At 49.6% G+C, this 58,068-nt stretch overlaps 5 protein-coding genes across 7 annotated transcripts in view; 2 read left to right on the forward strand and 3 right to left on the reverse strand.

Annotated features, from left to right (window-relative positions):
• Positions 1–11,214: 11,214 nt before the first annotated feature.
• Positions 11,215–18,810, reverse strand: ASB10 (ankyrin repeat and SOCS box containing 10). The gene is made up of 5 exons (XM_057367821.1): positions 18,516–18,810; positions 14,116–14,383; positions 13,076–13,580; positions 11,652–11,765; positions 11,215–11,400 (listed from the first exon to the last, which is right to left on the reverse strand). Exons 1-5 carry the CDS (start codon positions 18,808–18,810, stop codon positions 11,215–11,217), a joined length of 1,368 nt encoding a protein of 455 aa, XP_057223804.1.
• A 7,565-nt stretch (positions 18,811–26,375) lies between these two features.
• LOC130574545 (late histone H2B.L4) lies at positions 26,376–27,457 on the reverse strand. The gene is made up of 2 exons (XM_057367822.1): positions 27,338–27,457; positions 26,376–26,659 (listed from the first exon to the last, which is right to left on the reverse strand). The coding sequence occupies exons 1-2, from the start codon at positions 27,455–27,457 to the stop codon at positions 26,423–26,425; spliced, it is 357 nt and encodes a 118-aa protein (XP_057223805.1). The 3' UTR covers positions 26,376–26,422.
• A 3,183-nt stretch (positions 27,458–30,640) lies between these two features.
• ABCF2 (ATP binding cassette subfamily F member 2) lies at positions 30,641–41,094 on the reverse strand. The gene is made up of 15 exons (XM_057367910.1): positions 41,016–41,094; positions 40,618–40,785; positions 38,145–38,357; positions 37,036–37,218; positions 36,580–36,751; positions 36,332–36,427; positions 35,177–35,279; positions 34,999–35,094; positions 34,776–34,895; positions 34,136–34,225; positions 33,798–33,908; positions 33,478–33,540; positions 32,899–33,027; positions 31,883–32,086; positions 30,641–31,253 (listed from the first exon to the last, which is right to left on the reverse strand). Exons 2-15 carry the CDS (start codon positions 40,769–40,771, stop codon positions 31,116–31,118), a joined length of 1,872 nt encoding a protein of 623 aa, XP_057223893.1. The 5' UTR covers positions 40,772–40,785; positions 41,016–41,094; the 3' UTR covers positions 30,641–31,115.
• A 171-nt stretch (positions 41,095–41,265) lies between these two features.
• Positions 41,266–46,508, forward strand: CHPF2 (chondroitin polymerizing factor 2). 2 transcript variants are annotated; one of them, XM_057367911.1, is made up of 4 exons: positions 41,266–41,785; positions 43,555–44,119; positions 44,559–44,741; positions 45,028–46,508. In XM_057367911.1, exons 1-4 carry the CDS (start codon positions 41,514–41,516, stop codon positions 46,288–46,290), a joined length of 2,283 nt encoding a protein of 760 aa, XP_057223894.1. In that variant the 5' UTR covers positions 41,266–41,513; the 3' UTR covers positions 46,291–46,508. The 2 variants fall into 2 exon arrangements, with proteins under 2 accessions (XP_057223894.1, XP_057223895.1); XM_057367912.1 differs by having other exon boundaries at positions 41,727–41,785; positions 43,521–44,119.
• A 5,776-nt stretch (positions 46,509–52,284) lies between these two features.
• Positions 52,285–58,068, forward strand: part of SMARCD3 (SWI/SNF related, matrix associated, actin dependent regulator of chromatin, subfamily d, member 3) — a 71,971-nt gene continuing 66,187 nt past the window's right edge. Inside the window, exons 1-2 of one of the 2 annotated variants that reach the window (XM_057367916.1) lie at positions 52,285–52,345; positions 55,340–55,529. The gene's annotated coding sequence lies outside the window, so the exon portion shown is untranslated. Of the gene's footprint in view, positions 52,346–53,339; positions 54,128–55,339; positions 55,530–58,068 lie in introns of those variants that run through there. The other variant, XM_057367915.1, reaches the window with a different exon arrangement.

The raw sequence follows: 58,068 nt of genomic DNA on the forward strand, positions 1-58,068 counted from the left end.
GGGAGGAGGGGAGGGGAGGCGGGCGGGGGTGTCGCCCTCTGCTCTCATCCATCTTCCGCACATCACGGTTGAGTTCCTCCTTCAGCGCCCGCTCCGGCGGGGCAAGGCGTCCCGCTCCCCCGGCGCGGCCGGCCCCTGGGAAGGCACCTCCCCCTCCCGCCTCATCAGCTGTTATTAATGGTGATTGATGATTAGCAATTACGGGGCCAGCACAAGGGTGCTTTTGTGGGGACAGGACGGGACGGGGCCGCGCCGCCCGGCACAGTCCTCTCCGAGTCCGGGCCCGCGGACGGGGCGAGCCGGCTCCGCTCCGCCCCGCCACTACCGGCTCCCTCAACCGGACCCGAGCCAGCCCTCTCGGCAGCTCCTGACGGCCAAGCCCGCGGGGAGTGGCCCGGGGACGGCGGCGAAGGGCGGGCTCCAGCGTCCCGACGGACCGGCCCTGGCCAGGCATCGACCGCTCCGCGCCGGGGCTGTGCCGTACCGCACCTGTGCCGTGCCGTGCCGTGCCGTGCCCGCAGACTGCGCGCACCCGAACAGGGTGCGGTGGGGAGTGACCGCCGGGCAGGGTCGGAACTGCCGTTTTCCCGGCCCCAGAGCCTTCTAGGCTCGGAGCGGGGTCTCTTTGAGACCGACGGGCTTGGGCGCTGCGGGGCCGGGAAGTCCGCGGGGCTGTCCACAGACGCGCTCGGGTCAGGGTGGGAGCGGGGGCCTGAAACGCCCCCTYTGCTGCTCCCCCGCGGCCCCAACACCTCTCAGCCCCCCCGCACTCCGTGTGTCAGACGCATCCCCCGGGTGACAGCCAATGGCCCTGGTGCACATCGCTCCATCTGCAGAGAAAGCGAGACCCGTGTGAGTAGAAAGCTCCTGAGCTGCGGCGAGAACTGCGCGGCTCCGCTATGCTCTCTGTGTCCGGGGGAAGATCGCCTGCCCCTTGTGGGRATCCCCACGCTAAAACAGAGGGGGGACTCAAGCTCGGCATTTGGATTGTCCTCTATCTAAAGGGAGCTGCTCAGCAGACCTACAATAGGCAAACTGAAGGGCTGCTTCAGAAAAGTATCGGAATTTCCATGTTAAGTGCTTGGAAGCCAAGAAATGCGGGAGCTGAAGTCATGTCTGTGCTCACTCCGACTGTAGTTTCAGTGGCACAGTGACACGCAAGATCTTTAGCTCTCACTTAGGGTTATTCCTCCTCTCAAGTTCCCTGTGTGTTCCTGCCTGCATTCCCCCTTTGACCAGGGATGCTTAGCTTCCCAGACTTCCTGGTGGCTTTGATATCTGTCTAAACACATGGATTTCTCCACTGTCACCTTCTGCTCTGTCCCTGAGGAGGTCTGGAACACCATTTTGAAGTGTGTGTTTTCTGCAGCATGTAACAGCCCAGTCATGGAGCTGGACACTTGGATCCTGTGTGGAGTACGTAAATGAGGCAAAGTGAGCCCACTGGGCTAAAAGTGGGATACTCAGCCTTCCTCCACTAAATAAGCACAATCTGAATCCCYGGGACCCAGATATGACATCATAGAGCCTCCTCTTTCTTTCACGTCTTTTGTGCCTTTCTCTGTGGCACATTCTTGTGGTCCCAAGGAAATACCCTTACACAGCAAGAACTGTCCTGCCTCCAGCCAGGAAAATGTGGCAAAAGAATTATCCAGGCTMAAATGTTGAATAACACTGAGGCCTGGGGATCTGTGTCACCACTCTGATGCAGACACCTCCCACCCTTGGATCACTGAGGGAGTGAGAGATGCCCATCTTCGCAGGTCATTGACCAGTTGTGGTTCCTAGTCCAGAATGATAGTCCAGATTCTGTGCTGGGAAGGAAAATGGCAGTGACAAACATTTGGATTAATCCCACCATAAAGACCAGTTGTGACGCAATAAGGGACATGGCTCCAGATCTGCTGGTAAGAATCCTAGTTCTGTCTGTCCTTGCCCCAGCTGTCCTGTCTTATCCACCAGATGTCTGTGGTAAAGGAACCTTCAGGTTGGAATCATCTTCGTGCACACCATTTGAGTCCATTCCCTGCTATGAAAGCACATTAGACCATGGAGAAAGTGAAARCATAAACTGGATCTCACGACTGCACTCAAAAGGACCCAGATCCAGGCTGTGCAAGCAGCTTTCGTACTCCCGAGGAAATGCAATTTGACCACTTGTTTGATGGATCTTTTCCATGTAACCTTCAACCTCACACCTACATATAGGTTAGCAAGATATTTGACAGCAACAGGAAATTGCTCTCTTTGGTGACCTTTCTGGGCAACTGAGTGAGCTGTCGTTCCCATGAGGGAGGATGGTGGCCTGTGCCTACAGCAACAGGTTCTGCCTGAAGACAATAGCAGAAGCTCAGTACTGACCTCTGCACACCAACAGCTTGCACCCTGCAAGTCCCTACTAATGTCTCCAAGAATAAACTTCTGCTTACCTGATCATACACTTRCATTGCCTGCAGCCTCCATCTCCCTTCAAACATTGAGTCTCTGTTCCATGCCAGGAGCAGSAAGGAAAGGCTGCTTCCAGAGGGATGGAAAGCCAGGCAGAAAGGATTGCAGCAAGATAGGGGCTTCACTGACCAGTGTGCATTCTCACCTGAGGAAGGAGAGCAGAGCAGATCTGATGACAGGTGGCTGCATCATCTGCCTTGGCCTGCACCTTGGAGGGCCAAAACCCCAGAAAGGGGAACGTACTCAGGGCCCCAACAACTTAGTCCACTCTGGTTTACTTTGTCTTGTGAGTCTTTGTAGTAAAGGTAGAAACTCATGTGCCAAATAGTAAAGCAAAGATTCAGAGAAAGATAAGTTGAAGGACTGAAAAAAAAAAGGTTGTAGAAAAATAAAGCAAAGATTGTACTGCTGTACTCCAGTGTGTACATAAACGGGACAGAGTTCCCACATCTGCCATCCTCACAAGGTCAGACAACTTAAAATGAGGATCCAGTTTGCRCTTCCACCCATTGGACTTCCATGGGCTTCCCCAGTTTCAGTTGTATAACCTCTGTCTGCTCTTCCACAGCTTCTTGCCACCTAGTGAGATGCAGTTTCCATGGCTTCCACTTGAGGCTCAGACCTCTGCTGCTCAGATGCTCCCTGGGCATCTTTCCCTCCCCACACACCTTCTCTGCAGGAAGCCCCTCCATTCCAGTTTAAAGGGCTTCATTCTTCCCTCAAGGAGCTAGTGTGTTCCCTTAATGTGCCTGAAGATAGACTGCCCAACACGCCAGGTACAGCAGAAATGTCAGTGGTGTGTGCAGTTTGTAAAGTCTCTGGTCTCACTGTGCTCTCAGCTATTGACAGAGATCTCTCAGAACCTTGCTAGGTACGTTATCAGACACCAAATTAAAAAAGAGTCTCAGGAGGAGACCTGCTCTCTCCTGTTTTGGGGTCACTGCCTCCTGGCTCATGTTTTTCAGTCAGCACATGGTCCTGAGTGTCACCAAGCTGGGCCCCGAGTGCTGAATTCAAGTCCAGTCTCTGTAAGCAGCACCTTCAGCAATCAAAGACCAGCCTGGCCCATGTCCTCTATCACGCCACTGCCTGAGYTGTCTCTCCATCCTCAGTCTGCCTTTGCTTCCCACCTCTCTTCTGTTTTCTGCATTAGAGCTGCTCRAGCTTCTTCCTCCTCCTCCTCTTYTCCASTCCTTGTTGCAGGCATGTGATCACGGACAAGTCAATTTGCCTGCTTTTCTAGAATCAGTAGGAAAGACTGGAAAGTGTCCTGCTCAACATTTGACACTTGGGACAAAGTGTGCTGAAGATGTACATGACCTGTCTGGTCAGCATAGAGGATCCTGGGAGAAAACTGTGGGCCTCAAAAATGCCCTTGTTTGGAACATGCAAAGTGAGATCCTCAGAGGCTGTTAATTAAGGAAAAATTGATCCCRTGCTACTGGGCAGAGAAAAGACCTTCCAGGCCAACTCTCCTGTCTTAGGTGGAGAGTCTGGAGTGTACTCCTGATGCACCAGCTGTTGGCCAAGWACAGGCCAATTAATTTTTGCTGTATGTGTAACGGGTAGAGTTCTGAGACAGGCACACAGCACAGCAACCACAACTGCAACAGTTAAAGTGTAATGACTGACTGGGAAATGAAAGCAGGTCTTCCTAATGGAAACTGCTATGCAGTCTTAACTTTATGCCTCTACTTGCTCCACTTACTATCTCTGCACGGAATCTAGCACAACAGGACTAAATCTAGTCACAGCCTCTAGGCATTCCTGCAATATAGCTGTTAAACATATTAAAGGCAAGAGTAACATTGTTAAATTATTTACACAAGGTTTGGGAAGTCTAGAGCACAGGCCATGATGTTGTTTGACCAAAGCTGGGCTCCCGCCAGGCACAGATTCTGCTGCTGGATGTGCCCATGGTCCATCAGACTCTGCAGCCACACACTGCCTGGGATGGGGCAAGAGCTCACCTGCAAGGGGCACCCAGGAGGTCCCAGCTGGCCTCTGCAGACATGGTCCCACAGGCTTTCCCCGAGTGCAGAGCTGCCCCATGTACKTCTGTCTTCAGCCTCTGACAGCAAAACCTGTCTGCAGCAGCTGAAGAAAGGCCTCTTCACACCTGGGGAATGCATTTCACATCTAGACCTGGCACAGCCATTGCTAGAGCAATAAGAATTCAGGATCCTCATTAACAAGAAGCAAGAGCATTCCCAGGTGCATGARTTTGCTGTTGACAAGATCTCAAACCAGAAATTTTTGTTTCTGTAGTCCTGGACAAGGTTCACATATTCCTTTCACATATTTCTTTAGGATTGTTCTGCTTAGGAAAGCCAAGCCCTCCCTCATTCCTGTGTTTGGATCTTRCTCAGGGAAAGAGAGGTTAGCCAAATTCTTTAGATAATTTACAGGACTTCTAAGGCACAGTGCTGGTACCTCTTGCATGTTTAKCCTGGAAGCAGCTCTCTCCAAGTGCACTGCTTTGCCCCAGTGCTTATGTGAGCATAGCACTGTAGACCCTGTCATTTGGAAGACATCCATCATCTGCAGGTCACTATATAGACATATCTCTCATGACTCTGTGACAGAATCCAAGAGCCTAAAAGCAAAGCTGATGTTCTCAGAGTGCAGGATGCAGGATTCAGAGCAAAATGGGTTATGCAACACTACCCACAACGCAGGCTGGCACATGAACATTCTTTCTTCAGCTGGGAGCATAGTCCAGTCAAAGGCACCACTGAAAATGGYCTGACTCCATCATCTTTGTGCTCTCCCTTCAGGTATTTGTCCACAGTGATGAGATCCYCTGCAGCCTTCTCTTCTCCAGGCTGAACAGGTGCAGCTCCCTCAGCCTTTTCTCATAGGAGAGGCGCTGAGKTAATTTTTCCATGGTAAGATATTGTCATTTTGTCACTGCTCAGGTTTCTCCAGCTACAGATCCTTGAGGCAGCTTTTATTGTCTTCTGACCATCCGATGTCTTCTGCTACCACTGCGAAGTTGTATCTAAACTGCTTTTGTTGATACCTTTGCTGGTGATTCTTTTAGGGTCCTGAACCACCGATCCATGGTAAGCAGCTGCAGGTGACACTGCTGACATGTGGCAATGAGCAGGGGAGCAGAGAGGGCTGACAGCCCAAAGAGAACCAGTGTGCAAAAGCTAAATCTTGTGAGAGAAATGGCGTAAGAGTAACAATTTAAATAACATAATAAAAGCAGCTTCACCATTTATTTCAGAATGGTTTTCTCAGAAACCACCACAGATAGCACATTCAGAGCAAGGAAGCTGATAGAACCAGTGCAAACCAGTGGGGTCAAAAGGAAGGAAACTCAGGGGAAGTCAGAACTGTCAATGAGGTGTCAACAGAGCTAGCAGTGCTGGGAAGGGAAACTGGAACTCATTATCCTGGGGCCAGACACAGTCTCAGTGGTGACAGCAACTTGTGGCAGCCCAGGGCAGGGGAGTGGTTCATGGATCTGTAATTAGCCTGATCTCTTTGGGACTGGGCTGAGCCCCATGCAGATAAACTCTGGTCTGGGCTAGGGCAGATCCCCGTGGGATTTAAAAAATCCCATGAGACAGGAAATCTACATCCACCATGATAACCTGTTCTGAGATGTAATTAACTAGAAGATTAATTGTCCTTGCTATTAAAAATGTCTCATTTCTAATATGTGTTTGCCCAGCTTCAATTTCCAGCCACTGGATGTAGTTTTACCTCCAAGTGCCATTCGGAAGGTCTGACAGGGCCTGCAGGGATGTTCTGCAAGAAGGGACACTAGGATCCAGCAGTGGGTGTCAGGGGCCAATGAAGGACCCTTGAAACTCTGTGGGAGGGGGCTCTGAGCCCCTCCTGCCTTGGAGGGAGAACAGGCASCCACACCCTCACACAGGACTCTGAGGAGCAACCATGGAGCATCCAACCCCTCTGCAGCTCCCACTGCCAGGAGCCGCTGCAGCCCATCACCCACTCATGGTGCTCCTCTAAATCCCTCCAATTTCTCAAACTTTCTGAAATAGGATCCTAGAGCAGGAGCCCCTAAGCAGAGAACCCAGAGATCTGCAGGCACTGAGCACCTGCCCCAGGTGTCTGTGTGCAACACACATTCTGCATACTGAAAACCAATAACTCAGTAAATATTCCTGTTCTGCATTTGAAACAACTATGTGCAATATTTGTATTTTACAGTGGTAATGAAATACTTTCTATTCCATCAGTAATTAAGGAAGATGCTAAACTGTGTAAGTAACAATTTTTATAATGTGCAGGAGAAGAGCTTACATCCAAGAGTATTTAATTGGCTAATGAGTTCACTGAACCATTTATTTTTTCTTTATAACAAATCATGGCACACTGGGGAACTTAAGATTACTAGGGGGAAAAATACCAATGTCTTGTCAGTATTTAAATGTGTTCACATGGATATCCAAGAAACTGCAGAGCAGTTASTTCAACATACCTCCCAAGCAATCACAGACAAACAGTCAAAGAATGTCCTGGGCAAGTTAGTAAAAACTAGAACCCAATTTAATGTAATTTGAAAGAGTACTTCCAAATGATTTTATGTAACTTTTTTTACAAGCCTACAAGTTTGTTAGAGTTATTGAGACACATGGGGCATGCTTAGAATCCCGTAAGTCATTTGACTTAATTCTGCATGGCATTCTAATAGAAGAGTTAGCTGTATGCTGCAGTAAGTGTACTCAGTATGAACAGGTCCAAAAGAACTCGGTGACTGAGAAGACATCYCACACAGCCATTTGACAGGTGTATTTCTGGCTCTATTCTCTTCATATATCACTGCTGTATGCTATTAGCAATCAGGGAGAAATAAAGAAAAAACAATTGCTGATAAAATTACTGGAATCGATAAAAATTAATTGCTGGGATGGTAAAAGAAACAGGTGGTACTTGCTCAACATAGCCTGATCTGGGTTGCTGGAAACATCAGGTTCATGAATTGCCTGGTTTGGCAAGTATTAGATGCAATATTATATTGAAGTATTAGATGCAWTACATAGAAAAGAGGAATGGGACTTCACTTTAAATCAGGGACAGCATCATGGATAGTAACAAGTCTGAAAAACATTAGAGGCTGCAACATCTGCCATCTGAGCACAGGCTGCACTGATTGGAGAGCACCACTGCTCAAGCCTCTTCCTGGGCTGTGCAAGTGGTCAAATTCAAATCCAAGTTTCTCAAGCATTTGTATGGATCTCAAATCCACAACAGAACAACCCCTACACAATCACAACACAACTCTGTTTTGAGTGGGTTCACAGCTGGCCTCCCTCCATCTCCAACAGATGCATTGCAACCGGAAAGGCCCAGGGAAAACCTGTATGTGGAGTAAGGGCTGGGTGACAGCTTCCACATAGGAACAGCACAGCTGAATAGAATTCCAGCCCAAATAAGGAGAGAAATAACAGAGATCTGTATAGTTCTAAATCATGTGATAAAGAGGAACAGACAATTGTTGCCCATAGGTTCTTACATGGCATCAAATGAAACATGACAGTGATAGCAGAAAGATAAATAGAAGGAGGTGATCAACATGCTGCTATTCTTCTCTCCTTGCCACAAAGGCATCAGAATTCTCAAACATACACAGGCCCAAAAAGTGCTGGTCAAAATTTATAGCAGAAAAAAAAAAACCTCTCCACAACCAAAAAAATACAAAGATGTCTTTTTGACTCAAAACTACCCAAGAAGCAGGTTATAATTCAGGGTGGGGACAGACCTGCTGGGGAAGAGCTTTTTCTGTACTGGCTTTGCCTCTAAGTATCTTTACTGTTAACTCCTATTATGGCCTCTCATGCTCGTTACTGAGGAACAGGAAATACTGGGTAGGAGTCAAGCAGGTGCTTGAGGCTGGGAAGCCTGCAGAGAGTGCTGGTTGTCTGTCAGAAGGGGATACCAGGGGTGGGCAGGGCTTTGGCTGCACAGGAAGGGTCAAAGCAGGATCCAGGGGCTGCAACCGGCACGGAAAGTTCTATCTAGAGCTGGGATGACTTTTTTCCCAGAGCATGTCACTCAAATAGCTGCACTGAGAACACAGAAGTGGACTCACATCTCTCCAGCCACTCCTAAGGTTGCATCTTGCTGTGACTGCTCTGCTGACAAATCCAGGTGGATGCTGAAGCAGGGCAGGAGCAGCAGTCTATGCCAAAAGACATTCCCAGCAAAACCAGGACCCAGAAGTGACCAGCAGCAGCTGCCTGTGCCTGCAGCAGCTGATAAAAACACACCAGAACCACTCAGCCCTGTTCTAACAACACCTGAAGCTCACTGTTCTCAGTGTTCTCAGGGAGATCACAGCCCTCCCACTCAGGATGGTTAAATTTCCCTGGCAAAATTGTCCCAGCAAGTATGTCCAATGCTGCATTAGGAATATCCCATTCAGAAACCTGAGAAAATAGCAGAGCTTGTTAAATTGCCAGACTGTGGTCTGGAACATTAAACCTTTTAAAATCTGTTCTTGTAAATGTTTTTGAAAATCAATCGCTAATCAATTAGCTTAACTGAGTTGAACTCAGCATTTTCATTCAGCCTGCATTTTAGCTTGAGCCTTTCTGATTGTTTCCATTTGCAAAAGGGCTGGGATTCCCAGTAGTTTTTCTGGTGGCTTGGTTTGTTTTGGTTTAGTTTTTCCCCCACCGGTTGCCTTGGCCACTCTGTGAAAGGTTCTCCCCCTTCTCTATCAGCCTCACATTCCTTGAGGACTGTTGCCCAGTGGTATCCATATGCATAATGACCTTGTGCCCTTTCAATTTTAGTGGGAGAGCAGACAAAATTCAGTTTCTGAAGATGTGTGCCCAGGCATGGCCTGTCCCTCTCAGCCACTCACCTGACCTCAGCACTCCCATGCACACTAGGATGCTCTGTCTGCAAATCTGGTGGCTCTGAGAGGAGCCCTGGAAATGTACCTGCAGCCCCACCATGTGTCCTTTGTTGCAGCAGGTGCCTGTCGGGGCCACAACATCTTCATCCAGGAACGAGTAGGATGTGCCAGAGTCCTGTGAATCCAAAGTTCCTGAGCATTTGTGTGGATCTCAAATCTACAACAGAACAACCCTTACACAATCACAGTTTTGAGTACTGTGCACAGCTGTCCTCCCTCCATCTCCAAGGGATGCACTGCAACCAATAAAGGCCCAGGGAAAACCTGGATGTGGTCCTGTATTTGCAGAAATCAGACCCYGTGGRTTCTCTTCTTCCYGCTGGAAGGGCTGGAGCTGCCCTCATGATCCAGTCCAGAGGCAAAAGCAACCAGTTGCAAGTAACAGCTACAAAATAAAGCAAACTATTAAATTCAACCCTTCCCTGTTTATGAGGAGATACTGTTTTAGGGGCTGAGCATGCATTATTGAGCACAGGTTACTGCAGCCATAGGGACACTATTGGAGAGAAGGATGGTACCCCTGTCCAGGTGTGCTGCTTTGTAGGCTGCCTTCAGACCAGGATACCAGGTCAGGCTAGTGCCATCCCAGATGGTGCTGCCACCAAAAAGGACAGACCTTCCTGTTTCTGTTCCTCCTTCACTCACAGACATCATCAGGTTAAAAATGAACTCTCTCAAGTGATGATTAGACTTTGGAAACAAGACCACTGGCCCTGATTCCATAAACAGATCACCTGAGCAAACAAGCCAGTTCAGCCAGCAGGAAGGAGGTAACTTTATACTCAGTTCCTACACTGGTTCAAGGGAACCAGTGAGCACTACTAGTCCATGGTGAGAGGTCAGGCCATTATCCACGTATTTTAAAAACTTTGGCTCCCCTGTATTCTTCATCCCTGTTTTGCAGGTAGTTGTGGTCACTGCAAGCCAACACCTCCCCACTCTGCCCCTGGATGTCACAAAGCACATAGTTAAACCTTCTTGAGATACACCMTCTCTATCCTGAGATAGCACCTACACAAAGGCAGGAACAAGTGCTTTCCTGGGACCCTGTCTACACCTGTACACATCCCTCTTGTACCCTGTTAGCATTCCTGCTGTGGTACATCAGCAGCACAGGCACATTTGGAAAAGCACCTGCCCAGGGGAGCAGCATTCTCAGGGCACATTCCTCCTCACCCAGCAGTGAGGTCCTCAGTGCTGCACAAGCACTGCCMTTCTGCCCCAAGCTCCTGAGCCAGGTAATGCAGACATTGTACTTTCATKGAAGGGGCTGGATTGGAACACCTACCGCACACATTGCCCTCTGAGAAGCTGGTGGGGACATAGGTCTGAGTGCATATGCCACCACCCATGGCTCAAACAGGTGAGCTCRGTCAGGACAGTCTTCAAGGAAAGGTAAAAGTCATGCTCAAGTAGGTATAAAGACCAGGATTTATTCCAAACACCTTTGGGTAYGGACTGTAAACAACTTGACTAAAGAGAGGATCACAGCAAAGATTCAGGGCACCAGAGTGTCCCAGTACAGGTGAGGGTATTTAGATTTGGGATAGTAAAACTGATATCCTACTACTAAGCCATGCAGCATCTTTGCTCCTTGTACCACAAAATGCCTCAATMCCTATATCCTCCTTTACTTAGTCTGGAGCCTGTCCTGATTAGTATGTCCAAACAGAATGCTCCAAAACCGGTGCATGAGGTAGGGCACAAGGCTGTCTGGGACTGGAACACAGAAAAAGCCTTGACACAAGGGGCTGATGTGGCCAGGCAGGAGCGGGGAGAGGGGAAGGGGTAGCTAGGAAGGCACTGACTGCATTGGTAGGGATGGAACAAGTACACAAAAAGGCACAGCAGCACAGGAACTGCAACCCCTAGTAGAGAATGTCCTCGAAGCCGAGCAGCAGGAACTGATGCAGGGCACTTGGCAGGCATAGCTGGGACAGGACCAGAAGCAGTCGGCCCTCCAGGAGCGTCCTGAGGGTGCAGCGAGCCAGRTGCTGCAGCGAGCGAGGGCTGTGCTCCAGGGAGAAGAGTGACTGGTAGAAACGTGGGTATTTCTACAGAGAGAAGAAAGGACCAGAAGCAGACAAAGCTGAAGATATCACCCTGAGACCAGAGGTAGAACCAAACATCCATTTGCCCCATTATGGAGCATGGTCCCTGCCCCAACAGCACCTTGCCTGTATCCTGCAACCCTGCACCACCAGCCCCAGCTCTGCCCAGGCCCCTCCAGGCTCAGCTGTCCCTGGCAACCCATCAGAACCCAGGCATGTTTTCTTCAGCCAGCAGTAGGCATTTGKTCCCTCACCTGTACAACCTCTACTGGAACTGCTTCCACCCAGTCCTCAGAGACTCGCACGTGGGTGTAGCTGTTCACCAGTGCCTCGATGACACGTGGGCAGGTGTGGCAGTGCCGCAGCACCTGGCCAGGGAGAGAGAAGTTGATTGCCATCATTAGACAAGGTCCTGCAAACCCCCCTGTCACCTCCTAAAAAAAACTTATCAAACCCAGATGTGGTAAATCTGGTGGAACTCCTGTCCTTCTCTCACGCTGACCCAGAAGAGAGTCATGGGAGAAAAACCACTGCCAGTATGAAGGACCAGAGCATCCCTCCTTGCAAAGAGGGTGACTGAACCAACACCCAACATGAGCACAGCATGGCTGCCCTCAGCACAACTGGGTCCCCATAGCTTCTCCTCAGACACAGGGACCATCGTGTATGGCTGGGATGATGATCTCCATCGGCTTCACTGTTGAAAGTGGCTCATAAGCACCAACACTGCTTTACACCAGGCTTCTTTCCTCACTTTTTGGTGGTTAGAGCATGAGCCATTCTGGCAGGGACTGGCACCCATTTTGTGATCAGCCAGAGCATGGTACACTRTGCCTCTGTTGAGGGCTGCACCGGTGTCTCCGGGATGCGTGATTATGCATGTTTGGTGCAGGGCTGCAGAGACATCTGCACCCTTGTCTTAAGCAGTGCTGTGCCCACATCAGGGGYTGCACAGAGCCCCAGCAGACTTCACACCTATTTGTACAACACATCTCTGGTGCGTCTTACATCCATGTAGGTGCAGGTGACACACCAATGCCGTGTGCCTGGTRACAGTGCAGCCTTCGGAGCACACCCCACCCCGGCAAAGCCGCACAGAGGCAGATTTCCCCGGCTCCGGGCTGCCACTCCCCATGGCCCAGGCCAGCAGTAGCTGTCAGAGTCTATTCTGGCTCTACCAGTGATCCTCATTATCTGGCGTTAATAGGAGATTAATTAGTGTTAATTGTTGATTTTCCTGTATTTTCCCAAAGGGGAGAGCAATCTGCTGATCTCCGGGCTGGGTAATTATTGCACTGCTCAGGAATTAAGACACGAAATTAACCCTTTGTCTGCTGGCATCTTGGAGAGACAGCAGGAGCTGGAGGGTGTGCCCCTGAGAAGAAACACCTCCAGAGGAAAAGRGCAAACACTTTCCAGAGCAAGTAATTATGGAAACTGGGTGAGTACTGTYCACACAGCTTAGCAGACAGAAGCAGGAGAGTCCTACAGGAAAACACACCCCAGGAGAAAACATCAGGGATTCCCACACCAATAATGCTAGTTCTCCCTTCCCATGCCCTGGGCAGGATAGTGAGCAGGTTGCCACGGAACAAGCCCTCCTGTGACTTGCTGAACAGCCCTGCTGTTCAYGGCGTTCCCCTCCCACCACACTCCTGGAGCTGTTGGAGCCCCGCACCTTGAGGAGGGAGCCTGGCCAGATGCGAACGGCTCCATGGTTGAGCAGGGTTCGCACCACGAGCTCCGGGCGATGCTCCAGCTTGTAGGCAGCTACTTGCAGGATGTTGTGCAGGGCTGTGTTGCCACCATAGTTCATGACATTGACATTGGCACCSCGGGCCAGCAGTAACTCTGCGATTTGAGCATTGGCATTCTTGCAGGCCAGGTGAAGYGGATGCTGCCGGTCCCGATCTGCGGCGTTGATGCTGGCACCGCTCTCCACCAGCAGCTGGCASACACGGTAGTAGCGGTCCATGTCCTGGGGCTGATGATGCTGAGCACAGGCAGCATTCAGTGGCGTTTGTCCCTCCTTGTTCTTTACCTCCAGTTCAGCCCCGTGGTGCAGAAGCAGCTGGACGTGCTCTGCCAGGCCGTGCCGTGATGCCACGTGCAGTGCTGTGTCGTTCTCCTCCTCCGTCCGACTGTTCACGCTGGCRCCATGCTGCAGCAGCTGCCGGACACACCTGTGTGGAACAATGTGTCCGTTTCTCATTTCCACCTCCCATCCTACTTCCCATCCCTCACATCTGTACCATCTCACACTTTTTTCCAAGAGTCCAAAAATCCCTGTTCTTCATGCCCTGGAGCAGTGGTTAAAGCCAGGATGACTGGTGAACAGARATACCGTCACCCTAGTTTGAGCTAAGTCCGCACAGATCTCTGAAAATGTTGGTGCACGTAATGCCTGCTCACATCCCCAGTGGATCTGCTCAGGAACCCTATGAACACTACACTGTGACCATTAGCTCCATGGTGCTGGTAGGCAGGCCAGACAGCAGCACCTGGCTCATCTGCATCTGCTAAGGACACGAGCTTGCAGTTACCTGTTCCAMCCCACACAGAGGTGATCTTGGCCCAGGAACAGCCACCAAGGCCACCCCTTGCATGCCCCTCTGCATCCACCAACCCACTTTCAGGGATGAGGAGGGACCCTTCCCACACAGGATTAGGCTTGAGGGGAAGATTGGCTGTGCCCCCTCCACCCCGAGCAGAACTCACTCGATGGAGTCTGAGCTCTTGCAGAGGTGCAGGGGCCTGTAGCCATCGTCAGAGACAGCCTCAGGGTCAGCTCCGGAGCTGAGCAGCAGGCGCACGCAGTCGGTGCTGGCAGCGGCACAAGCCTCRTGCAGGGCGGTCTTGCCCCCTGGAGCAAAGTCGACGGCAGCGCCCCGGAGCAGCAGGAACCGCAGGCAGTCGGTGTAGCCCCGGCTGGCTGTGATGTGCAGGGGTGTGGTGAGCTCCTGCTCATAGCTCAGCGACCACAGCCCTGCAGGAAAAGAAAGGTCAGGGACACATGTCCAGCCACAGTGCGCAAAGACCTGTSCTTTTCCTTGAAGTACCTGATGTACATCCCCCCTGAGAGACTTGTGTTTCCCTTTAAGGGACTTGAAGTCCCTTCCCTGAAAGATCCCTGTGTTTGGACTAGCCTGCCAAAGGCAGAGATCTGTGGTAGGCTCTCAGACCACACAGCCATGCAGACAGGGAGCTCCAGGGAGCAGAAACCCAGGGCAGAGGCTGTTGTGGGCAGTGTSCCCTTCTCCTGTGGCTCAGGGGGGCACTTGGGGTTTCTGTGGTCAGGAGTCCAGTGGACGAAGGGTGTAGGGCACCAGCAGGGCTGATGGCAGTCAGGTGGCTGGGCTAAAACACCATGTGTGAAGCACCACATACACAAGGAACCGGGCAGTAAAACAGAGGTATCAGAGCCAGCTGCCACACACACAGGAGACTCAGCCTGAGCAGGGTGCAGACARCAAGCTACAGCAGAAATGGACATCYAGGGCCTAGGAGAGAGCAAGGGGGGGCTGAAATGTGCCAGCTCTCAAAGATGTTGACCCAGCACAAACCATCGCTGAGCTGGTGCAGTCTGCTGGCTAACAGCCTGCAGATGCTACAGGAAAAAATCTCCTTAAACTGTGCTTCTTGCTGCCCATCCAGACTGAGCTGGAGGCTATCCCAGACTGCATGGCACATTCCACATTACATCCTTTCAGATCCTTCTTGCTGAAGCAATTTGTGGTCATCTGCGTCTTCCAGGGCCAGTTCAAACTGAACCATCTCAAAGACCTAACGCATGTTGTGACAATTCCCCACCTGGCACAACCTGAAGTGGGATCCAGTAGCGCAGTGCAAGCTGCACACAGGGCAGTTCCCAAGCACTTAGACACCCACTGTGCAGGAGGGCAGCCTGCACTCACAGAAACATGAACTCCCTTCCACAAGGAACACAGGAGAACCTGATCACACCCCTATGCTCTCATCCCCATCCCAATTCCTCTGTAACCCAAGTAGAAGCCAGAGCACACAATAGCACAGCAATAGCTATGCCCCACAGCACACACCAGCGGCTGAGCCCCACTGCTCTCACATACTCAGCCAGCGGGTGTTGAAGCGGTAGTTCTTCCATTCTTCCAGGTCACTGGTGTCAAACACAGCGCTGGGGCTCAGGTTGTTATGAGGATCTTGGAGAATCCCTGCTACAGTCCCCTGATCTCCAGCCAGCAGGGCCTGCCAGTACACCTGGGCAGTGCCATCCGCCTGCTGCGTGCGGATGGGCTCGTGGCTCTCATCTCTCCCGCCTGTGATGCTGCCCATAACAACCAGACCCTCCTCAGAGACGAGGACAGGACCTGCTGCTGTGCCCCAGTCAGACTCTGAGGCACAGCCCCACCAGCACCCCTTGCTCAGGCCAAGAATCTGCCTGCCAGCCCAGGGTGTTCCACAGGGAGGGGGAACATATCACACCCCTCTCTTTGGCCCGGGCYAGGCATAGCTCAAATCTCAGCTGGGCTATTCTGGGAAACCTTATGACCAAACACTGRGGCCAAGAGGCTGATAAAGGCTCTGTGCTCAGGCAGCAGTACTTCTGCAGTGCCCTGTTGTGAAGGTAAAATCTGTGAAGGTTGTGAAGGTACAAGCTCCCCTGAGGCAGGGCAGGGGAGCTTGTAGGGTAGAAATGGGGCCAGGACACCACTAAGACAACAGAGAGGGCAATGGTTTCATGCCTGTTCAGCGTGTTGTTGCCCAGTGCTGACTAGACCACAACAGCATGATCCCAGCAGCTCCACACGTGTCCATGCCTTTGCTCACACCTCAGCTCCGTGCACATCTCCAGCACTGCACCCCTGCTTACCTGCYGCACCTGAAGCATTGGCACTGGGGATGTTTTTAAACAAGCTACAGGACAGCTCTTTTAAATCAMAGCCAAAGGAGTGGTAGAAATAGGCACAAGGATGAGCAAAAATAGAGATAATTATCCTTTAGACCAATCCTCCCCATATTTTTCTTGATATCCAGCCTATGTGCGGAGCTCCTGCATAGCTTTAGTGTTGCCTTTCATTTCTCAGACACTCCCCTGATTCAGGGTTGATCCCTACAGTTCTGTCACCTGAGATGGTGTTTTCCTCTGACCCCACTTGGCTGAATACAGCCAATCTGCCCWCCTCGGTCACAGAAGAGTATGCATTGTTCATGTGGCATTAGCACTGTGTAAGTATTGCTCACAACACGTGATCTAGAGAGCACATCAAACTGCATGGAAAGCTAGTAGTGTTCAGCTGAAATTTGTGSCATGGAACTACTCAGATCATGCAGATAAACACAAGTTACGTGACCCCAATAGACCACCAAGCAACAATTACCAGGGGACCAGAGCAGAGTGTAAGACAGGGAACTTTACCCTTCTCACTAATGAAAATAAATGAACAAGTTCTATGCTGACAGTATCCAGTTTGCTCTGTCTGTGCAGAATTCACCTTGTCTAACTAAAATGTAGCCTGCAAAAGGGTAAAGAAAGGGAAGCCCCTGGTAGATGTTCTCATGTGATGGGACCGTCTCTTTACCAAAAGGTATAAGCAGGTTATCCCATGAGAGCTTGAGGGTCCCAGTCACACACCAGGGAGGCAGAAAGCTGTGTAAATGAGTGTCAGTGACACCAGACAGTTTACACTTCCTCTGGGCACCTTAAAATACCAAGTTGGGGGATTTGGGAAAGACAAGATCACTAGAACCTACTTTTAAAGTCACTGAGTCAGCTTTAAAACCTGTCCCTACACCGTCAGTCAGACGCAGAGGCAAGCCTTGGGTAGCATGAAGGTTTGTTTTGGTTTTTGTTCTGTTTCCTTATCTGATAAATTTGGCACCGCTCTGTTTTGCTCTGTTTTTGATGAATGATCTTGTTTGGTTGKGTTTTTCATGTCTTGAAACTTCAGTGATAAGAGAAATTTCTGTGTGAGGTTGTTTTACATTGTCTGTTCCATTTTCTTCGTAGCACAAACCTTTACAAGCAGAGAGATTGGCTGTTCCAGTGTCTGGCAGCMCAGCAGAAGACAGGAGTTATAACATCCAATTCATACTTTACTGACAAATGGTCTGAGTTACACAAAGGGTAACACCTTTAGTGATTTTATTCCTAAGTATTCTGTAACAGTTCAAAACCTGGGTTGTACAAATCTTGGAACTCAGTAAATAGCCCTCACYACTCACAAGTAGCAGCACGTGCATCTGCAAGTCCACACACCCTATTTGTCTCTTGCTGGTCCCCACAAAATGCTATCATCTGACTGAGCAGCAGGACACTTGGCCTGCTCCTCCAGGAAAGTGGCCCTMATCAACAACTCTTCCATTCTGGTACAGGTGGCCTTTGCCATCAGCCTTCTGTAGAGGAGGGTGGCACATTGAAGGCCCTTCCACACCTGACACTCAAATCCTGGGAATCTGCCTGCACCACGTCACTGATCGACAGCAGCRAGGACAAGGGCACATCCAGGCAGCTCAGCACACCTCTCCCTTGAGCACACCAGCTGCAGTGCTCACTGAGAAGCTAAGAAGTTCATGGATGATGTTGATGAGAGGGTAAGTAAAAGGGACCAGAGAGAGGGGAAGCCTGTGGTAGCCACAGGATGTGCTTGGACAAGGTACAATGAAATATAGAGAAGGAAGGAAACACCAAGGATGAGCAGCTCCTACCTCCTGTCACTCAGGCAAGCTTGATTCACCATCTTTCTGGTAGACTGGGTTTCTGCTCCCCTTGTCAAATCCATCTTATGGAACAGAACAGCTTTCTGACGTCTTTTCACCTGTGCAMTCTCCCCACCTCACACATATTTCACACCCATCCCAGCCATCTCTAACAGGACARTCTGGATGACGTGCTTCTCCAACAACTCTTCCAATGGTTCTATYCTCACCATTCCCCAGTAGATCTGCCCCAGCCACCTTGAACAAACCTGCTACTATTTGTTCTACAGATTTTGAGACCTCCTTCCTCCCACAAAAGCCATTCTTCCCAAGTCCTTCTTCCACCACTGGGGATTCCTTCCAACATTTTTCTCAGGTCCCTGAGCCCTGTTTTTGGACCACATCCTTTCTATCCTCCCCATGCCCAAGCCCCGCATACCCACCACGTTTCCTGCTAGTCCAGCGCAGCACATCTCCCCTGGTCTCAATGATGAGRTTGATGGCTGCGCTCTTGGTGAAGTATTTCTGCACCATGTCCAGGTCTCCAGTGAAGAGCGCATTCTGGACCAGCAGATCCCGGCACTCCAGTGGCTCCAGGCGGCTGTGCTGGTATCCCCAGCCATSTGGGCTCAGGCTGTGCTCACTGTGGTGGTATTGGGACCTCAGGCTGTGAGAATGCTTCCACTGATCTAGCTGTGGCAAACGTGTGGCAGAGCGCAGAGGGAAGGTGTAGTCCATCACAGGAAACAAACCTGAGACGTCTCAGCGACACAGCAAATGAGCTAGWGCAGCAAAGGCCCCTTGTTCAAGGGTTGCTCCTGGGTTCCAGCTCCCCTGCATCTGTCTGGGCTCAGGCACAGGCCTGGATCACCCACTATAAATAGCCTGGCTTGGCAGCTSCTCGTCACCACCTCCCCTTCCAAGAGCTTATTTTCAGCTGCTAGGTGCAATCACCCACACAGATTAGGTGCAGGAGCAGGGTAGCARGCAGCCTGGAAACAATTCCTATGTTGTTTGTTCTGCAAAGAGCCCTTGGTCCACAAGGCTTCCCATGGAAAGARGCGGAGCAAGGTTGGGGCAACCATGGCAGCGGGGAGAAGGTGAATGAGGGCAAGCTTGGGAAAGGCMTGCATCAGACTCAGGAGTCATAAGGGACTTCTGGAAGGACAGGCCCTTCCCTTACCCCTGTGGGCAACTCCACAGGGACCAAAAGACCACCAAGTCCCCCACACTGCTCTCACAATCAGTCCCTTCCCTGCACCGGTGARGCACACTGCCCACAGGGCTGGGCAGGATACAGAAGGGCAGAGAGGGGAGCCCTGAGAAAAGCAGCTTGTACAGCACAGATTATCCTGTCACATTGGTTCCAAACTGTGATCGAGTTCTTTGTGGTGTGGCTGGAGGTGCTGATCAAACAGACAGCCAGACTTTGCTTGTGTTTCTTTTGGCAGCTGTTTCCAGAGCAGAAAAAACAATTATGTAAGAACCTTGAAGCTGAAGAGGGTCCATAAAACAGTCCCAGGACTGGGATCATGCCAAACATCCCCATGGCCACTGCACAGGTGCTCTGTGCCAGTGAGCACCTGCAGCATCCCACTGGTGCTGCACTGGGGGCATTGTTTTCCTGAAGGATGCAGTGGCTGTATCTYCAGCTCCACTGTGGAATCCACATTCAAGCTTCACAAAAACTCCTCCAGCCAGGTGAAGGGCTCAGTGCAACAGCCCTGACCTAGGGAACTTTGAGTACATAAAGTCTGGATTCTCTAAGAGATGAGGAAAAGGAGAAAATAAAAACTCTTAGCTCCTCTTCAACCTGTCTTTCCAACTCCTGCTGCTCCTGCCACTGGAACCGATGCCATCATTCTTCCCCAGCTGCAGGCTTGGGAACAGAATCCCAAACAAACCGCTCATGTTCAGCACTATTCATGCACCCAAGACCACCTGGGAAAGGCCSCTGGAAGGAATGTCCTTGCCCCATCACCCCCTGCATGCTGGCCAAGGGTAGGCAGTGCCTTCACACACAGCATTTCACAGGCCCGGGGCTGCACCTTCCTGAGTGCACYGGCTACTTGTTCTCCTGTTCCCATGGCTAACAAAAAAAAAAAATCCCCCAGATCACATTGAACAAACCAGCCAACCCAAAACTACAAACAAAACACAAAAAAGTGGCCCCAAACCCACAAAACACAACCAGCCACCTTCAGCATCTCCAAGCACAGCACCCACAGTTGCCAAATAGGAAAGTCCATAGGGACAGTGAGAGCCCTCAGTTGCAGGCAGAGAAAAGGATGCCAGATCCATCCTYTTCCTATCCAGAAAAGCAGCCAGCCAGGACACTGAGTAAGAGACAGAAATGTCAGAACCCAACATGTCCTTAAGTATACCTGGGGCTTTCATCCTCCCCCCACTAATGTTTGATCACAAGGTAGTACTGAGGAAAAACACAACTAGGACCCTGGCTAGGAGGCTCTGAACATGATCAGGAAAAAGAGGATAAGGACTGGATACTGCCCATGCCACCAAGGCCAACAGGACAAGGATAAAGTGGTACCAGGAACCTTGTCCTTCCACTCACATTTCTATCTTGCATGGCTTGAGAGGACAGCAGAGGGTGCCCACACAGCAGTCAGAGAGGAACAGGAAATRGAGCAGCAAGGCCACTCTCCCAACCAGCCACTAACCAGCACTCACAGAACTGCTGCTGAAGCTGCTGCTGCTGCTCCAYCAGCTCCCTCACACCTAGTCCCTCCAGCTCGTGCATCCTCCATGGACACTCAAGAGCACAGGCTTGTCTTCAGCTTCATAGTCAGCCTAGGATRGCTGACACAACTGCTCCAAGAGTGCCCAGAGCACAGCAGCTGAAAGCCTTGGGGCTTTAGGGTCTGGAACCTGCAGTAACACAAGTCCAAGGGCTGGTCAGAAAGCAAGCACAGGTGAAAGCCAGGACAACAGAAAACCTGAACAACAGTCCCATCACCAATCATGTCCTACATATTTCTATTCCCATGGATGGCYCCCAGCCGCCATGACCTGGCTGTGCCTTATCTCTTGGCCCAGGTCTGTCTTGTCAAATAAGGTCTCCATAGGGCCAAGCACTGCAGCCATGGTGGGGGAGATGCATCCAGAGCCTCAGAAGGAGGTTGTGTGGGGAGGGAGCAGCATGCGTGGAAACGAGCCTGTAACGAGTTTGTAATATGCATGTATGGCACGGCCTGCGCAGCGTCATCACAATGGCACAGGCACTTTCCCGCCTCATTGCCTCCCAAATGGATTTTAAATATCATTCCGAGGACACAATTATTTAAAACGCTGAACTAAACACTCACTAATGGGAAAACGGCGTGTGGCCTGCAGCAGCCATTCCTCATGGGGCCACTCTGCCCATGTCATCCTCTTCTTCAGCCCCACACCCTGCATGGGGCCCATAGAAGCATCCTCCTCCTCCTCCTTTTCCTTACCATAAAGACCAAACAGGGCACCACTGGTGGATGTGTTGAGCCCAGGCTGGTGCCCTGTGCTTATGTGAGAACCTTTTGTCACCATCCCAATGTCCTCCAGCCCCAGGGGCACTGCRAGTCAGCCCCCAGAGTTCCATGGCAGGGAGCGCTTCACCAGACAGCAGGTCCTTCTGTCTCCCCCAGTTTGGCAGCAGGTAATACAGGGAGAGGACATGAGAACAAGGAAGCCTCCTGACCCCCTTTATATGGCCCTGGAAGTTATGGTTACAACATAAGATGTATTTTTGCACTTAATTCTGAATACCTTCTACACCCTCAAGAACAATCCTGAGCAGGAGAGATGAAGAAAACAGCATTATTGTTGGTTACACCCAAGAATCTAGAGCGCACAGAGTATGAAAAGAGAGAAAAAACCCAAGGAACCAAACTGTTTGTAGCAACCCTTGCTAGGGAGAACATACATGGAGACACAGCTCTGAGGATGCCATGGATGTTCAGTCTGGTTACAGCACTGGCAGCATCAGGGATGACAGAGCTTCAGACAGCAGTGGATCTGCTGATGGTGGGCWGCCTGCCTGACCTGGGGTCATTGCCCTCCTCCTTTGCTCCAGGCAGGCATTCTAAGGCCACCACAGCCTACCTCAGACTAAACAGAGAAGGGAAGAGACAGACCAGCACCATCCTCAGGCACTAGCTGTTGAGCACAGAGAGGATGAGAATCCCTCGCTGGAACGCTGGCTGTACATCAGAGGTTCATATTTTMACAGCTTTGGCATCACCAGGACTATCCATCACCAKCTCATTTTCCTCCGAGTGCTGAACYGCTCCTGCCTCTGCTATTTGGAACAGTGTCTAATGATGCACTGGAGCAGCCACCTGGCAACACGGCTGCCAAGGGACACAACATGRGAAGAAGATACAGTCTGCACACTGCTGCCAGCCTCCACTGCCCAAAAAGCTCCCTCCCCTCAAAACTGCTCCACTCTGACCACAGGGATGCTATGTCTCATGGTCCTCCACCTTGAGCRAAAGATCACATGCTCTTAAGCCATTGCTCTCTTACAGGAAGGAAAACAGAACACAGGCACTGGTGATACTTTCCTGAATGTTCATTCAGCATTATAGTGCTCTTTTTGAGAGGTTGAAGAATGGACAAAGAAAAAAAAAATATTTGCTTCTAGCCCACAGACATGCATAGCTSAGTAAGAACATAGATGTGGGGCCTAGGACATCCAACATGACAGTACTGCAACTTGTAGCACTAAAACCTTGCTGGGAGACTTGCAAAGACACAGGCAGATCTGGATAGACTCACACGGAGCAAGGCAGACTCGAGACACTTTGGAACAGAGCCTGCACAGGCTCCAAGTTAAGTTTTGCTTTTATTGTAACCTGAGTGCTTCTGGGTTGTTCCTACACTGACTGTAGCCTGTGAATCCCCACTGGGCAGCAGAGCCTAAAATCAATTTTGCCCAGATCTCACCGGATCCACTACAGCAAGAGGATGGAGCCACAAGCCCAGTCTGAAGGCAGCTGAGCAACAGTCCTCACCAAAGCTAATCAGCTAAATGCAGAGTGACCCCTCAGGAAAAGACAACCAGGTATGAGATCCTGTGTGGGCATCCCAAGGCAGCTCCATGGGAACTTATTTTGAGGYTACATGCAGCCCAAGCCTTGCACAGCAAGAAATGAACTSTGTTGGTTTTTCTTGGCCTGKTTTTTKGTAGCAGGGGGGCCWYRAAGATGRCTTCTGTGAGAAGCTGCTAGAARCTTCCACCATGTCCAGCAGAGCCAATCTGTGATGTCTCTGAAGATGGACATGCCRCTGGCCAAGGCTGGGCCAATTACAGATGGTAGTTACTCCTCTGTGATAACACGCTTAAGAAAAAAAATCCAAACAAAGTAGGCACACCGTTTTTTTTCCTAGCTGGAGAAGAGGAGGAGGTGAGAATGTGTGAGGGAAACATGGAGACACAAAGGTCARTGGAGAAGGAGGGGGAGAAGGTGTTCCAGGTGCTGGAGCCAGGATTCCYCTGCAGGCTGTGGGGATGACTGYGGTGGAGCAGCTGTGTCCCTGCAGCCCCTGGGGATCCACTCACAGCCCGTGGGGMGGTACYCAYGCCAGAGCRGGTGGGTACCTGGAGGRGGCTGGGATGCGGTGGGAGACCCATGGAGAGGGGGCCCCTGGTCCCAGGCTGGAGCAGCCAGTCCTTGGAGGACTGCACCCCGAGGATGAGTGACCCATGCTACAGCAGTTTTGGGAGAGCTGCTGCACGTGATACTGGACCCACGCTGGAGAAGTTCACAGAGAACTGTCTCACATGGGAGGAGCCCCATGGCACGGCAGGGAAAGATTTATCTCCCTAAGCAGCAGAAGATCTCAGTGATGAACTGACCAAAACCCTTGTGCTGTTGGTGGGAAAGAGGGAGGGGTTGGGGGAGGAGAAGGTGTCTTTAGGGGCTTCTTTTACTTCTCATCATCCTCCTCTGCCTCTGTTAGTCATAAATTCACTTTGTAACTTTAAGTTGAGCCTGTTTTGCCCTTGGAGTGTTTCCTCCTAGCTCTTATCTCAACTTACTACAACTTAGTTAATTTTTGGTTTTTTTCTCTCCTCGGCCCATCTCTGGCAGGAGAGAGCGAGTGGCTCTCTCTCATGGATGCCTGGCATTTGGCCAGGGACAAACCATGATACGCACTCACCCCCATACAGGAAATGTGGAAGGGACAGTGTGAGTAGATCTAGGACAGAACTCCCTCATTCCAAGCGCAACTTCCTCCTCCTGCCCCTCAATCAGCGTCTGCACTACCTGTCACATCTCTAAGGAAATGCAGGGCTCTAGTAAGAGGGGTGTGAGGCCAACCACCAACTCCATTCTTCAAGTCTTTGTTGGGGATGGGGGAAAATGAGAGACATGAAACAGGATGCAAAAGTGGAATATTGGAGAATCAAGCACCCACACCAATAAGTCCTTACTCCTCTGGGGCTCACCCGATGCTCTATCAGACACCTCCAGGAGACAGCCACTTAGTTCACCATAAATCAGCACTTTATCCTCATAGCCAGCCAGGTTATCTGCCAAGAGAGCCCAGGCACCGGAGAAGGAAGTTGCCGTTCCGCAGGCAGCAGGCTCCGACCGGAGCAGCACGGGGCTCCCGCCGGGGCCGCAGAAATGGATCTGAGATCAGGCAGTCAGAGAGACCCATCTCCAGGGCAGCAGGAGAACTGCAGCTCCAGGCTGCTCCTCAGCATCCCCGTCCCTCCAGAGAGCACGGCTGCTCGTCCCGCTGCTGGGAGAGCTGCTGGAAAGGGGAGTAAGCTGCAGTGAATAATTAAGGAATGTTTCTCCATTGCCTCCTCGAAGATAAGGGTTTGAGAGTTAGAGTTTTGAACTGCCTCCCACAAAAACTTCAGAAACTGCTTTATTTTAGAAAATGAGGCAACCTCTTTGAAGGTCAATGAATGAGCTTGTAGTTGATACATCAGGCAACCAAATAATAAACTTTGGGTACATGAGGCTAACTTCGCCAGATACCGACAAGCCAGCCAATGAACTTTAAGAAAAAAAAGACGAAGCTCTCTGCAGACCTTCTGTTGGTATGAGGTGGATGTGATGTTGCAACTTTCAACACACTCTATAAGCAAGTGCCTCATTTTCCACAGGGGCTGCATAAATCTACAAAATATTGAAGTTTGGGCAGTCCTTCATGGTCCTGACAGCTCCTAGGAGGCTGTTTGTGCCCCATCCTGCTGGCCTGGCTGCCGTGGCTCTGCTCGCTCTCTGGCTTCCTTGCCAACTCTTAGAGGGATTTCACCGGGTAGAGACCCATCACACCCAACACAGATCTCCCCCATTGCACTCTATAAGCCAGCTGTGGACCCATGGTGGTGGTAACCCTTTTCCTGTGCTTTTCATAATTATTCTTGGCATTTTTCTACTTTTCTATTTCCTTTTTTTTTTCCTCCATAAAGGAGAAAAGCACAGTTGAATTMCCACTTTGGATCCCAACATCTAACCTCATTTGTGTTTTAATCTCACTTTCAAGRATGTTTAGAACCGAATTCCTTTCCACAATTATGGATCAAGGCAAAACTTGCCTCTCCTCACCGTAAGCAGATCAGAACACAGGCATGTCTAGAAAAATAAGTTTGTTCTCCCTGTCAGTCAAGCTCATTTTGCTGTGGTTCTGCCTCTGCCAGAAAAGGAAAAAAATTTCACCAGAAGAAAATATACCAAAAGCAACAAAACCTGAGCCAAACAACAGAAACAACAAAAACAAAACAAAATCAACAAACAAGAAAAAACTTACAGTCATCCTCACAGCCCACCAGAAAAAAAAAACAAAACAAAACAACCCAAACGAAGAACAACATCTCTGAAAATAGTTTATGAACATTAGAAAAACCCTTTACACTGCTAACTTCATGCTACTGACCCAGAGAGATTTAGCTTCTCTTCTGACCAGTACAAACTAATAACACAGACAGAGACACCCACCACAGTAAGGAAGCAGTTGAAGAACAGCAGGAAAGTCAAAGGCAACAGAAGCTTTTATCAGTCAGGAATCTGAAAACCATAATAAGGAGTTWGGAGAACTGCAGAGAACCCAGTATGCTTTGATAATGACCCCAGCTTTCCCCAGATTCCTGCTCCAAGTTGTATGTGGTTGTTTCTAAGCAGCAGCTGTCCTTCCAGTCAAACAATCCCATGGCCACAGTTTAAACTGCCTCACAATTTGTGATGCAAAGATTAAAGACACAATGTGCATTTCTAAGCATTTTATATTTGCAAGCAGGCAACAGAAGTTTTAGCTTTTTAAGTTGAGTAAGACCAAATACAACTCATTCAGGAGAAGAAGCAGAGCCCAGGCTGGTTTTGCTGGGCCCAATTGGTCACTTGCTGCTGRTGTACTTGGTGACAGCCTTGGTGCCCTCGGACACGGCGTGCTTGGCCAGTTCTCCGGGCAGCAGGAGCCGGGCRGCCGTCTGCACCTCGCGGCTGGAGATGGTGGCGTGGCGGCTGTACTGGGCCAGGCGCGAGGCCTCCGAGGCCAGGCGCTCAAAAACATCGATGACAAAGGAGTTCATGATGCTCATGGCCTTGGAGGAGATGGCGAGGTCTGGGTGCACCTGCCAGATGGTAACCAAACACCATCTCATCACCCTGGAAGGAGTGGGGGCCCCATTCCTCATCCCAGACAGGGCATTCTAACCCCAAAAGGACCTACCATTGCCACCCTAAAGGTTTCAAATCACAGGCCCCTTGCATTAAACTCAGGAGAGGCTCTCATAATGCTACAGGAGCTTTGGAATTGCACTGGCAGAACCCTCCCCCTCACAATCCCCATGGAAAAAAAAGAAAAAAGGCCTGTGAGGGGTAGAAATACTCCAGTCTCCAAGTCCTAGCTACAGGTTCATGCTGATGAGTGTGATCTAGAAAACTTATGGCCACTTCCAGAAATGCTCTCATCTCCCCCTTGAAAACAGTCAGAGACACCTACTAACAGGGCCAGCAGCAGCTGGTACTGTACTGACTTGTATGCAATTACCTCTTCAGGCAAAGCYGTGCACCAGAGCTCATTCCCTCTAGGAAATCCTTTCTCCTCCAGATCCACCACTACTACACCTAGAATCCACCCACTCAACTTCTGAGCTTCAGCTGGGYCTCTGCTGTACCCACTCACACTCTTCCCCATGTCTCCAGAAACCCAGATTTTTCTTCCTTACTCTTTATAGTGTTAACATACAGCAGGTTGAAGTTACTTTATGTACAAAGCAGTTTCTAGCAAAAAAGAAACATTTACTCACCTGCTTCAGTACTTTGTAAATATAGACTGAGAAAGCTCCCCCTCTCTTAGGCTTCCTCTTWGATCTTTTGTCCGCAGAGGCAGCAGCATTACCAGGTTTGTTYAAAGTTTCTGAGCTCATCTTAACCTCCGACAGAGCAAGAAGCAGCTCCCATGGGGCTGGTTATATAGCACAGGCAGCAGACCCTAACCTGCCTCAGTTGCAGCCCCCAAGGAGCAGGACAAGTACACACCTGTGGCTGATGATTTCACTTTGCAGTAAATGAAGAGCAGCTGGTGTGAGAGGAACTTGGAAGCGACAGATTCAACTAAACCTTCAGATTTGAGAGGTTTGAGTGTGACCTGGGCAAAGATGGGGCAAGAGCAGAAGCATCTGATTTATGTGGGACAGAATTACCAGAGAAGAGCCATTCCCAGGTCCAAAAGGGGTCTGGTGAAAGGWGGGATCTTGCTTTGGTGCAAGGGTGTGAAATGGAGTACTCAAAGTACTCTCGAATCAAATGGAATCACATCTGTGCTATGGAACAGGTAATGCCATCAGGGGAAACTCAGTAACTGCAGGAARCATTGGTCCAGCAACAAAACAATGGCATTGTAAGCCCCCTATCAGCCAGATTTCCCCTGCTACCTAGCCTGCTTTTGGGATCCCACCTGCTGCACACAACAGGGCCTGGAGTGACAGAAGAGAGGCAGTGGAGGGCTGACACCCCAAGTATGAATTTGGTCTGTGTTGGAAACAGTGATTACACTAGTGATGCTGGAATTGGACTTCTCCAGGAAAAACGTGCAGCAACACAGCTGAGAAGTGAACAAAACTGTTTTCTGGGCGTTGGATAGAAAAGGAAGTGTTTCAGTGGACACCACAACAGCCATTTCATAGAAGGGTGATGCCAGTATGCTTGTTTGGTGGGGCAACACACYGGGGTCTCTGTGCTGCCATGTAGCGTCTCCAGCTCAGGTACACACATCATACCAGCACGTCCTAAGCAAATCACATCTTCCAAAGGGTGAGCTTGGGAGACTTACTCCTCAGTCAGTCATGCTGCTACTGCTTGTGCAGCCCACAGTGTTGCACTGAATAGTTTCATTCTCAGCCTTTCCTCTTGGGGAGACACCTGATCTCTCCCCTGGTGCAAATAACTGTCACAGTGACAAGGGGGGTTGGTGCCACRGAGAGGTTCTTGCTCCCAGAAACTGAAACATTAGTGATCAGGCAGGACAGGCTGGAATGCTCATGTCAGTGCATTTGTGAAGGAGAATGGGCTTGTGAAGATATGTGGTAGTGGGATTCTCTGGAAACAGGAGTGATTCATACTGGGAATGAGGAGCAYGGGACATCACCACTTGTGTTTTGTAAGAGGCTGTGTGTTGTCAAGGAACAGTACCGGGCTCCCCACTCTGAGCAACATTTCACTGCTGTCCTCGAAATGGGAACTGTGATACCTTGGTCTCAGGTTACAGCACACAGTGACTTTTGTGCTGAAGGACCTGGGGGCTGTTGTATCCCTCCCCGGCTGCCACGTGTTTGTGATTGAGTGTTACACACTCACACACACACAGCTGTTTCTTCTCAAAAACTATGTAACTGCAAGGGAGCCCGTTGGTGGAGGAGCAGCAGCAACTGGTCACTCAGCATTAGGCACAGGGAGGCTTTACACTGCAAGGGCGGAGGCCATTCCACTGAGCAGTACAATCAGATTTGAACTCTCAGAGCTGGAGAATTACTATCTGCATCACTCGACAGCACGTGCTAGAGGCTGTACATGCTGCTGTGTGCTGGGCCTGATTCATCCTGSTGATGGTTTTGTGGTGTATGGATCTACTTGCAGCACACATACAAGGGGGAAACCCACAAACCTGTACCTGCCACTTCTGGCTGTGGCTGTGTTAGAGCCAACCTCACCTTTGGATTACAGGCAAGAGTGACTGCACAGGCACTGGATCACTTCTTTTACAGAAATTACTATCTTCGCATCTAAGGAGCAATTCTTGTAATTTATCTATAGTTTTGCTTTTCTGCAAAATCAGAAAATTGACAGCTCAAACACCTTGAAGTGCTGCTGGCCCAGCTTGTGGCTGTCTCTGAGATCAGTACTCCAGGACGTGTCTGCCACAGCTGCATCAACACAGCCCGAAAAAACGGTCACCATGGAACAAATCAAGGTTAATCACTTCCCTGTGGGTTTTCATTCCCTTGCTCTACCCAATAACTTCCAAGTCCTCCACTGTGAGATATTCATCCAAGTGACTTTTTATTGCCATCTAGACCTTTCTGCAGAAYTTGGAAGCACTTACACTAATTGGCATTAATTTCCCAGAAAACACATTTTTCTCCTCTCAGATCATTGCTAAAACTAGTGAAAAACCTGAAGGTTCAACTTTATCTATCGGAAGCAGCTCCCATTGTGCCATTTGTCCTACGGATGACATACAGCAGCAGTCATAACTTGGATTGACCCTTTGGGAAAGAAAAATAAGGAAATACTCGAAGAGTCAAAGCCAGTCAGTCAGCACCAAAGAATGCACTGCAAGGGAGCACGACTCCTTCATTTGTCCTGTCCTTCCATTCACCCAGCAACATGTGCTGCTGGATGGGCTGCTAGGCTACATGAACYTTKCATGTGACCAGTGCTACCATTCTCMTGTGTCAGTAGTAATTAAAACAATGACTCATGATCAAGAAAAGCTATTGGGTTTGATTTGCTACCTTTCTCTTTAGTACCCTTTTTTAGTAATAAATTAAAAATGTATTTTATTCAAGCTTCTGTGGCTCAGGGTGAGGTTTGAACATCAACTTTCCAAAAAATCTGTTACTGATGACAAAAATAAAAATTAAACTTCAGTTGATTAGTCTTTAGTTAAACCGGCAAGGAACAAGAAACAAATTCTTAGTCCAAAATTCCTACATTATTAAGTCTCATTATTAGACAATCCAAGGTGAAGCATAAAGCCACGGCCACTGTGTTGTTGAGAACACATACTGGTGTTCCACAGATGCACATTTTGTCTCTAATGCAGATCTTCAGAACACTGGCAAATTGTGTYTGTCATCATCTATAACAGAAGCATCCATGACTTGTCCAGTGACTTGCCTGAACCCCAGTGCTCAGTCTGGGGACCCTGTTCACTGCTCAGTGCCTCCAGAGCTCAGTGCTCACCACTTCACATCTTTTCAAAGGTCTGGCCACAGATTTGGTTGTACTGAGGAACTGAACATTCAGCAGGAATGGCTGATCCTCACACAACACTCAGCACTTGCTGACTCACCCCAGAACACCCCAACTACCATGGCTACAAAACAAGACAAGATTGTTCTTCTCTCTTTATTGACTGATGGATTCTCGGGCAGATCTGTTAATTACATTGTTAAATAATAGTTAAAAACAAACCAAGGCCAGAGGAGTTTGAAGTGAAGTATCTAAACTGAAGCAGAAATTGGGAAGGAAAAGGCAGGAGAAGCTGGGCTGGGGTCTCCACTTGTGTATCACTGCAGCTTGGACACCCCAGCGGCCACTGCTGTGACCCCAAGCCATTAGATTCCAAGGCCTGGCTCAGATGGGACATCATCTAAATAAGGAAACAGTTGCCCAAAGGTAGCCAGATCAGGAGAGAACAGCTCTGTCCAGACACAGAGGTGCAAGGCAAGTCGAGGGGAAGCAGTATTGCAGCAATCCTAGAACACAGCCAGAGGGTGCAGCAGTCCCGCTCCTGCTGGTGGGCAGGCGAGTCGCGTGGCCACTGCCAGCCATATGGAGAACATGGGCTGGGGGCTCCTCAGCTCACACGTTGTGGGTCCGTTTGGTGAGCTGTGGGTCCTCATCCACCAGCTTCGACTTGAGATGCTCCTTGTAGGCAAGGATGTCTCCTTGCCACTTGGTGATTGTCTGTTTCTCACAGACCCAAATCTCCTGTGCGACCTGAGAGCACACACATGAGGAGGAARAGGAGGCGGAGGAGGAGAGAGGTTTGAAGTACACAATTTTATAATCTTACCAAAATTATAGTTAACTAAAAACTACTCTCTGATATCTGCCAAGAAAAGTTGGGTAACTCTCACGTTTCAATTACCAAAGAAAAGTATCTACAGAGAAACATCTTCCCTGGTGTTTTCCAAGTAATTTCCACAAGATTTTAGAACTGAAAATCCTVGGCCCCTCTATATTTCTAATATTGTTAATGGACTAAGATGAAAAGCCTTTCTTGCTAAATTGAGAATTGAAATTGAAACAACTKAGCTAGTTGGATCTATCACACTGAAAAATAAAATCATACTCACAACTTGCAGCCAAAGGTAGAGTTGACAGATCAGCACTTGACATTTGTGATGGTTTTTATTTTATTTTAAGTACCTGTTTYCCTGGGCCAGCTCAGTAATTGTTTAACATGAATACACGTTTAACATAAGTAAGGAAATTATGACCAGTGATTTTTTTTGCACTCACCCACCTTTTTGGGATGAGTAAGAGCCAGTGAGTTGAAAACACCTTTTTCAATTACTAAAGTTAGAATGGTGCGGTGCTCTGACAAAATTCACCACTGTCCTTACCTGTTGGATGAGTCTGAAGTCATGGCTGACAAGCATCATTCCTCCTTCAAACTCATTGATAGCATCTGCMAGTGCATCTATGGTTTCTATATCTAGGTGGTTGGTGGGCTCGTCCAGGAAGAGCATGTGAGGGTTCTGCCAGGCCAGCCAGGCAAAGCACACACGGCACTTTTGCCCATCAGAGAGGTTCCTGATGGGGCTCACCTGCCCAAAACACACATGGGTTGCAGCTCTGCAGTGACCGGGACAGCCTGCTACCCTGACCCAGACCACCTGCATCTCACCTTGGGCTCCCAGCAGCTCCATAATACAAGAGGACTAATGTTCAGTCAGCCTTACACCTACACTAAGCTTCTCTCACCCACACAAGAAGGGAATTCCAGGGGCTTCTCAAGGACTRTACACAGCAAGACCCAGCTTGTGCCAAAGGTGCGTAAAGATAGCTAATTGGTCTGACTGGTATTCACTGACACAACAATCAAATTACTCTCAACTTCTGCAGTGACAAATGGGCAAAAATCAACAGTGAACTGCAGTGATGTGGACAACTGTCACACACATAATATGCCATGTACAGGAGCATGTCATGCTTGGACTTAGAGCACCACTGGTGAGCACACCCTCTTGTCTGAACCAAGTGGACCCCACAAATAGCTGAGAATCTTCTGGCACTTCTGCCTGGTTTTCATCTCAGAAATGAGAGAGAAGTGAAATAGTTCCAACTTACAATTAAAATGTGCTCAGGTCTACCCCTATACCAGAACTTGCCTTCTTTTCACCTTGAGTCTGAGGGGGTCACCCCTTCCAACCCACACATTGCTGTGACCCAAAGAAAGTTCCCGTGAGCCCCGAGTTATTTTTTCCCCAATTTCAAAGAGATGGAAAGAGCATTTTGATGCTCCAGTGTGCCCTGCTGCATACTGTATCACACTGTCAGACACCAGCAGAGCAACAGCAAACACAGCACCTCTACTCCCCAAACGGACAAAAAGCAAACATCAACAGCTCATACTCACCTGCTGCTTTCCTGTCAGACCATATCTGCCAATGATTTTCCTCATCTCCTCCTTCTCCTTGATCTCTGGGTAGCATTTCAGCATGTACTCGAGGGGTGAGAGGTCTAAGTCCAATTGCTCTTGTAAGTGCTGACAGAGAAGAAAACTCAGCTTCAGGCTGTGCAGGCCAGCCACTTCAGGGCCCTAAGCACTCCCCACTTTGCACCCCTCTGGTAGCAGGTGAATGGCAGAACGCAAGAGCCAATAACCCCACCCATGGGATAGCACCTGTGAGGAACTATTAAGGAATAATTTCCATTTCAGGAGTACAAATGCTGCTTCAGAATAGGAGGCTTGTCCACCACCAAACACAAGGCAACCAGCTCTGCCATAGCAGGTGGAAGACTGAATAGGAAGGACCACAGCCAGCCTCTTTGCAGGGCAAGAACATGAGCTGGAGACCATTCCAGTTCCTTCCACCATCTCCTGACACAGAAAGGCAGCAGTGGGAGAGGCCTTAGAAGGAGAACTAGAGGGGCAAGGTTCCTGACASCTTTTTCCTCAGCATTCCCTGTCCCTGTGGACTGCTGTAAGGAGTACCTGGTGGTATCTACCAATCTTCACATGTGAGTGCTTGCGAATCATCCCATCTGTGGGCAGCAGCTAGAAGGAGAAGAGAAAATCATTTCACCASGAAATCTCTCTTGCAGTATGCCAGAAATACAGAATCCAGCTATCTCCACTCTGGCACAAGTGAGGCAGTCTGAACAGGTAATATGAGAGCAAAAGCACTATATTGCAAMAAAACTACAGGATTTCTAAGGCTTGAATGGGGTGCTCTAGCAAATAAGTACAGCTTTTGTTGAAGACTATCCCAAAAGTAAAGGTCCAGAGCAGGGTAGACAATGCATGAAGCAAACCTCTCCTGTGAGCAGTTTCAGCAGTGTTGACTTTCCGGCTCCATTGGGTCCAACAAGAGCTACACGAGTATCCAGGTCAATCCCAAACTCCAGGTTATTATAGATCCACGGCTGCAAATCACAAATACCATGAAACTTTATGCCTTTTCAGTACTCCCCAGAACTTCTCCATTGCACCTGTAATGCTCTGTCCCCAGCAGGCCCAGCATTAGCACAGCCAAGAACTCTGCTCCACTAGTCATWTGCTGCAGCCCCATCAGGAAGCTCAGCCAAAAGACTCCCACTCCCAAACAAGGCAGGAATATAAGCAATCTCTGTGTGCACGCTTCTATACTCACCCCATCCTTGGTGTATCTGAAGCTGACATTCTGCACCATGATGACAGGAGGCGGAATTTTCCCACAGGGGGGAAAGTAGAATGACAAAGTCTGTTAACACAAAATATCCATCTGTGAGACACCCTGGAACACGAGACAGCCTGGTCATGCCGGTATAACCATGCCTCACTACCAACATCAACTGCAGACCAAGGCACCAGACCACGACTTCTTATAAGMCCCACTAGAAACTCCCTCAGATTTATTCTGATGAGCTGCTTGCAAGCTCATCTGCTGACTAATGGATCCCTGTTTCTTTCCCTTTGAAGCAAATGTGGGTTTTATACTCTTGAAACAAGTAGAATCTGCACTGAACACCCTCTCCCATATCCCACGAGCCCTAGGCATTACTTTCTGATTTCTGTATCTGCAAAATAGCCTTACTGACACAACAACTCCGCTTCCCTCATCTAGAAAGTTCCTCTTCTTATTGTTCAGCATTACTCCATGCTGAGTAGAGAGATCCTTGGCATCAGGAAGGGTATCTCGTTCTTGCTACCAGCTCTGTCAGCCATTTCTGCTGTCCGCTAAAGACCCTTCTACTTTTATAGTCTGTGTTTTAAATACAGATTTCTAGATGCAACTCCATGCCTGATCCTACCTTATCATTCACAACTCTCTCTGTCAAGCCAGAAGCCATCATTTTTTGAAGGGTCTTCTCCTTGCTCTGAGCTTGCCTGGCCAGCTTTGCACTACCATGGCCAAATCGTGCAATGTAGTTCTGCAACAAAAGAGTTAGCCAAAAGTCACAGGGACAAGGTTGAGGTGGGGCAGGGATGCCCACCTRAAAGAGTAGAAGGATGCTCATGCAACTAGGCAGGTACCTTCATATGAGCAATCTGATCTTGCTCCCAGTGGAATCGCTTCATTTGATTTTCTTCTAGTTCCAAGCGAGTCTTTACATACTGATCATAATTTCCCTGGAAAGAGAGCATGGAACATCAGATGTACCCAGACAACAGCTTCTGTTTCTGCTGGCTACATGGGGCACTGTTTACTCACTGTGTAGTACTTGAGTTTGCGGTTGTGCATGTGGATGATGTTGGTGCAGACACCATTCAGGAAGTCCTGGGAGTGGGATATCAGCACAAGGATCCGCTTGAACCTGTGGCACCACATAAGTTATTAGAGACTAAACTAGGAAAAGAAATCTTTTTTATTGGCCCTGATGGTGACAAAGGCTTTATACACACCAGATTTCTCTTGCCTACAGTCAGATTAAAAACAAAAAGGTCACAGCCTGGGAGATGSTCTGGGAAATCAGCAGTAAAGCCGCTACAACCAACTGCAGTGAGTAAATCCGTCCAACAGTTTTCACTGTAGTAAAACACCCTGCATCGCTGGATAGTCTTCACCTGTTGTCACAAAAAGCGCAGAGCTGCCTATGTGGCAGGTGACTTGTGCCACTGATACAGCTGACTACACTGACATCACATTTCTAAGAAGTCTCAACCTTTGCTGCTTACTTTCCCCTCATTACAGACTCCCATCCCTTAGGCACACTGCATCTGGCTCCAGATCTGTACGAGAGGTTAAGGCCTCCCCAAAAGAGGTTCAAAGTTCTTTTCCAAAGCACCTGACTTCTAAAGCAAGGATACAAAAGGCTCAATGGACAGAGCTGATGGCAAAACCTCTGCAAAGGCAAAGCCCTTCTCACAATACAGYTCTTTTAATGCACACACTGGATAACATGAGCTTCCTAACTATTCTAAAGCTTTTTGCTTACACACTGCCTCTCCTCACACACTAGCAAAAGATGAAACCAACACACTSATACTGCAGTTCTGTGAAAACAGAGAAATGGTGGGCAGGAAGAGCCAAATGGTGAGCTGAGAGCCAAGTCTGGAAAGCTCACACTACTGGCACAATACAGAATCTTGGTACACAGGCTGCCAAGGCCTGCTCCTGGCTTTTAAGAAAGCACCTTTAACCTGGCAGTACAAACCAGCATTCTGACTTCTTCAGTGTCAGAAAGACAGGGGATTGTCTTGAATTCTTTATCCTTGCATCAAGAATCTCATGTAGAAGCAAGCAGAAGGTATGACTGGTACAGTTATGCACTCACAAGAACTGTCCAGTTACTCCTGCAGAACTTGCTTGCATGCTGACAAGCAGAAAAGCACAACCCATAGAAGCAGCAAACTCTTCCATGCTTACGTTTTCAGCTCTTCCTCCAACCACACACAGGCATCCAGGTCAAGGTGGTTTGTGGGCTCATCAAGCAGAAGCATGAAAGGCCGAATGAAGAGCGCTCTGCAAGGACAGGGGAAATGACAGCATAGGGTAAGTGCAGGTAACCCAAACCCTCTCAACACTGTTCTGAGTTCTCAGAACTGTCTGTGGTTCTGCAGAGTCAGGAGAAGGCAGGCATTCTCACAAGAGGCAGGAGGCATTATTCCACTCACCTGGCAAGAGCCACCCTCATTCGCCAGCCACCACTGAAGTCCTTCAGCTTCTTCCTCTGCATGGCTGGCGTGAACCCCAAGCCATGAAGGATACGTGAGGCCCGTGCTTCTGCCTTATCAGCATCCAGCTCTTCCAGACGTTCATATAACTCCAAGAGTTTCTCACATTCCGCTGAAACAGAGCCTGCTGGTCAGCACCTCTACTTATAAAGGGCTYTCATCTGCACTGCTGCACAGCTGGGAAATCTCACAGTCCCTCTGCTTTACCCCTATTTGCCCCCCCCTATATCCAAGCCTGAGACATGCCTTAAGATGCTACATGAAATAATGTGCCCATTAGTAGCAGCASGGGGAAATAGGTACCACAACATGCGAAAACTCCACCAAGGAACCCAAATTTCCTTTRGTAGGGAAGAAAATGGAGGAAACGCCTCTTGGGACTCTGGGAAGCCTTACCGTCTTCATGAGCTAAACGTTCTGCCTCTCGCTCCAGCATGGCCCTCTCTGTATCCACCTCCATCACACACTGCAGAGGGGTCTTATCACTGGGAGGCATCTCTCGGGTCAGGTGATAGATGTCAATGTGCTCTGGGATGGGCACTTCTCGTTTCCCAATAGCTGACAAAAGCATGGATTTCCCTGTGTGCAGATAATCACAATTAATTGCTGGATTCAGTGAGATATAATGTCACAGTGAAACAGATGAGATACACTCAGCTCAAACTGATTCCTTCCCTTTCCAACCTCAGAAAATCCTGTGGAAATTTTTTCCCAAGAGGCCAGAAGAACTGAAGGCACAGCAGAGCCCACTGGCTCACTAGGACAGGCTGCCCTCCTAGCTAAGRCTCAACACCCTAAGCACAGGACTGAAACATGAAGAAGCTTTTTGGAAACGACTGCACTTCAGCCCTTGCCCAGATTTATGGAACTGTATCTCTGTTGTACTTTCTGCTGTCTTACCAGGTCTGACAGCTGTTATCAGGATCCCAGATTAAAAAAAAACAAACTTCTATCATAAAGGAAAGTAATGCACTCATCCATGAACACCCTAGATCTTCCTGAAACTTAAACCAGATGGTCACTCTTACTAGCACCTCTCCAATCACACCCATATTCTGCATCTCTTAGTGTAGTGTCACCTTMTCCAAGGACTGTACAGCTGTTTTCCCAGAAGGCCAAACCACACACCTTCTACTACTCCATACAGTACAAGTTCTTTGACCAATACCATCAGCATTGGGTTTACTGGCACTACTAAGCAAATCAGGCAAACAAGAATCAGGCAGCTTAACAGATCCCAGACACAACACCCAACTCTCAACAGAAACAAGATCAAAATCACAGTCCAAATCTAGAACACCATCTCAGACTTCTATCAGCAATCCTAGCAATTCCCCTTCCTGGGTGGAGAAATGGGAGAACAGAAACTGCTGTGTCCCAGCCATGTTTGTCTAACAGCCCTCTTTCTGGTTTCTAGCATTTCCCACCTGCACCTGCCCAGCTTCTCAGCAGCATGGCACCTTTACCGAGCTCCAGGGAGCCATGTCACTTCCCCCACAGCTTACCAATCCCATTCAGTCCAATCAGSCCATAGCGTCTCCCAGAGTTCAGCTCCAGTTTAGTGTCACTCAGCAGCTCCTGGCCATGGAAGGTCAGTGAGAGGTTGATGATATGCACGTCAGTGCTGTTGGGGTGGGAGGCCAGCACTCCTGTCACRGCTCGGGCAGCAGCTTTCTTTAACTCAAAGTCCTCCAACTCCTTTGTAAGAGCATCCACCTCTATATGCAGAGAAAACCAGAAGTATGACAGATTTACAAACACAACGGAAGCCATAAGTCCCTGTATCAAAAAGCCCAGCACCACAAAAACAACTCACAGGTCCCCATTTCTATGGACGAGTTAAGGAGACCCACATGTAATGAYACTCAGCTTTTCAGCTAAGCTGGTAAGTGGATATATAACGTCTAGCAGGAACTTCCATCAGTTAAATATCTAAATAAAACAGGATCATCAGAACTAAGTCAGCAGCCAGAACACTGAGCCAGTTTTCTGAATGTGATGGGACTAAACCCACCTGCAGGAAGGACTAGGGTTGGAATAGAACTTACAAAACACTGCCTGCAAGCTTAAGAAATGGGTTGGCCAGAAAAAAGAATTGACTAGAAAATAAATGAAGGGAAAGGTGAAAATAGAGAAGAAGCAGCAGCACTGGAACAGTCACTACAAATTTCTGAGAAKCTGCTATGTCTACCTGCATGTCCCCTTCTTCCTTTCCTCCTACAGTACAAGCAAATCGTAGAATCACAGAATCCTAGAATGGTTTGGATTRCATTTTCGAGACCATCTAATTCCAAACCCCCTGCCATRGGCAGGGACACCTTCCACTAGACCTGGTTGCTCCAAGCCAACCAACCTGGCCTTGGACACTTCTAGGAATGGGGTAGCCACAGCCTCTCACAGGGCAGCCTGTGCCAGAGGCTCACCACCYCCTTTCCCATCACGCTGACCTTCTGTCACAGGCTGATTTCACTCCTCAGTGAGAGATGCTACACTTTGAAGCAGCCAATGACACTGGGAATCTTGGCAGGCAGAGCTGATTTCAGATTGTGCCAGCGCGGAATGGCATCCTGGTTATCAGCATCCAGCACTCTTGGCAAAACCACTCACTCAGTGAAATCACTATTAACRCTATGGCAAACATGCCTTAGCCAAGAAGCAAAAAACACCACTGGCACTGATACAGGATCTCGTTGGGCAGTGCCACAGAGCAGTGACACGAAGGAATGAAACAGGTGACCAAAAATAGGCAAGTGAGTTTTACCCCCGACGTGTAAATAGCTCATTAAGAAATATGCCGGTATCGACACACACAGACTCAATCACATGATCACCTGTGCCGGAAGAGACCCACAAAGATCATCGAGTCCAACTTCTGKCCCTGCACAGACACCCCAACAATCCCGCCCCGTGCCTGAGAGCGCAGTCCCTGATCTCTGACAGCCTCGGGGCCGCGCCCATTCCCGGTGAGCCCGGGCAGTGCCCGATCCCTGCGGGGGAAGAGCCTTTCCCGACACCCGGGCACAGCCTCGGCCGCYCCGCCCACCCCGGGCTGCACCAATAGCGAGGCGGAATGCAAATGAACCCCGGCAGAGGCCGGCGATTGGCCAGCTCCGGCCGGGGTCCCCCCGCAGCGGCGGCGGCTCCGAGCTCACCGGGGCCCCCCGGACCCCGCGGCCCCCGCCCGCCCCGGCGCTCCGGAGAGACCCACGGGCAAGAGCGGACCTTCCCCCGGCCCTGGGCTCCGTGCCACACACCGACTGCCTCTTGGCACAGCACACCACGGGCTGAGCCTGGAAGAACCTTGCGGGCTGCCAGGTGAGATAAAGGAAGGTCCAAAAATAAACTCTCCTTCTGTAAGCGTTACCTATTTCCTTTAGGACCACCTGTGGCAAAACCTCTCCAGCAGGTACAAAACCTCTTTTAGAGGCAGRCTGTTAGTGTCTGCAAACCAGGTATGTCTCAGAGAAACAGGTGAGCAGAGTCAGGGCAATAGCAGTAAGAAAAGAGTTCAAACRCTACAGTGGTTTCTGCAGCAGAAAAAAAAACTCCAAACGAAATGAAAACCCAAAAAACCCCAAACCCCAATCCTACTTGATCCTAAACAGGTCTGGCATCAAGTAGCAGAAGATCAGGACAGTGTCTGTCTGAGAGGGGCAAAACACCATCGGTCCTCTCCATCTTCACACTGCCATGCCCCAAGTGATGGCCACGGGCATCCTTCACGCACACGGCCCGTGCGGAGCCCCCCGGGGATGCGGGTGTCCTGCTGCCTCAGAGCASAGCGGTCCCGACGGCACCGACTGCAGCAGCCCCGTTCCGCGCAGCCCACACCGGAGGCGTTTCATCTGAGGAACATCAGTGTCGTGGTTCACTCACCCGGGGCACAGCCGAGCACACACGGTTCTGCCGGGAACGGCCCCGGCCAGGCCCCCTACCCTGGGACACGCAAGGCAGACAGGGGACTGCCTATCCTCTCACCTGGCAGCGCCGTCCCGTTGGCCTCCGGGGGCCGGCTTTCCTGTGGCTCCGTCCCGGCATCGCCGTTCTCCTCYGGGACGCGGCGCGGCCGCTGACGGGCCTTGGCCGCTTCCTTCTTCTTGGCTGCCTTCTTCTTGGCCAGGTCRGAGGGCATGGCGCGGGTGGGAGCTACGCCGGAGGGGGCGACAGGCGCCGTTAGGCCGCGCCGACCCGGCCCGCCCCGGGTCGCCCCGCCTCTGTTCCCCGCCCCGGCGACACCACGGGCCGCCCGTCCCGGCCCGGAACACACAGCGGCTCCTGCCGAGAGTCCCCACCACCCGCCCGCCCGCTGGGCTGTCCGCGCTGCGCTGCCCACCCGGCCCCGCTCCCCGCTCTGGGCTCCCCAGGCCCGCACGCACCGGCCGCTCGCGCTTTCCTTCTGTCGCAACAGCCCCGCCGCGACCGCGTGCGCGCGCCCCGCCCCTTCAGCGCACCGGCCAATCGCAGCGCTGAGCGTCATCTGCGCCGGGCGGCGCGCGGCTCTGGGGAGCGCAATCCKCACGGCCGCCGCGCCTCCCGGCATGCTGCGCGCCGGGCCGGCTCCGCCCCCGCAGATACCATAGAGGCGCCGGCGCTACTGCTAGAGCGGCCGCCAGGCACCATCGAGAGGAGAGTGGAAGCGGAAGTGCGCGGGGCGATGCGGCAGGTGAGGTGGCAGTGGCAGAGCGCGGTCAGGCTGAAGCCGCCGCTCCCCACTCCCCCGGCCCGGAACTCCAGCCTTCCGTCCGTCGTGTCACCGGCCTGCGGGTGGCAGAGCCCCGGGTCAGCTGTCCCGCGGGGCCGCCGCCGACCGAGCGCCCCGCGCTCGCCATGTCCTGCGGCCGCCCYGTGAGCGCGGCCCGGCCGTAGCTGCCACGATGCGCCTGAGCGCGGTGCTGAGCGCGCTGCGCCCCGCGCTGCCTCTCCTGCTCGGACTGTCCCTGGGCTGCAGCCTGAGCCTTTTGCGCGCCTCCTGGAGCCACACCGCGGCTGAAGAACGTTGTCTGGCACCGGGCCGGCCCGCGCCGCCCGCCCGTGGGGCTCCGCCCGAGGCAGCGGAGGAGAGGCTGGGCCCGGGCCACGAGGACTTCAGGCCCAGGATTGTGCCGTACTACAGAGACCCCAACAAGCCTTACAAAAAAGTGCTCAGGTAAGTTTTGCTTTTTTTGGCCTGGATTTCCTTAAAGCAAAATATTCTCTTGTGAAGTTCTAAATCTTTATGTGAGTGAACAGATTTAAAGTGGAATTTGCTGTTTGAAATAATTTGTGTAGTAACAGCGTGGTGCTCCAAGGCAACGCCCATGATTGTTACCTTAAGGGATGCAAGAGACTTGTTCAGGAAATTAACCTAAGAGGGAGAAAAACTGCCCAAGAAGCAAAACTGCCCAAGAAGAGTGAGAATATTTTTTCTCAATACAGGGAGAGTAATTTTGCCTTGCTCAGGTGAGACCCCACCTGCAATGCTGCATTCAGCMCTGGGGTCCCTGATACAAAAGAAAGATCAACTTCTTCGACTGAGTCCAGAGGAGGCTGCTGAGAAGACTAGAGGCATGAAAGAAAAGGCTGAGAGAATTTGAATTGTTCAGTCTGGAAAAAGMAGCTTCACAGTGATGTGGTGCCTTTGTGCCTTACAGCATCTGAAAAGCAGCAGCCAAGAAAAATGGAGAGAGACCGTTTACAGGGATGCAGAGTGACGAGACAAGGGGCAGTGACTTCAAACTGGAAGGGAGTAGGTTTAGATTAGATTTTGGGAAGAAATTSTTTCCTGTTAGGATGGCAAGGCACTCGGTCAGGTTACCCAGAGAGGCTGTGGCTGCCCCTGGATCCTTGGAAGGGTCCAAGGCCAGGCTGGATGGGGTTTGGAGCAACCTGGTCTAGTGGAAAATGTTTCTGCCTGTGGCAGRATGTTGGAATTAGATGATGTTAAAGATCCTTTCTGCCTCGAACCATTCTGGGATTCTGTGATTTTTTTTGTTACTTGTGTTTAATAGAACATGTTAAATTATTCTTTGAAACTTTTTAAAACTGGTCTACCTCTTAAGAAAATTTTGATTAATTAACAGTAGCACATGTATTAAGCAAATTTCCTGCCTGACCATCCAGGAGCCACTCYKGGYATCACACTGGYGCTGCCCTAGGCTGTCASTGCTGGRACTGAGGCTCATTTGCAGCTACAGCTCTGGTGACCCAACAGGTGCCTTGCTCAGCTCCTTCCACACACCACACTCATAGTGTCAGACAGGTTTCCTCAGCACCAGGTTTCTTGTAGCAGTCCCTTTGGTTTCTTTAAGTGTTTCAGTTGTGGTGCAGCAAGATCATAACAGCTCAGGATGGCGCTGACCTCTGGACTTTGGTASCCTCACAGTCTCTGTGTACTCTATTCATATGCTTTCTTATGTGCCTTTTGGTTCAATGGTGGTTTTTGGTCTGGCGTCTTCTCACTGTTCATTGGGTCCTGCAGGGCTTTGTTCCCCTTGTAAGGCCAAAGTCCACCACCCATTGCTGCCTCATGGCCTGGGGCTTCTGGGATCTCCCAGCACCCAGGGCCCCATGTGCAGCTGGCACACCTTGGCCACCAGCACTTGGGACTCCTCAACAATCCTTCCTGTTTTAATTGAGCATACCTGCTAAGCTGCATCATGTACTAAGCTGCAAGTGGTTAGCTCTAGTATTTTAATTACATTGGCAGAGTTTTCCAGCTCAGATAGATAATGTGAGGTTGTAGCTGCCTTTAAGGAAGCAAGCGTTTTTACAAAATAGCATTTTCACTAGAGAGTCTTATCTTAAAGCTCTATGACCAGGCTCGATTGTTTTGCCCTGGGTAGATTCCAGAAGTTAAAGACTTATCCCAAGTTACCATAATTCTTTGATTTTTTCTCCTCCAGCTTTTTGTCATGTAGGTATGTACTTCCTTTACAGAACTCGCTACATCCAGACAGAATTGGGATTCCATGAGAGACTSTTTGTGGCTGTGCTGACCTCCAAGGCCACACTGAACACATTGGCAGTGGCAGTGAACAAGACAGTGGCCCACTACTTCCCACGCCTGCTGTACTTTACTGGGCTGCGCAGCGCCAAGGTGCCYCATGGCATGGTGCTGGTGGCCCACGGTGACGAGCGGCCCATTTGGCTCATGTATGAGACCATGAACTATATCCATCARCATTTTGGTTCTGACTATGACTGGTTCTACATCATGCAGGATGACACCTATGCCCAGGCTGAACARGTCAAGGCTCTGGTGACACACCTGAGTATTAACCAAGATGTGTACCTGGGGCGAGCGGAGGAATTCATCGGGGGAGATGAGCARGCCCGTTACTGCCACGGGGGCTTTGGCTACCTGTTGTCCCGTAGCCTGTTGCTTAAGCTGCATCCTCACCTGGATAGCTGTCGCAATGAGATCCTCAGTGTGCGCCCAGATGAGTGGCTGGGCCGTTGCATCATTGATTTCCTTGGCATCACTTGTGTTTCCCAGCTCCAGGTACTACCTCCGTGCTCAAGTTTCGTTAGCTGAGCCTGACAGAGCCTATGCTCTCACTCATTCTCTACTGCATAGCCAAGTGGCTTTTCTGTGAGTTGTAGAGGAAGGAAGGGCTGTGTGATATGGCAACATTGGCGGGGGAGGGGCAGAATCACAGCTTGGATGTTGAGGGAGAGAGCACACACACRGGATTTAACTTTCAGCCTACTAGCAGGGGCTGATTCACAGGTTTTTGAAGGTAGGATAAARGGTATGTTGGTAMYAAGAAGCAAGTGYMCATGTAGTGCAGGGTGGGAGGGACAACTTACCCTTTTTTTTTTTTTTTTTTCTGGGTACTACAGTCAGTAAAGAAAGAGGGGCAGATGTGTGTCTGGGGTGAGGAAAAGCTGCTCTGTGAGCTCGAGTCCATGCCAGTCCTTCTGGCCTTTSTCTGCTTCAGGGCCAGCACTATCACACTTACGAACTGGTCAAGAATACTGAACCCGARAAGGAGGAAGAAGAGGAGTTCCAAGCAGCTCTTGCAGTGCACCCTGTTTCTGACATGACCCTGATGTACCGGCTGCACAAGCAGTTCAGCAGGATCCAGCTGGACAGAGTCTATCAGGAGATCCAGGACCTCCAGGTATGTGGTGAGGGGTATCTGCAAAAASTCCTTGACCAGACTTCTTTCATTTTCAGCACACTGGAGGAAGGTTGTTGCTTCTGTTTGTGGGCAGCTGTCAGTCAGACACAGGCTACAGTCCCTCGTCTCAGAAACAGCACTTCTGACACCATGTTACCCAAAACTGCTGATGTGACACTACCCAWGTTGTAGGTGGTGAGGTGGGCCTGACTCGGGAGAAACTGGCCTGGACTTCTTTGAGAACATGGTGAGATCAGTTTGTGCTTTTTTTTTTTTTTTTGCACAGATGCAGATCAGGAACCTGACAGCACTGACCCCTGCAGGTGAGGCAGGTGTGACCTGGCCCKTGGGCATTAACGCCCCATTCCTTCCAAAGTCCCGTTTTGAGGTGATCAGCTGGGACTACTTCACTGAACAGCACCTCTTCTCCTGTCCTGATGGCTCCCCGAAGTGTGAGCTCTCTGGAGCCAGTAAAGCAGATGTCAGTGAAATCATTGAGTCTGCGGTTGAGCAGCTGAACCGTCTCTATCAGCCCCTGCTCCGCTTCAGCAAGAGGCAGCTGCTGAATGGTTACCGTCGCTTCGACCCCACACGGGGCATGGAGTACACACTGGACCTGCTCTTGGAGGCCGCCACCCAGAAGGGTCACAGTCATGTTCTCGCCAAGAGAGTGAGCTTGGTGCGACCCTTAAGTAAGGTGGAAATTATTCCCATGCCATATGTGACAGAGGCCACACGGGTGCAACTGGTGCTTCCCTTGACAGTGCAGGACCTGGATTTTGTGGCAAATTTCCTGGATATGTTTGCTATGAACACACTGGACACGCATGATAATGCCTTGCTGACTTTGCTTTTTATCTACCATCCCTATGATGCCCAGAGAGTTGGTCAAGTGGATGTTTTTGCTGGAGTCAAAGCCATGGTAGGAGAGCTAGAGAAACGCTACACTGAAGTTAAAATCCCATGGATTAGTGTTAAAACAGAGGTGCCATCGCAAGTGAAGCTCATGGATGTAGTCTCAAAGAAGCACCCTGTGGATACACTGTTCTTCTTGGCTAGTGTCTGGACAGAAATCAACATGGAGTTTCTGAACCGCTGCCGCATGAATACCATCAGCAACTGGCAGGTCTTTTTCCCTGTGCATTTCCAGGAGTTCAACCCCGCACTGGTGTACCGTGGTGAGCAGACAGCATCCTCCAACACTGACTTCCTGAGAGATGGGCATTTTGACAGACATTCCTTTGCTGAGGCCTGCTTTTATAATTCTGACTATATGACAGCACGTACCAARCTCGCAGCTGATATCCTGGACCGAGAAGAGGTGCTGGAGAGCATGGAGGTATTTGATGTCTTCCTCCACTATTCTGGCYTGCACCTGTTCAGGGCTGTGGAGCCAGGGCTCGTGCAGAAGTACACACTGAGAAGCTGCAACCCCCGGCTCAGTGAGGAGCTGTACCACCGCTGTGTACTCAGTAACTTGGAAGGACTTGCGTCCCGCTCACATTTAGCCATGGCCCTCTTTGAACAGGAACAGGCCAACAGCACTTGAGAGATGAGGAGCATCAAGAGCTTCTCAGCACCTTAACACTTGGCACTTTCCATCCCCTTCCCAGCCTTGCTATGGGTGAAGGGTATGTGAGGTCAAGGGAGAAGGAGGACTTTCCCAGATTCACTCTGAGGCACATGGGCCATGGAGTGAGGCTATTTCAGTGGAGGGGATTGGTTTGTTTTGGGTTTTTTTAAAAAATAAATCTCATTTTCTTTCCAGGCAGACTAATGTAGTCACTTGTAAACTTTGCAGCCTCTGGGATGAGCATGGTAAACAAGTGGTAGAGTCGACCTTACTTAAAGCTATGCAGCTCTGCTGAGCAATGCAGGGAGAGAATATGAGCTGTGCACTTGGACAAAGTTACTTTGACTGTGCTATTCTCCAGGCTGTTGTTGCGCTCTCCTGTGTGTTTATGCATTTCACCTTTTCAAGCTTGTCTGGTTTAGCTGGACAAAGCTATTCAGTCACTTTAACTTTGCTGGTTTTGACTCTTCCAGAGCTGTGGAGTGGTTCCAGTTTAAATATCTTGGGGATGGAGACTCCATAGTCCCTCCTGGCAGTATGTTCCGGTGGATAGTAACTTCTACAGTTAAAAACTTCTTTATCCTGTTTAAATGAAATTTCTTGCATTTCAATTTGTGCCCATTGCTTCTTGCAGCATTACTGGACACCAATGAGCAGCAGCTATTTGCATCTTTGTTACACTCTCCCATTACTGACCCACACACACAGATGAGACTGTGCTAAGCCTGTTCTCCAGGTGCAGTAGTCCCAGCTCTTGCAGTCTCACTGTTAGGACAAACACTCCGATTACATAACATTTCCACACCCGTTTGCTGGACTAACTCCAGTATGTCCATGGCTGTCTTGTACTGGGCAGCCCAGACTGGACACAGCACTCCAGGTATGTCTCATTTGTGCTGAGGAGACAGGTCATTGCCCTTGACCTGCTGGTCCCAGTTCTGCTGCGGCCCAGGATGCTGTTGGCCACCTTTGCTCTGAGGCAATGTTGTTGGCTTATGTTTAGCTTCGTATCCATCAAGACCCCACTAATCTTTATACTTTTTCAGCTTTCCAGCATCATCTTTCCAGCGAATATTCCAGAAATYAAAGCCCTGATGTGAATTTGTGCGATGAGCCAACAAGTGGGACTGACCCTTTCATTGCTACAGGGCCACTGCCGAAGGAGAAGAGTGTAGAAAATACAACCTATCTATCTCATGAGGTGTACAAGGTGAAGGTCCAGTGTTGGCATCACAAGAGATGCTGAAATACTAGAAAAGTTTAAAAGAAGTATGCAAAGTCAGTAACATTAGTTCAAATTGGATAGMAATATCAGATTTGTTTATTTAACAAGTAAGGCATATCTCAGTTACATTTACATGGGAAGAAGMCGGGTATCTGCAGTGCCTTATGTGGATGTGTTTGTTGTTAAGCACACATTCACAGAAGGATGACAAGGGCAGCTCCCTGGGAAACCTTTTATTATATTATTATAATTGTTTTGCTCAGAGATTTCCTGATTCATTATGATCCAAATAGGAAAGAGACTCCGACTGTGTAGGGTGCAATTTGAGACATGATGTGTTAGAGCTAACACRATAGAATAGTATACATCCTCTGATATCCTTTAGATGTGGGGAACCCCAGGTGGGACTCTGATCCACACCCAGCACACCTAGACCCCACCTGCAGTGCTGGTTCTCCCTTTTTGGCCATTAGAGCMATTATAACAGTGCAAGAAGACAACTCTGTTCATCATTCCTGCTGTCAGACAGAAAACAGTTGGCGTGAGAATTTTTTGCCTCACTGTTAGAGTGGCAGAATGGCTGGGTATGACCAAGAGCTGATGAGCTGGCTGAGACTGTCTGGTGGGGAAGGGATTTGTGCAGCAAACCCAGGTGTGACATACCCTGTGAGCAGCACAGTCCTGTGCATGCTCAGGTTGACATCATTTCCTTAGGASGTAGCAACTGCCAGGTGGGATCACGTGCCATGGCAGAGATGGACAGAGCAAGAATTCTGAGAGAAGAAAGAATCATTGGTAACAGGATAGTGAGATTTGATGGATGTAACCCAAAATCCAGGAATGTCATTGCCAACTTTTTGTTGCCAAGTCCTTGCTTGTTGTCAGGGCATTTCAGATGATGATGCAACTCTACACAGAACTTAAATTGTTAAGAGCATCTTGTATCTTGGGAGAAAGTTGGAATCTGATACTTACAATTTTTTTAAATCCAGCTCTGTGGGAAAGGAAAGGCAGAAAATACCGCCAACAAATTGTCCAATCTGTAAGCTGGGGATTCTCATTTTTACCTGAGAGACAGTTCTCAAGCCAGTGGTGTTTGACACTGAATTGATTATTTGGAAGCAAATATAAGCTCTCTATAAATAAAATTGGCAGATTATATTAAAAAAATGCAAAAAAGTAATGAGAATAGTGGAGAAGAGTGTGTATCTCAGAAAGGCTCTTCACTTAGCTTTTTGTCTTAAAACAGTCAAGTGCAAACTTACGTGCTTGGAGAAAATGGTATATCACTCCTCCAGAGAGAACTGCATGTTAAAAAAAAAAGTTAAGTCTGTAAAGACATGGACTGTATTAAAGTGCAAGCAGCTTCAATTTTCTTGGACCTGCCATTCTAAACACTAAAATCCAGGTGCTGTCCCAGCCCTTTAAAGTGTAGATTTAAGACATGATGTAACAGATGTTTACAGATAGACAATCTGGGGGAAGCAGATGCTCTTGAGGTGAGATAGGAAGAAGGTAGCATAACACACAGCCTGTTTTTTAAGGCTTATAGGGAACAGAGAAAAGAAGAGCAATGTTTGAGGTTGAAGATTGTAAAAAGTATTTTACAGTGTGAGATACAGAACTCTGATAGTGATTAGACAAGGGATAATGGCTTTAAAATGGATTTAATGTTTTTAAACTAAAAGACGGTAGATCCAGACTAGATGCAAGAAAGACCATTTTTAAAACAAGGTTGGTAAAGCACTGGCAAAGATTGCCCAAAGAAGCTATGGCTGCCTCATCCAGGGAAGTCTCCAAAGCYAGGTTGAACTTGCAGTGACCTTACTGACCTTATTAAGAGYTGRAGATGTCCCTGTCCATGGCTGGGTGGGRCCAGRTGGCATTTAAAAGTTCCYCCCAACCCAAAYCTTTCTACAATTCTATGAACTCTTAGAAAGTTGTGAGTGATCTTATTAGAATGTGTGAGTACATGTACTAAGTGAAAACACTAGATACTGAAGCAGTTTTTAGTTGTGCCAGGGATCAGGCACAACAGCAACACCAAAACGAGCAGCTTTAAACTGCAACAGATTGATTCCAAAGGAATACAGGCACATGCTTTCAGTGCTGAAAGTGACTASCTAGTGAAATTACAGTGGTAACTTTTCCAGTGTGCTACAATTTACTTGGTTTGTGTAACAGATCATTGGTGGTAAGTGTGAAGTAACTTGTCAGATGTAAGTGGCCAGAGTAAGTCCTTCATGACCTTAAGTCATGACTGTCACTATATAGTGGATGAAATTTGCAAAAGAGACGTCTATCAAAGGACGTTAAAGCCAAAACCTCTGGCACAGCAGGTCTCTGAATTACACATCTGTAAAGAGATAGGAGACCTGCCGGGAGGGAGCACTTTTGTCTACCCTGTTTTTATGATTTTTTTTCCAGGCAGACAGTGTGGGCCACATCAGAAAGAGGGTAAATGAGTCAGATGTGCTTACAATTTGACTCTGTGCCACCATTTTTGTGTTTTGTGCTAAAAAAGACTGGGTATTTTTCAAGGATGCACTTTAGTTCAGCCAGAAATTACGAAGTATTTGAGGATTGTGATACTGAGTTTGTGTACTGCAGTGGGGCAATGAAATGGCCAGGAAGACAAATTACCATGATTGTCATATTTAACCGTGTAGCCCTGAAGAAGTGCACACCCTTATTTGGTGTCTTTACTTGCCCCTACATGCATTGTGTGCATGTACTTTTATGTATGCTTCTCTTTTTTTGGGGGTCCGCACAATTGGATGTTTTTCTTCCTTGTTTTCAGTTGTGAAGGTAATTTCCTCGGTTGCGTGTTTTAGACTGGCTGACATAGCATGTTGATCCTAGAGAAGGATGTACAATGTATGTTTACAAACACAAGGAGATTCTGTCCCAGCTGCATTTTTAACTTCAAGGAACAGGTGAGAATAGACTCTCCATCTTTTCACCAGTGACAGAGCTGCTACTYTCCCAAATTAACAAGTATACTTAAAAAAAACCCCAAACCCAGATGCTGTGAACTCAGATACTATATCTGATCATGGTGTCCATCAGTATTCTCCAAGACTGGAATGTAAATATTGTGCCTCTGCTGTGCAACCTGGATGAGTAGTGCATCTCCTTCGGGGGATCTGCCCAGGGTGGTCTTCCCCTTCCTCCATGGGGCACAGCTGACCAGGAGTTCAGGTCTGCACTCAGTCCTGTACTCAGTCACAGCTCACAAGCTGCTTCACCCCAAAGTGCTGCAGAGCCAATTCCCWGCACACTGGAGAGTGCAACCCAGGAACTTGCAGGCAGTCTAGGCTGTTTCACAGAAGTTCTGAAGTTGCTGTTGGTTGGATGAGGTGAGCAGATAAAGGTTGGATGAGATGAGCAGATAGAGGACAGGATACTCTCATTAAAAGGTGCACATTTCCCCAGCTACAGCAAGGTATATTTGCTCAGCAGACTCCTCCATTCTTAAMTCCAGCACAAAGAGTTCTTTTCATAGGAACCTGGTGTCTTCTATTTGGCTTTGAGCATCGTCTTGTCACACATCTGTCGTGAAATATTCTGTTCAGCATTGCAGAGCRTGTGCAGGTGCAGGCTGCCAGCTTCATCTCAAGCCAGGAGTCATGGCCTGAATCATTACACCACATTCTTTCTTGCCCCACTGTCCCAGGSCTCACTACTCCCTAGACCTGTACTTCAGCCAAGGCAGTTGCCCTCTCCCTTTCCCATTCCGGACTATTTCCTGGATGTATTTAGCACTTACCTTATCTTCTCAGCATGCATGCTGAACTGTTGCTCATGGATTCTCAAAGGGGGCAATTTTCTGGTGACAGGTAACCACAGAAACTCATTTTCCATTTGCAACAGTGTTTTGCTGGTACAAATAACTGTAGGAAAAAGCTTGAAAATGTGACACATAAATACAGCAAAAGAGCCAAAAGCATATGTATAGTCCCTCTTTAAACACACCCAGTGAGACTTAAATCCACCTAATGATCTTTACAATATTTTACTTTATCTTTTAGACTTATATTGTTTTGGAGCATGTGAAGCTGGAAGGTTTGCTTGGTTCCTTGCAGATGGAGCTCAGTTCTTTCACTGCTTCCTCACAGCTCCCTGAGCATCACCCCAAAGTATTCCCTGTCAGTGCTCATTCCATCCATGCTTCCCTCCTCATTCCCATGGACTGCAGGGCTTTGGCAAGTCACACTGAGGGTTCCTTCTAATTGCGCTGCCAAAGTGCACATCTCAGAGATCTTCCACAGGGTGTTTATGTAGCAATTTTCCAGTTACAGTGGAGCCCGCCAGGCCTAGTACCCTCATCCTCACCCTCCCAGGAGTCACAAGCTCCTTAACACAAGGGAAAGCGTGAGGACAGCTGCTTGGATCGCAGCTCTGGGCTGGTTCTGAATTGGAAGGATTGAACGTGCCTCAGAGCTCCTCCAGCCTATTTGCTCTCTCATCCTGTTACTACCATACCCATCACCACTGGAATTCTGACTGCTTCTCGGTGAAGCGCGGCCCCGKCGCTGCCGGTGCGAGCCCCGCTCGGTACCGGTGGGAAGCGCTCGTAACCTCGCTGYGAGCGGGCGGTGCTCGGCACCAGCCAGGTACGGGCAGCGCGGGCCGGGCTGGCACCGGGCKGGGCGGGGGCTCTGCGTCGGGCCCGGAGACCCGGGCGGGGGGGACGCAGAGCGGGGACGGCAGGCGGCGCTGTGGAGCGCCCGCAGGCTGCGGCGGCGGGTCGGGAGCGCTGCGAGAGCACCGGGGCTGCGGCGGCGGGGGCGGCAGGGGGCGGCGGTGAGTGCGGGGCGGGGGCGGCGGGTTTGGGGGACTGCGATAGTAAGGGGGCTCTAGCGGTGGTGCGGGGCGCTGGTGGGGAAAGAAGGGGGTGACTGTGGCGGCGGAGGCAGGGGCGCCGGGGCTGGAGACCGCGGCGGCGACGGCGGACCCAAAGCCGGTCCRTCCCTCTCTCGAGCCCTCTCGAGGTGGCAGAGCCGGACCGGCCCGTGGGGCTGGGAGGATGCGGGCGCCGCACTCGCCTGTCCACGGGAGGAGCTCTGCGCCACACCGCCCCCGCGGGGCTGGGAGCGGGGCAGGGGCCGCGGCTGCACCACCCTCCCGCCGCAGCAGCGCGGCCGGGGCCGGGCTCTCCCGGAGCCGGACCCTGTCCCCCGGCGCGGCGGGCGAGATGCACTTTACAGACGGTCCCTGGCCGCTCTCCGCAGCGCCGCGCAGGCGCCCCGCGCTCGGACAGCCCCGGCGGGAGCGGAGCATGGACGGGACGGTGAGCGCCGCGCAGCCCCCGCGCCCCGGCCGCCCTCCGGCCCCGCTCTGCCCCGGGCATCTGCCAGACGCCCACGCCGGCGGTAGCCCCGGGTCGGGCACGKGCAACGCCGCTGCTGCTCCCGCTCCGGCGCTGCCCGCAGGGCTCGCCCGGCCTGGAGACCGGTGGAGTCCACCCGGCGGTGCCTCCTTCCTCAGCCGCCGCCGCCGCTCCCCCGCGGAGCCGCGGCTGCAACAYCCTGGTGCGGCTGCCGCGCCGCGCTCTTCGCTCTTCCCCGCGGACTCGGCTTTACGTGATGCAGCGCCCGCCTGGCCCCCGCCGGCTGTCCCAGCGCGGGCCCGGCGTCTTCCGCCGAGCCCCGGTGGCTTTGCTGCCTTGCAGRAACTCGGCTCGCTCGGAGAGACAGGCAGAAAGGGTTCATTTACCGCTCCCGAATGTGGGCTGCTGGCCCCCTCGGGGCGGTCTCCTTTAGCAGGAGCTGACTTTACCGGGGGAGGCATCATCACTCATCTGGAATTGCCCATCCTGCCCTGACATGGTCCGTGTCTCCTCTGGAGAAGARGGTTCTCTTCTTAACATCCTGTCCCTAGAGACGTCCCAGCGCTGCCCTGCATCTGACTGCTGTCTGGTGCTCCAGGAACAATCAGCCTTTACACAGGAGATGGCAGCTTTGGAGAGAGTATTTGACTTGCTGCCTCTAAGATGCCCCTCAGTTCTGTCTTCAGAGSGAGATACATAGTTCCAGATGTTCTCTCAGGACTAACAGATCCGTGTCTTTAGGAGACTGATGTTCCGCGTAATCTTTTGGGAAATCTGACTTCCCACACATGCAAACMATCTCATTTTGGCACCAGGAGTTTGCTGCTGGAGAGTACTCCTCCTTCCCTCCGGTTCCCTGAGGCCTGAACTCTGCTCTGTTTCCTCCATCACCATGGCCTGTGGACGATCCCTGTGTGCAAGTTGCTGCTGGCAAAAACTGAGGTAGAATTGAAATGAGGGACTGGGAAGCAAGCAAGTTCTTTCACCAGTTAGAATGATCTGGGAAAGCGTGCATTATCCTTGCCTGGTGCTGTCAGCACTGTCCTTCCTGGAGAGACTGACTTCATCCTACTGCCCATCCAAGGAAGTCCTGCAGCTTCTGAAAATAACCAGTTCCTTGGTGTTGTCTCCAGCAATGAACAATCTGCTGTTTTCCATGGGGACACCACCAGCGAAACCAGCCCATCTTCCCTCCCTGAATCCCCTGACCTCTCTGTGAAAAGGAGCTTGCAGCTTTGCCTTGCCCTTAAGGCAGGGTGAGGACACTCAGCCTTTGCTCTCCTCGTTTTCGTGCTAGTCAGTGCTGCAGCATTGTACCTTTCTGTACCTCATGCACTCTCCCTTCTCACTTGCACTTYCTCCACTGCAGTGTTTGCCTCAGCCCCTGCTTGCCTGGGCTCCATCCTTCCTTCACTACAGCTGTGTTTCAGCGGAATTCATCATGATCTTTTGGCCCTTTGTTCTTCCCTTTTTCTGACTCAACTAGATTCAGAGCCTTGATCCTGTCCSTGATGGAGTTACCCACTCTACTCGTGCTGCCTGCCACTGCCCACTGCAATGCTCAAACTTCCCTTTCTTGCCTATCCTTTATTTGAACAGTTGTTTCTATCTATCTGCATGTCTAGGTGCGAGCTTATGCTTGAGAATGCACCAGGTGTGCTGGTGCTCACACCTGTTCTGCTGTAATTCTGCTTTTCTTCATCAGGTATAGTAAGACCTGTCAGGAGCAGCAGGGCTTTGTATGTGCAGGTGCAGCTGGCTCAGCTCTTCCCAAGGAACAGATCCCTTCTTAGTCTGGTTCATCTTCTTTCGGATCTATCATGAGCATGCAGACACTGAAGCTGCCTGACTATGCCCTAAATCTGTGGGATCATTAGTTATTAAAGTCTGCCACATTCTCACTATCCTACTGGGGCAGCTAACGGTGCCTGCTAAAATGCTGGAGTGTTCTGGTGGGAGTTGATGTTGAATTCTTTAAGGAGTTGATTTTTTCAAGGATGAAAGCAAGCTGACTTGGTTAATGTTCCTGAGCTGACCTGCCTTCCCAAGGTTGCAAACATTTGTGTAAGAAGATACCCTTGCTTCTTGGGACAGGCAAATTCCAGGGATCCACTCCAGTCCTACCCACCCTGTGGTCTTTATCAGAGCCTGCTCAATATGTTCACAGGTTATAGGCATGTGGTGACCTTTGTGTTCTTTCCAGTCTCCACAAATACAAGCTGGGTCCTGTGGGCCAGTGCCTGGGCAAAACTGCTGCCCTGGCAGCCTGGACATGCACCTGTGTGCAGTCTCCAAAGAAGTCTCGAAAAACTATATATCAGGTGCATCTTCCCTTCCTTGCTTTTCTTCCCCCTCTTCCCCAAGTTGTGCTGCTTATGAAGTGTCACATGGATTGGTGCTGTTCTAGGAAATGTTATTTTTATTATGTATTRCTTCCGTCTCACCCAGTATGTACTTTCTCTTTTCAGAGCTTGATCCATATGGATCCTCAGTCTGCTGTCTTAGAGCTGATCCTGCTTTAGGTCAATGAGAACATCTCCTGCTCATTCATCATGACGTAATATCTGGTCTCCTGCTCCATCCACAGGATAAGTTTCTTGCTTCCTCTTGGTCTACACAGATGTGACTCCAGGTGTTCAGCTRCCTTGTCTGGTACAGGTAGGTTTTAGCTCTTTGAAAAGTGACTTGTTTTAGTCGGGAAGGATGTTTCTGTGCTTTGTATTTGGCATGGAAAATGCTTGCCTTTGGGCATATGGGAAATAGGMTGTTGTGAAATAAATCTTAAGCTGCCAGCTTGCTGCTGCTGACCTAAACTGGTGCTTTGAACAGCCAGTTACTTCTGTSATGGTTTGTGCTAGTTCTGGCAAGAAGGTGCTGATCTGACAGAGTGGACTGGCTCAGAGGAAGTGACACTGGAGGATGCAGTTGCTAAGAGGAGGAGGAGTAGCAGGAGAGGAGTGGTAATTCATTACTCCATTTGTCACAAATAAATATAGTTCTTGTAAGGCGGTTATTGGTTTGTGGAGTTCCCATACTTCTCAGTGCAGGTTTAAATTAGCTCTTCCCAGCTCAGAAAAGTTCTTCAGTACCTGCTGTTATTGGATGGGCATTGGTCATCTCCATGATAAGGTGCTCAAATCTGCCACTCAGATCTTCATTTTTTACCATTAGTTCCATTCKTCTTGTTGCTTCCACTGTGAATATACACCTGTAGCTATCTGTCTGTTTTTCCAATGAGTACACAGAATGCCTGTAAGGGACTTTTGTTTTTTTCCACAGCTGTATTGGTGACTTCTCACCTTTCACCGCCTACACAGGTCACCTCACTGGCAGCGTAAATTGTGCGCTAGAAGAAATGTGTATTATTTTGCTTTGGAAATAAAGAGCCTAGGTTATAACAATTCTCACTGGAAYTGGAAGAGCTTATGTATGAAAACTCCTTCAGTTTTTTGATGAAGATAATATGTTAATATTAACCTTCGGTTCTCTTTATCACTCAGCACTCTCTCCTTGTCCAGTGGTTTCCAAGCAGAGTGCTTGGGCTAACACCTGGAATATGGTGGTCTCTCCTTAAATTGAACAGCATTCCAGGAGCATATCTTTTCTGGAAAGATGCAGCTGGAGGAATTGAATGGTTCTTAATTTAAACTGTAAAGGATTAAGAGTTTGGATTATGTTAGGTTATCTAGGTTTTGTATTTTTATGGAAATGTCCTGAGTTAATGGAAACAAGCAGATATCTACAATTTATGTGCCTTTTCATCAGCCTCACAAGGTTGCGCTGTTTTCTCCTTAGCACTTTCATAATGTCGACACTGGCTAATAGGTCTTGTTCAGGGAATGTTCCTCAGAGGTTATCAAGTGAAGTGTGTTTGGTTTCTGTGAATTGACAGCCTTAGATGCTCTTGTCACATGTTTCTAATATTCACTGAGTAAACATGAAAGTGACAGTGATTCTGTTGTTTCTGTACCTGGATGTATTTGAGAGCACTGRCAGCTTTGCGCTGGACAAGGACCCCATTAATTTTATGGAAAGCTGTTTTGATCTTCCTTCCATTAAAAAAAAAAACCAAAAAAAACTCTGCATTCATAGGCTCCAGTGTTTGAGAGGCAAACTTMTTGTCCTTTGCTTTCTGGCCTCTTACAGTCTTGTTGCCTTCTCCGTTCTGTACTGGCACAGAGATGGTGTCTCTGTYTGTTTGTGGTCAGTGCCCAAAGTGAGGGGTAAAAACATTTCTCTCTGAACAGAATTAGCACCATGGCTTAATTGAAGGTCTTAGCTAGACTGAAGAATTTGCCTGCTCCAAGAATGTCAGTCTAAGATTCTATTCAACATTGTATCTTTTACCTTTTGCCTCAAAATATGGCATGCTTACTTTCTGCCTGTGAATGAATTAAAAAAAATTATTTGTTTAAGGTAGTTCAGCTCCTTTTGAGATCCTAAGCTGCAGAGATGGAAACACAATTTACCCCTTACGTATTTTTGTATTTACAGGCACAGCTACTGCATTGAAGTGGGAAATCATRTAAACTTAACTTTTCAGCATGTGGCCTTTGATTTGAAAATGCAGTTTTGATGAGCACCTCTCTTATGGACACTGGCTGAGAAAGTTGGGGCTGTTTAGTCTGGAGGAGGTTGTGTGGAAGTGTCTCAAGGGGCTACAGGGAAACTGGAGAGGGATTCTTTGTTAGTAACTGTAGTAATAGGAAAAGGAGTAATAGGTACAAATTGAAAGASAGGAAATTTAGGGTAGAGATTAGGAAGAAATTTTTTTACTATGAGGGTGATTAGACTCTGGAACAGGTTGCCCAGGGAGGTTGTGGAGCCTCAACCCTGGCAGTGCTCAGAGCTGGTTGACTAAGACCTTGAGTGATCTGGTCTAGTGGGWGGTGTCCCTGCCCATGGCAGAGGGGCTTGGGATTAGATGATCTTTAGTCCATTCTAATTCCTTAACATTTTATGAGTCTATGATGTGAAAGAGATTTGACTTCACTTGGTGAAATTGCAAGGCCCAACRAAGTATTAATATTGAGCTGGCATCTACTGAAAGATATTTTTCTTATAGCCCCAGAACTGTTGATTCCAAAGTTCAAAAACTCAGGTGAGGAAGTAGGGAAACCAGCATGGCTGAGTAAGGACACCCTTCCTGGTCAAACTGAAACAGCAGGGAAATGCAGAGGCAGTGGAAGCAGGAACA

This window comes from Malurus melanocephalus, unplaced genomic scaffold (assembly GCF_030028575.1).
Source record: "Malurus melanocephalus ecotype Western Australia unplaced genomic scaffold, MMel_1.1 scaffold_86, whole genome shotgun sequence".
NCBI classification, from domain to species: Eukaryota; Metazoa; Chordata; class Aves; order Passeriformes; family Maluridae; genus Malurus; species Malurus melanocephalus.